Source organism: Peromyscus californicus, unplaced genomic scaffold (genome assembly GCF_007827085.1).
Source record: "Peromyscus californicus insignis strain IS unplaced genomic scaffold, ASM782708v3 Scaffold_5__1_contigs__length_169319896, whole genome shotgun sequence".
NCBI lineage: Eukaryota > Metazoa > Chordata > Mammalia > Rodentia > Cricetidae > Peromyscus > Peromyscus californicus.
In genome coordinates this window covers 119,728,987-119,801,075 of record NW_026294573.1, presented here as the reverse complement: position 1 = coordinate 119,801,075, position 72,089 = coordinate 119,728,987, and positions in this window count along the sequence as shown.

Genomic DNA, 72,089 nt, shown 5'->3' with positions numbered 1-72,089 from the left:
TATTTTCATTGCTTTGATTACTAGAGTTGTCTGGAATTCAGTCAACAAAATTTAGAGGTGTAATAAATGGTACTATCAACTTCAAGTTGTTATTCATGGGAATTTGTCACATGGTACTTGGTTATAACACTTTATAACTTCATAACTATGAAAACATGATCCTAATGCTAATGCCTGTATGTGCATGTGCCTAACATGTAATTATAATTATACATTCATTATTAAAACTATGTAAAATCATAAAACACCTTCTATTGTGGTTAAATATAGAATAGATTGTCCTGGAAGTAAAATTTGGCTGAGCTACAAAAGAAGCTCTTTTGAATGAAAATATTTTGAACTATGTATAAAATTCCTGTAAGATCACAATTCATTTCAAAATATTGGTGTATACTAGGAAGATTAAACATTCATTAAAACATACTACATAGAAAAATTAAAAAAAAAACAACAACTCAGAACCACCAACATAGAGTTGGCCCCACCCACAATGGGTTGGACTTTTCCCAATTGCTCAGTTCATAGACTTCGAATAGAAGTGTGCATAGTTAAGCAAGACTGATAAGTGTTGTTGTAAGAATTGTAAGTCCACACTAGTTTGATTGTAATGTGTTACCAAAAAAATCCCCTAATACACAGCTGATGAGTATATCCTAGGAAATTCTCACATTTTCTTGTTTTCTGTGCTAGTTTCCTATTAACTTTTTGAAAGTTCTTTGGTTGGATGTGTTTTTCCATTAACAACATTTTGATATTTGTTTATATTATACTTCTGTGGGACTGGAGATGGGGTTATAATAATCATTGCTCTCTTTTGACTTTGTATTCCTTTAAATGAATGTTTAGTTTTCTGAGCCAGATAGTTCTTTTACCCATGTCCTATTAAATCCAGTGACTACACTGGAACTGTGAATAAATTACCCAAAATGAGAGAGAAAGAGAGAGAGAGAGAGAGAGAGAGAGAGAGAGAGAGAGAGAGAGAGAGAGAGAGAGAGAGAGAGAGCCAAATGCTTGCCTATAGCCTGGTCTTATGGAGACAAAGTCTTAGTTGAGGTTCCTTCCTCTCTAGCTTTTGTTGACATAAAACTAACCAGTACAACTGACCCCTTGTCAACTTGACACAAAAACACATTTCTCAATTAGAACCTTTCCATTCTCATTTATCCCCCAAGATTGTATGTTAATATTGATATCATAGTATAAAACATAAGTAATTTTAAAACTCTCACATCTTTACAAATTCGAACATATTAAAACTTCAATCTCTTAAACAATATCCAATCTCTTTAAACAACCAAAATGTCTTTTAAAACTCTTTCAGCTGTGGACTCTTGTAAAAATCAAAATTAACTTAAATATTTTCTTTAGGAGGGAAGAACCAGGGTGCAGTCACAATATGAACAAAGCAAAATCCAACTCCTACAGTGTAAATAACTCAGTGTTCAATTGTCTAAGGTTCACCCATGATCTTCTGGGCTCTTCCAAAGGGCTTGGGTTACTTATCTGGCTCTGCTTTCTTCAACATACACAGCTTGTCTTCTAGGCTTTGGCTGGCTCCACCTCCTCCCCTGCTTCTGTTCTTAGTGGTCATTCCATGGTTTGGCAATTTCCCAAACCACTGCAACTGGGCTGTACTCTGACCAATAGTCTCTCCTGGCCTGTTTTCAGGGACCTCAGTCTTACAACACAGTGCCTAGCCTCAGTCTCTTCTGCTCTTCATAAACCCTTCATGACTTCAAAACCAGTACTACCTGGGTGACTTTTACAGTCCTAAGTTTGGCTGACAGCATAAGGTACAGCCTTGGCCACTTCTGGAACACAGTTTCTGTGTCCTGACCTTGAGGAAACACTCTACAGAAGATTTAACCTCAATGATACCAGTCCCTTCTTAATCATAACTTACTCTTCAAACATAGCTCACCACCATCCATTGTCCCAGTGAACTAAATATTTTAATTTAGTGGTTCTGGTCTTGTTAAGCACAATGAAATTTTCTGCTCCAGCTAACCAGATACCACAGCTTTTTTACACAAAAGACCCGATGAGTCCTTGTTTTGATGTGAAAGTTGACAAACCCGACTCAATCAACTGCACTGTTCTCAACATTCTTATTTTCCCAGCTCCTACAGAACAGCTTAATGAGCTCTTAATACTCAGTGACTTTTCTAGCCCAAAGTTCCAAAGTCTTTCCACAATCCTCCCCCAAAAGCAACATGATCATTTCTGTCACAGGAATACCTCACTCTCCTGGTACCAACCTGTCTTAGGGTTACTATTGCTGTGATGAAACATTGTGACCAAGAAGTAGCTTGGGGAAGAAAGGATTCATTTCACTTGCAGTTCTCCATCAAAAGCAGTGAGGGCAGGAACTCACACAGGGCAGGAACCTGGAGGCAGGAGTTGATGCAGAAGACATGGAGGAGTACTGCTTTCTGGATTTCTTCTAATGGCTTGTTCAGTTTGTTTTCTTATAGAACTCAGGACTACCTCTCCAGGGGTGGTTTCACTCATAGTAGGCTGGGGCTCTCCCCCATGAATTACTAAATAAGAAATGTCCTACAGGCTTGCCTACAGCCTGTTTTTATGGAGAAATTATCTTCCTCAAGGCTGCCTTTTCTTTGACGACTCTAGTTTATGTCAAGTTGATGTTAAACCAGCCAAAAACGATGTGAAGAGATTTGATCAGAAGCATCATGGGAATATAAAATAATACAACTACTATAGATAACTGTGGGCAGCTCCTTAACAACTGAATAAGGCATTGCCATACCATCTCAAAACATTATGTCAGAACATAATTTTGAAAGAAGTAAACAAGGATCCAAATGCTCTTAATGACTGTAGATGGCTATTGGTGAAATTATTAAGGCCACTCCACGTAGTTAAAAGGGAGGTTTATTTAGTGGCATAACTTGCAAATGAAGGGATAGGTAGGTTGCAGGGTCTGGGAAAGACCAAGCACAGTCCGGCGGTGTTCTCTGGAGAACTCTGCTCGGGCTACCTCCAGTGTCCAGGGTCCAGGAACCAAGAGAGGTGGCCCATCCAGATCTTGGGTCTTCAGGGTCCTCTCTTGGCCCTACCTTATAGGCGTGACAGTTACTGAAGCCTCAATGGGGGTTGGAACTTCCAGATCAAAACTGGAATGGCTACCCACTACAGATGGCAACACTCCTCAAACTGAAAACCTATTTGTCCATTGTCCAATGAGTATATGCAGAAATATGCTGTATGTATATGAGAGAATAATAGCCTTAAGAACTAAGTTAATCCTGATGTATGCTATAACACTTGAAGTTATTCTTCAAAGAGAGGTAAGACACAAAGGGCAACTATTATGCTATCTCACCTAAATGATGTATACAAGTCAAATTCATAGAGACGGGAATTAAGATGACAGTAACCAATACACAGAGGTAGTAGGGCATTAAGAGTTACCTTTTGATGTTTACACTCTTGCTGTTGGAAGATGAAAAAGTTGGATATAGATTATGGTGGTGATTGCATATCATCATGAATGCACTTATACTAGATTGTACAAATAACAATAGCAAATTTTTATGGTGTATACATTTTAGCACATACACACAGAAGAAACTTCCAGAGAACACTAAATGTACTTCAAAATGGACAATAAAGGACATCAAACGCTACTAAGATTAAGTATCAACAGGATTTTGTTTGATTAGAATTAGTGTATAAAGTGGTGTAACCATTTTGGAGATGAAATTGTGTATATACAGATAAAATTGAAGACAGAAATTCCTTCCTTTATTTCTGAGGAGCTGTGGCAATTTGTGTGTGAGGATGTTAATTGTAAGACCATTAATAACCACAAAATAGAGAAATATATGATTAAATTGGAGTTTATTCACAGAATGTATCTTATACAGAGTTAACTTTTCTGAATTTCTAAATATGACAGTGACTAAATTGCAAAATACATGGAGAATTACATATACTGAATAATGAACTATTGCACAAACAACATGCCTAGAAACCTACATGTATAATACAATGCAAGTCTACTGAAACTATATATGTTAACTCAACAATTGTGATTATTGCTAGAGAAGACTCATGGAGGATAGATAGAGTTGGAGCTTTTGCTGATTATATATTTTAAAAAATAGATGAATTATTGCTATTGTTTTTGCTTTTGTCCCCAGGGTCTTTTGAATGCTAGGCAGGTATTCTTCATCTGGCCCAGGGAATTCTTTGTCAATTCCCATGGATCTATGATATTAAGGTCCTTAACATGGCTGTGCCCATGTCAATAAAACACGTTCCCTCAGAACTTCATTCACTCCCAACATGCTTACTTCTAGAACTGACCAATCGGCACTGGATAATCAGTCAGGGCTTATCTGTCCGGAGAACATCTCCCTGTCTTTCAGCAGACCTTATTTACTTGTAGCTCTTCCATATAGGGTGGGGTCCTGTGAGACGTTTCCTTTCATGTTAGTATGTCTACTCATGTTGTCATTGTTCAGGTATTCTTTAGGTAGCCATATTTTTGAGATTTTGTGAATATTGCATCCCTGTCATGACTAGAAGACACAGTCTTACAGCAGAGTTTATGATACCCTGGCTTTTATAATATTCCCACGTCCTCTTGTACAATTACTATGTTCCTTAAGTCTTAGGTATGGAGGTTGTGTTTTAGACATATCAGTTGGGTTTTTTTTTTTTATCAGTTGTGGCTTTCTCTAATGTTCCCCATCTGCTGCAAAGACAAGCTTCTTTGATGAAGAATAGGGGCTATGATTGTCTGTGAGTACAATGATGAACATTTAGAATGCAGTTGGGGAATTAAACTGGTTTAGGAAAATGGTAGTAGTAGATTCTTTTCTAAAATCCATGACCTCACTAGCCACATGTAATTGGCTAGTTTTATAGTACCAGTCATGATTCCTTTCTATTAAGTGGTCCTGGAGTCCAACTTGATAGCTATTGCTTACTTCCAAGATACAAGTGCCACTATTACATCTTTACAGATATTTTGCATTAATGGTCATTTCTGTGGTTCACAGGCTTCACAGCTGGGTGGGATTATCAATTGCTTTCGTCCCTTGGTAGCTTGCATATAACGTTATGGTACTATGAAACTTAGTCATCAGAGAGGAGAGTTTTGGGTCAGTTCCAACTCAAATTTTCTAAAGCATATATCAAAAGTAGATGGTATCTTCAGCAATATAGACTTCCATGCAACTCTGTGTTAGCCTATATTGGTTTGGGAGTCTCTTGGACATTACTGATCAACAGCTTGAAAGAAGTTTACTCAGACCTGTTACTGGGACTATCTGTTAGATAGTCTATAGCTCTTGGGGGAAGTATTATCACTTCCAGGAGTGTATATATGTATATGCATGAACTTCTTTGTATTATAGATAGCAAGTACTTTTAAAGACGTTTGCACTTCCTTTTGGCACCATCAGCAATAGTATTTAGGTGCTTTTTGTTTCCAGTATCTTCCTGTGCAGTCTGTCTCATTCTATTTAAAGAAAGCATACTGCCATAGTTTTCTCCTAGTGTTTATGCTGATCCAACATTGTTTTCTAGCTTTCTTTTTAACAGAAATTAGAGAACATGACAATTGTGATCATGTAACATAAGGTAACTAATTAGTTTGGATTGTCAATTCATTGATCTTTGTCCTTGGGGTAATTTAAACCAATATGGAGAACAGATTGTGATTTTGTAAATGTTCTTTTTCTGTAATCTAGACTCCAGAAAGTTCTGGTTTAAATTGGGGGATTGTTGTAAGGTATGGAATAGTAACCGTTGCTCACACGTTTGCTTGTGTGTGGACTATCTCAGTCCGTGTTACAGAAAAATACTTCATCATTTTGGAAGGGTACATTTCCTTTGAAAGAAATCCTCAATTACATTCTTATATAAGTGGCAGGTAGTTCATTCCATTTTACAGTTAAGAAGCAAGTCTAATAAAGGTTAAGCAACTTTCTCAAGTATGCATACACTGACTTTTTAGTGGCACATAAATTGTAAGAGAATTAAGCCTAGATTACTCTGACTCTAAATTCTGGACTGCGTCCACTGTATTTTACTGAACACTAAACACACCGATGTTAGATCATAGAACACTTACAATGATGCCAGAATACCATTATGCGGAAGAGCCGATGGGTGGCAAAGCATATTTTAATTTATGCTATTGGTTTTCACAGCTTTCTGTTATATTTCTGGCTTGCTGCTTTTGATCCATCAAACACAGCTAGTGGGATGGCTCTGGCAACAATCCCTACAATGAACTTCTTGGGCTTATATGCTCTTCCACACAGCTGCTGGGAGGATGCCACAAGCTGATGGCTCTATAGTCTACAGAACTGGAATGATCCTTTCCATTATTGCCTTCTTTCTAATTTTTTAAAATTTATTTTCTCCTATATTCAGGACTGCAGTTGCCCTCCCTCCTCTCTTCTTAGTCCCTTCCCTCTCCCCGCTCCCCATCGACTCCTCCTCAGTTTCCCTTCTGAAAAGGTCAGGCCTCTCAGGGACATCAACCAAACATGGCATATCAAGTTGTAATAAGACTAGACACCTCCCCTCCTATTAAGGTTGGATGAGGCAATCCAGTAGGAGGAAAAGGGTCCCAAAACACTTGTCTCCATTCACTCCATTCATGAAATATCAGTTTCTAGCCTCTAGATTTAGCTTTAATATTGCTCTTTCTTGAATACATTATACAAAAGAGGTTCTCTGTCTCTCTCTGTCTCTCTTTCTCTGTCTCTCTCTGTCTCTCTCTGTCCCTCTGTCTCTGTCTCTCTTTCTCTGTCTCTCTCTGTCTCTGTCTGTCTGTCTGTCTCTTTCTCTCTCTCTCTCTCTCTCTCTCTCTCTCTCTCTCTCTCTCTCTCTCTCTCTCTCTCTCTCTCCCTCTTCCCCTCTCCCTCATAAGAAACAGAGTGTGTGCTGAAGAGAGCATGAGCTAGATAAGTGACCCAAGCCCTTTGGAAGAGCCCAGAAGATCATGAGTGAATCTTAGACAATTGAACACTGAGTTATTTACACTGTAGGAGTTGGATTTTGCTTTGTTCATATTGTGACTGCACCCTGGTTCTTCACTCCTAAAGAAAATATTTAAGTTAATTTTGATTTTTACAGGAGTCTATAGCTGAAAGAATTTTAGTAGAGATTTTGGATTTTTAAAGAGATTGGATGTTGTTTAAGAGATTGAAGATTTAATGTGTTTGAATTTGTAAAGATGTGAGAGTTTTAAAATTATGTTTTATACTATGATATCAATATTAACATACAATCTTGGGGGATAAATGAGAATGGAAAGGTTCTAATTGAGAAATTATGTGTTTTTGTGTCAGGTTGACAAGGGGTCAGTTGTACTGGTTAGTTTTATGTCAACAAAAGCTAGAGAGGAAGGAACCTCAACTAAGAAATTGTCTCCATAAGACCAGGTTGTAGGCAAACCTATGGAGGTCCCCCACCTCTCTGTGTCTCTCTGTCTCTGTGTATCTCTCTCTGTCTGTCTTTCTCTGTCTCTCTCTCTCCCCCTCTCTCTCTGTCTCTCTCCCCCTCTCTCTGTCTCTATCTCTCCCCCTCTCTCTCTGTCTCTCTCTCTCTCCCTCCATTTCTCCCTCCCTTCTTCATAGGAACCCGAGTCTTTAAGCAATAATTTTTAAGTCAAATTTTACAAGCTGTGTAAAATCTAGAGGTTTCAATATTTTGCTATGGTTATGAGAAAAGATCTCACTATGCAGCTTTGGCTGGCCTTGAACTCACAACAACCCTCTAGCATCTGTCTCTCATTTGCTGGAATTACAGGTACATATTCTATTGTTCAAGATGTTGTTATTCACACTTCAAATTTACTGGCTTAACTTGATTTCTTGGTTAAAGCTTCATTATCATCCTAGCTTTGATTGAAGTAATTCTTATTTTATAATAGAGACTTGTCTTATCTAAATTAATCTATAGTATTTCATGTATTCATGAACTTTTAAATGCGAAGGTTCCATACAAATTTTACATTTCTATGTCAATGTTAGAATGTCAGATCATTTATTTATTTATTCTTATACCAAGAATAAATATAAATGTAAATAAATATAAATATAAATGCTCCACTAACTTCTTTCTAGTTTTAAAAGAACTTTTTGTACTGTTAAAATAAACTTTGAGAATATGGTAAAATGTCTCATATTTCCCTTTGTTACAGTTCCTTCTATTTTCTTTCTTTCTTTTTTTCCCCCTTATATTTTCTTTAAAGGGAGTAGAGTTAAAAAATGTTTCAGATTAATTTATTTTTATTTTTATCCTTCCTTTGTTCCTTCCTTCCTTCTTTCATTCCTTCCTTCCTTCTTTCCTTTTTTTCTGAATTTTTTTTATCCTAAAAAAGTAACTAGAAAATGAGATGGAATGTAGAAAGTTCATATATTTTGATTGTTCCCAGGGTGAATTGGACTACTTCAGGACAACACTATGAATGGATCCAAATAAGCAAGCAGGCATCTTTCATTAAGTAGTGGTCTTACTTAACCCCATTCTTAATCTTTCCTAGAAACCTTGGAGTTGTGCTGCTATTTCCATTTTCCAGGGGTATATCAACAGTAACTGATACTTTCCTATGAGCAAGTACCTGCCAAAATGAAGTCAGATATAGAGTCAGTTGTCTTTAACTACAGAGCCTGCACTTGCAATTATGGTATGCAAAATGATTATATTAAACTATATTATGTATGATTGTATCTTATGTTTGGCATAATACATGATCTTGATTGTTGTAGTTTATGAAGTTATAGCTGTCAGTTTTTCAAGTCTTTTAAAAGTTTGTATCAGAAGTTTACAACAATCAAGAACTCTGGTCTTCCATTTGTAGTGTAGTCAAGAGCCATCAGGCTAATGAGATGGAAACATGAAGACCTTGATGTCTGCAGGAGAATCATGTTAAAAAGTAATTAGGGAGATAATAATCATATGTTGTTCGGGCTTAAATATAAATGTAATTAAATATTTTAAATTGAGCATCTCACATAATGTTGATGTAATTGTTATTCAGTTGGCATCCTGTGGTTTATAATGAAAACAACTACTAAAGAAAATTGTCTAATTACATGCATTCTTCCAGAAAGCATGCATTTGTAATATATAATTTTATGTGCTATATAATTCTTTATCTATCTGTATTGTAAAAATATTGTTCTAAATTGATGCTTTTACAAAAATAGTCTCCTAACTTTTCAAAATTATTTTAAATTGGAATTTAAATATAAACAATTTTCCATTTTCTTGTCATGACAGTTGTGCATTTGCCTTGATGTCATATCCAGACATATAATAGAAATGACTCAAACTGTGTGAATGAAAATCATCCAGGCACATGTTAAAGGACTATGTGTTCTTATTATACAGCACTCCTTTTTCATTAAGAAAGTAACTATAAAAAGGGAAGAAATTTATACTCCATAACAAAAGAAAATAGAGGTTATAGACCTGTCTAATTGAAAAGAATCCCTGGAACATGAAGGCAACAGTTTTATCTGTGTGTTTTGAGTAATTCCTTAAAGTTGTGAGGTTGGGAAGCATGGTTGTAGTTAGTGAGATAACCAAACAGGCTGGAATCAGTGTGAGGTCTAGAATGAGTACAACTGAATTTGCATTAGCTAGACTAAGGCATAAGATGAAGACCTGGTCACAAGTGAATAGAAGGATTGGCTTCCTTAAACATTTGTTCCATAGGACAGGGGCTTGATACATTTTTTAAAGGCTATGGTACTTATGTAGTTATGTTTGTAAGCTAGAAATAACAATTTCTTAGTAACAGAATAAAAAGAAGTAAACCAGGCAATGGAAACATTAAAGTGACTTTTAGCCTTTTATAATTGGAAATGTTTTATAATTATTCAAATTTACTAGGTATATTTATTCATATATCTACCCATCAACTTAATAAAAATTTATATCATAGTAAATGTTAAGTATTCTGCATGCATAACACAGATGCAGCGTCTGTCTTCCTTAATCTAACAGGCCACAGGGAAATAAATCAAGCATATAATACTAAATCGTTATGACTGGGATGTGTGATATGAGTGCCAAAGACAAGATGCTGTATAAAGAATTAATAGTGAAATTTAATCTTACTGAGATTTGGGTGTCATCATGTCCTTGAGCAAGTGCCACTTAAATTGAAAGAAAAGGGGGTGGTCAGGTGATGAAATCAGAGCACAGAGTACTAAAAAATTATGTTTTTAAGGAAAGAGAGATATTTGTGAAGGAACAGAGTCACAGATGAGTAGAGGTGATTTTAAAATTGCAAGCAGGGGATTGGAGGCCATTCAAGTTACCATTTTTGTCAGTCAAAAGCATCCATGATGCAAAGATATGAATTAATTTGTGTTAATAAAAGTGATATGATTGATGTTTCAGGAAAAAAGTTATTTGACAGCACACAACCTTTGGTAGTATTTTCAGCAAAGGAATAAGTATGAAGAGTGAAGAAAATCAACAAACTTCCAGGAAAATGAATGGGTAGACATAAGCATCCAGGCCTGAGGTTTCCACACAGTGATGCTAAAGGTTGACATGAGGGAAAGAGTATGTCCATTGCATCACTTTAGAGGAGGTATCAACAGGGGCTGTCAAGAGAACCTTAAAGCAACTCAAGGATAAAAACAGAACTGGGCGAGAAAACAAACTCAAGTAAATGCCACAGTGCAAGACATTTATTTGCATGTTTCCAATCTGTTTCTATCTTTAGTCATAATACAAACATAGTTGTCCAAAGCACAAGAATAAATTTGAAAGATGAGTCCTCGGTGATAAAATTAGATGCAGGATTTGATCTTGAAGGCTGATGTTCACACATTAGGATGCATATTCTTGGTGTAGTGACCTTCACTAGCCCACTACATTTATCGAAAGTATTGACTTAAATGTAAATACATTTAACTTTGCTGTGGGAAGGCAGAGTATAGTGGGCAATAGCAGAACTTCTTGATCCAATGGGTTTGCATTCGAACTCCTTGATCCTTACCAGCAGCAAGACACATCTCCTTGTTTTGTCATTTATTTAATTTTGAAAGGCAAATTAATAATACCCAAGTCAGGGTGAGACTTGGTAAATAACTGGACATGCAGTTGTTGCCTTGGTATCAGTAGGAGTTACATTGTGTTCTTAGTCCCTAAACCCTGTATTTAATTCATTTCAATATTTTATATCTTAGTTATTCATATATAAGTTTTTGTTCTTAAATTTAAATAGAGAAATTATAATATTTTACATTTAAATGAGGAAATGAATATATATTGATGAAAGAAGAGAATTTTAACAGAGCCCATACATATTATTTCAAAGCTTTATCTTGTTTTATAATTTGATCATTTTTCCTATGAACTTGAGATCAAATATTATTAAATTTAATACATGAATATTAAGGGATGAATTTCTTTTCTTTACTTTTCTTTCTTTTCTTTCCCTTTCTTTCTTTCTTTCTTTCTTTCTTCTTTCTTTCTTTCTTCTTTCTTTCTTTCTTTCTTTCTTTCTTTCTTTCTTTCTTTCTTTCTTTCTTTCTTTCTTTTTTTGACAGTGTTGGTGATTGAATGTGGGCCTTGCAAATGCTATGAAAATTCTGAATTACTGAGTGGCATCTCTAGACAAAGAACATTTTATATAAAAACTGTGTTCCCTAACCTCAGAGGTACTTACCCCTTTAAAAGTCGCCCATTCTTCATGAAGTTTTCCTCCTATCTCTTCTATGGAGAATTTCTCACCATAGGCAAGTTTGTCATATGGGAAGATAGACCATTGTGTGGTTAATACATTTTCACAATCACCTTTACGTTTTGTTTGTACATATTTATTTTCATGATCATAGACACTTTTTCATTGAAGCTATCAACACTTTTCTTTATAGTAGGCACTCAATATATACCTTGCCTTGGAGGAGGTGGGAATGGGGGGTGAATTGGGAGGGAGGGCTGGAGGGTAGGAGGAGGGAGGATGGGAGAATCTGTGGCTGATATGTGAAATTAAGTTAATTATAAAATAAAGAAAAAGAAATGAATAAATAGATGTAATAATGTATGCATAGAGAGTCTTAAATAGAACACACTTTCTGTGTTGATATATATAAGAAATATGAAATAAAATTTGTTCCTTGGGCCTGGAAGCATGGCTCAGAGCTTAGGAGTACTTGTTGTTTTTCAGAGGACACAATTTGGGTTTCCAGGACCCATTCCAAAAGCTTATAGCTAACTGTAACTCCATCTATAAAAGGATCTGATACTCTCTTCTGGGATACCCATATATAGGTGGCATACACTCATACACATATATACATATACATAAATAAAAAATACTTACAATTTTTTATTCCTTAAATGATTTCCACATGGAATTTCTAATTGATGTGATTTTTCTTTGGTGTAATTTAAAAAAATATTTTGAATGCATATATCAATAATTTGAATAAATGTTTTACATGAGTTTTGTTTAACCATTCCTAAGAACAGGTTTAAATTTGTATATGAAAGTATACTTTATTTAGTGAATTTAATTATATTAGAACTAAGCAGCTAATAGGTACTGTAGAAGCAATAACAAAGATGGTTTGTTAGATAGGCTTATAGAAGTTGTAAATGGGATGGTTAGTACTTTGGGTACCTATTCCTGGGAGCTCCATTAGTGATGCCACATCATTGTTTAAACAGCAGCACTAATTAAACTCTGATGTGTGATATATATGTAGATATTATGTGTATATGTTTTCTATCACTGTTTTCTTATATGATTCATAAGATTACTAATAGTTAATAATAATAGTTAATGGTGCCTACTTTTGTGAGCAGAGTAGCTAGATACTAGGAGATTAAACATTTGCCCTGGGGCTGTATGAGTTTTTACTAGAAAAATTCAGACTGAAGCCTCTACTTTGTACTTTGGACAACCATTGTGTGAACTGCCATTTTGGGTCGATGACTTTGGTTTGCCATTTCAAACCAAGTTTCTCAACATTCTTTATCGTGCTATTGCCAGAGGCTGAAAAAGCCAGACCCAAGAGTCACTGTCTCCAAGCACTGGGAAGGTTTGGCTGAAGACAAAAATTGAAAAGTGATGATAAAACAAGATTGAGGTATAAACAACACCATAGGGTTTTATTTTATGTATTCACATGAATTAACAATATTTTTATGCTGAAGTTTTTTGTCAGTGAACTTTTTTGTATAGACCTGTATAACCTTGAACATTTTTTCTCTCTTGCCTCAGTCTCCCAAGTTCTGGAGTATCAAGCATACATGCCATAACTGGCTTGTATTGAAATTTATCTTTCCCTTCCTAATCCTGAAATTTTTGACACAAAGTTTCATTGAAACTGTTATAGTTTAGAATACATAATTTCCAGGAAAGATCAATTATAATATTAAATTGGCTCCCTCCCTGCCACACTGAGATTTGACTATTGCTCCTAAAAAGAACAAAGTTCTTTCAGGTGAAATTTCTATACTACTATCCATTTTACATTCAAAAATCATCTCTTCTCTTGTTCCTCCTGGTTAGAGGTACAAAATGCTATCACTGTTCCTTGCCTTGTCATTCTGTATTATTTTTTTTCTTTTTGGTTTATTTGCTTTTGATGTTTAATTGAAGCCCCTAAATTCTTTCTAATTAGACTCTTCATTAAATGTTTACCAGAATTTGCATTTTGTGTGTTCTTGTTCTTTCTTATCAGAATCTTACCTGATAACTCCTGCAATAAAACACTGGATTATTACTTTCAAAACCTCTGACATCATGACATTTGATTATATTTGATTTTCTAAGTGTATGGTGAGCACAGTGCTGCTGAGCACAGAAATTTACTTGATTAATTAAGTGCTTATTGACTGCAGAATGTTGAGACTTTTAATTTAATTAATACCTCAGAATGATGTGTGGTTATATTTAGTTTTAAAATTGTAGTACTGAAAGAAAAATGATAGATCTTTCAAAGAGAAAGTTCTTCAAAAGATGCATGAGTTATCATTATGACATTTCATAATGTATGATTTCTAGAAAGCTTGAAAGTCATTCTATAGACATTGTATGAAGGAAATGTGTAGTTTTTCTAAATATTGTAAAAAACATTATTTTGGCCAGTAAATAATTTTACTGACACTTTATCTTTACCCTACACTCTGAGATACTCAAATGAAAATCTGTGGTGGAGGACACGTCAAAATGAAAAGATTTTGGAACACACACAAACTAAACTCTACTTTATCTGGGAAGCTGTCCTGAGCCTGGGGTAGTGACATATTTTGAGTCTTTCAGTTCATCTGCCTTTGCTGTCTGTTGAGTTAAGCTGTTCTTTGTCCACCATGTGCTAGTGTTCTTCCTGGATTCACATGCAGCAGAAACTGCAACCTCAGACTGAGCAGACTAAACAGCAATCCATGCATTAGAAGTTCAATCCATTCCTTTAATAAGTAACACTTGTTGGATATCCTTTTGCTGCCTTGTGTCATGGAGATCCTGCAGCTTTGCATCTGCAGGTCAGGCCCCTTCACGTGCTCCAGCAGTTCATAGATGAGGTGGATGTGGGGGTGGGCTAACTCAGAGCCCAGGTTCCAGGCCTGGGTGGTAGCTAGGCTGGTCAGCTCACCTGCTTTCCCTCATCCTCAGCACCTTAATGAGCTCTCAAGCACCAACTCAGCTAGCTCAAATATTGAGGGAGGACACAAGGAGAGGAGGCAGTTCTCCTGCTCTGGCACACTTGGGTCTGACTCATCCATACTCACACCACCAGGGCCAGCTCTACTGTTTTGTCCAAGTGAGAGCCTGCTCTCCAGATCACCTGCACTTGGTGAGAGGCAGGGCCAGCTCTTCTCTTCTCATGCCTCCCCTCCCTCAGCCGACTTCCTGCCTACAGCAGGTGGCAAGGGGTAGTGGAGAGGGAGTACTTCCCTCACCCTTGCTACGATATGGCATATAAGGGAAGGTGGTGGGGGCAGCTCTCCTGTTCTTACACCCACAGGAGCCGCTCACCTGTGTCCCCACCAACAGGGTCAGCTCTAGTGTGCTGCCCAGGTGAGGTGCAGGACTGCTTGCTCTCCCAAGTGCTGCTGCTGCTGCTGCTGAGGGGCAGTGCCAATTCTCCCATTCTCATGACCTCAGAGCCAGCTCTCCCACTGGCCTCTGGCAGCAAGGGATGCGGGAGGGGGGTGGGGAGAGGGGAGGTCATCTCTCCCTTGCCCATTCCACCATATGCCAGATGAGGGGTGGGGGCCAAATCTCTCATGCAAGTCCACAGGCCAGATCCCTTGTGCCCAGTTAACAGGGTTAGCTCTACTGTGCTGCCCAGGGGAGGGGAGGTGCAGGCCCCACTCCCCTGAGTGCTACAACTGGTGAGGGGCAGGGCCATTTCTTCCTAGTGCTACAGCCTGTGTGGGGTGGGGACTAGTCTGTGTACTGCTATCCTCACTGTTTTGGGGGTGGACATTAACACAGACTGTAGCTGTGGCAGGGCCACTGAGGCAGACATGCCCCTTGGCAGCAGCCCAGGCCTAGAGGACACCATGGCCCTCGGGTGGCAAGCAGTCCATTCCTCATCACCCTCGCCTCTTGAGATCTGCCTCTCTCCCCAGCACATTAATCTTTCTGCCTCTGTCTCTGTCTCTGTCTCTGTCTCTGTCTCTGTCTTTCTCTCTGTGTCTCTGTCTCTGTCTGTCTCTCTGTCTCTGTCTCTGTCTCTGTCTCTCTCTCACATTCCCCCACCCTGTTCTCACTCACCATCATGGTGCTCCCAAGCAGGCTTGTGGTTGATTTCTGCCCGCCTAGGCAAGCAGCCCGGGGCAGAGCTATGACCTCTTTGTTTCTTTAATTTATTCTTCTCTCATCCAGTATGTCCTGACCACAGCATCCCCTCCCTTCCCTCCTCCAAGTCCCTGTCCACCCCCTTCTCCCCCTCTCCGGGCTCCATGGCTTCTCCATTTCCCTTCAGAAAACAGCAGGCCTTCCAGAAAGATTTTTTTTTTAATTTTTTAATTTATTTTGCATCCTGGCTGCAGTTTCCCCTCCCTCCTCCCTTCCAGATCCCTTCCCTAACCCTCTCTCTGCCCCCACCCCAATCCATTCCTCCCATTTCTGTTTAGAAAAGGGCAGGCCTCCCATGGATATAAAAAAACATGGCATATCAGTAAAACTAAGCACCTACTTGTATTAAGGCTTAGCAAAGGCAACAAAATATGGGGAATAGGGTTCCAAAAGCCAGCAGAAGATTTAGAGACAGCCCCTGCTCTCACAGTTAGAAGTCCCACAAGAACACCAGGCTACAGGACTGTCTTACATATGCAGAGGGCCTAGGTCAGTCTCATGCAGGCTCCCTCATTGTCCTTCAGATTCTGGGAGCTCCTATGAGAGTCCAGGTTTCTGTGGATTATCTTGTGATGTCCTTGACCCCTCTAACTCCTACAATCCTTCCTCCCTCGCTTTGGCAGGATTCCCTAGCCCTGCCTAATATTTGGCTGTGGGTCTCTGCATCTGTTTTCATCAGTGGCTGCCTGAAGCCTCTCTGATGACAGTTGGGCTAGGCACCAATCTATGAGTATAGCAGAACGTTGTTAGGCATCATTACACTGACATTTCTCTTTTCCTCAAGTCACGTGTGGTTCTGTCCTAGGTCTCTGAGCCATCCAGTCTCTGGGTCCTGGTGCTCCAGGCAGTGTCAGAGGTGTGCTTACTTTTGTGACATGGGTCACAGGCTGGACTAGTCATTGGTGGGCCCTCCCTCAATCTCTTACCCCAGCATATCCCAGAGGCAGGACAGACTGTTGGTGGAAGGTTATGTAGCATGCTACAACCCACAGACCCAGAGTGGCTAAGTAACAAGGAGGGCTCAAGGAGCCCTCAATGTCCTTGGGAAGGGGAAATAGAAAGGATTTTGTGGGTTGACTGGGGCTAGTGCAGGTGGGGATGGGAACATGAGGGATTAGGTTTGGGGGATAGAGGGGAACGAGTACTGAAAGAGAAAATTGTAAAGATAGGGCATTTCCTGGCCAGGTAGGAACCTGGTGCAAGGGAAATTCCAAGGAATCTACAAGGATGATCCCAGCTAAATTCCTAGCAATAGAGGATGTGTAGCCTGAACTGGCCATCTTCCATGAAGGCAAGACTTCCAGCAGAGATCTTGTGCCTATTTTATGGAGACGCATGCAACAGCCACGCCATTATTTCCTTTGTTTGTTTGTTGAGACAGGGTTTCACTGCATAGTCCTGGAACTCCTTTTTAGACCAGGCTAGCCTCGAACTCACAGTAATCTGACTGCCTCTGCCTCGAGAGTGTTGGGTTTAATGGCGTGTGCCACTGCAGTTGGCTTCATTACATTCTTTAATAATATAAATATCTTTAGTAAAACTCCCAGTTTATTCCGAATGTCTTTAGTAAAACTCCCAATTTATTCCAGCATATATTTTTCTGTCATTTTCATCTCACAAATTTATAATAACGCTTAAGTAAACCATAGTTTAGCAATATTAATTAATAAATGTTGGGCATTCAAAAACACATGTGCCATGTTTTATGTTTAATTATACTTATATTTAATATGGGAGCCCCGCTAGGAGATTGGCTCCCACATTTTATGACAGGGTACCCTTGAGGAGAGAGGGATAAGAGATATTAGATAGAAGGATAGAGGGTAGAGAAACAGAAACACAGGATAGCCTCAGGAGGGCTTGGATCCTTATCCATCAGTCCCTCCTGTCTCTTCTAAAGGGCTTTTCATAGGAATGCTAAGGGGTGGAACAAAAGACCTCCCCCTTGCTTAGCCAAGTGTAGACCCTTCCAATCACCTAGTAACTATGTAAATGGTCAAGCAATCCTCGAAATGCAGCCCTGCTGGGTAAAGCAAGCTCAGATCTCACTAGGAAACCTTTATGGGCCTCCACAATTTGAATTCAAGATAAACAAAACATTTTAATTTAATTTTAAATGTTAGTATATTTGCTTATCTCTAACAAATAGTAAAATTTTATAATAATTAGAGTCCTACAGTCACTCCTATTATAAAATGTACATTAGTGCTAATTTATGACTTAAAGTATCTAGATACAAGTTTGAGAAATATTAGCTGGCCATGGTGGCACAGGACATTAATCCTAGCATTTGGGAGGCTGAGGCAGGTGGATCTCTAGATTTCAAGGTCAGCCTGGTTTACATAGTGAGTCCTAGGACAGCCAGGGCTGTATGAAGAGACCCTGTCCCAAAAAATGAAAATGAAAAAAAAAATGATATATTTAATGATATTGTAGGTTGAAATATTTAAAATCTTTGTTTTTTTAATAGTTTTTCAGTAGATTTATTAGGACTTTGTCACTAACAGATATAAAACTTAATAATAAATACTAATAGTATTACAGGCAGTTGTGAGCCTCCCACTTGTGGGTGCTGGTATCCAAATTTGGGTCATCTGAAAGTATCCTTAACAACTGAGGCATGTTTCAAGCCTCCTATATACCTTAAGGGATAGATAGCAATGCCAAGCTTCATGCTGACATGCATTGTAAACATTGAAACAGTCAGAGGAAACAAAGGTCAAAGTGTGTTCCTGTGTTAGTATGCATGTGCTTAGGTCAGAGGTCAATTTGTGGTAACTGGTTCTCTGTGCCCACAACATGGATAATAGATGGGAACTGAATTCAGGCTTGGTGTCACATGCCCTTTCCAGCTGAATTACCTTGCTGACCATCTGGGATTTCAAGGAGTCCAATTTAGTAGACGTTGTGGTAGTTTAACCATTATACTATAAATCAGTTATTTCTAGTTTGTTTGTTTGTTTTTTAATCCATATCAACACCCCATGCACATTGTAATTACTTGCTATTCAGAACTTGAATTTTAATTTCTTGGAGGGTGCTGCCTCATTTTGGAGATATTAAGAACTAGTGCTGCTTGATAAGCTTTTTTATTGTATTATTTTTAATTTGCTGTGTCTGCATGTGTGTGGGTTTTTTTGGGGGGAGGGGGGTTATATACACGTGAATACCCGAAGCATTAGACAACTCCTTAGCTGAAGTTACAGGTAGGTGTAACCTGCTCAATGTGAGTGCTGGGAATCGAACACTGGTCCTCTGCAAGGACAGTAAGCATTCTTGACTGTAACACCAACTTGTGAGCCCAGAGAGTAATTAATTTTTGCAAGAGTGTCCTTAGCAAACTTTATACAAATGTTTTTCTCACATGTAGTATGAGTAAATATCTATTCATGATTTTAAGAGATGTGTTTGGTTTTGGTTTTGTTTTACTTTGTGGCAGCTCTCATGTAGCTCACTTTGGCTTTGAATTCACCATGAAGCTGAAGAGGACCTTGAACTCTTGATCTTCTAGCCATGCTCTCCCAGGTGGAGATGTTTTTGGAGAAGTACTGAAATATACACCTTGACCATGTTTTTGGTTACAATACTTTGGGTAGTTCATTTCACAGAGCATTTCTAAGGTATCAAAAAGTAACTTCACAGTGATGAGCTCTTCTCAAATAGTGTAACAATTTAATTTCTATCATTGTAAATTCAGGATGGTGATGAATATTAATCACAAATTCATATCATTTTTGCATATACATTACCTTGATTGATATTAAGGCAGCTGGTACTGAACCTAAACAGTAAAGATGACTTAGATTGCATTAGAGCTGATTTAATCACAAATTATTTTACACAAATATTAATATGAGGTAATAAAAATTATGATCATTCAGTGAATACGAAGGCTACTATTTAAATCATTGTTCAAAATTTAAATATTTCTATATATTCATTTATACAGTCACCATGAATCTCCTGAGATTACAGAAATACTTTGTAGTAGATTGCTATGTCACTTTGCTTTTAATAATTACAGCTATGTAGATAGAATTGTGGCTTTTAAGCATGCTCTTCACAATTAATTCTTCATTCATCTTGTTCCTACAACTCTTAAATATAGCTGTGAATTTAATTATCTTTCTCATTCATTTATTTTCTTGTTCCAAGATAGTAGGTTTGTCATATAGTGTTACATAGTAAACAACCAACTATCCAGAAAGGTAGGAAATTAGGACTTCCTATCAAAAATGACACTAATGAAATTCACATGCTACACAGTATCATTTTGATGTGTATTGGGTACACCATTCCTCATGTGAGGATGTTCAAGTAAAATTAATTTAGATTATTTGAAAAGTTATTTTAAAAAGAGATCTGGTCTCTTACAATTTCACTTGTTTAATTTTCTAAATCAACTGAATCCATATTCATTTTCTTCATTTATCATCAAACCAAAGAACATTTGTCACTACTTTTTTTAGACATGGTCCTGTTACAAGAAATTAGAAATGTGAGCAGGAAAACCTTCCATCATGAAATGAAGCTCTTCTAGACACAGGATGACTTACAGGTGTTGAAACAAGTTGTTCTACAAGGAGATTAAAAGAAAAAAAAAGCCCATTCTGTAGGGAAGCTCATTAAGCTCAGGAACTGCTAAACTCAAAATCAACTTCAGGACGTCTCTGAATTAGATTCACTGGTCTTCTTTCTCCCCAAGAGTAATAAGCAGTAAGGACTGCTGGGAATCACTCTCAGACAAGAGAAGCTGCCTAAGAAAGTCTGGGACAAGTTGAACTTCTTGGTAGAAACCAGCCCAGTCACCCGTAAGAACCAAAGGCCAGGAGATCTTCCTGAAAGAAGTGGAGCCCAGCAAACCTTCCTAGAAGAGGCTCCAAGCAGCTCAACTACTTGGAAAGGACACTCCTCCACCCAGTTGAGCTGCCCACCGGCTATTAAATGTGCTTCAGAATTCCAGCTTTTATGAACTGTCACCCACACTGGGGTGGGATTTGGTGATATAGTTGTCTTTGAGTAATTTCTTTTCCCTTAAGTAGCCCCTTACCCATTCCAATAAAATTCACTGATTCACCAAGTTCGATTTGTTGGTATCTGAACATTAGTCTTGTTGTTTCCCTAATCAGTGTGAGTAGATGTTTGTTCACGTCTCTCCAAATTAGTGAACACACATTCTCCTTTCTAAAGTTCTTGCAATATATAAGCATAATCTTGCCCTGTACCCTGCTTTCCAGCAAGAGTTTATTTTAGTAATGTTTTGTCTAACACATACCTGCCTTTGTCTTCATCTAATAGAATGGCCTTGTTTTTTCATTGTATGTTTGCTTTGTTCTTAACCTCTTTGCCTTGGATATAATTGTAATACAATTCCAAATTAGTCCTAATTAAGACATAACATCTTGATGTCTACTGGTCATTAGCATTTTGCATTGTTTATTCATTCAAAACCAGCCTATAAGTCAGATATATGTGCCTAGGAGGAATACACTAGAAAATGTACTCTTCCTCTATGAAGCGGTACTTCTTTGTTTAGTGTGAACAGTTATGCTTTCCTTATCATTTTAGTTTTATTGTAATAACTAAATTATTAAAGGAAATAATTAATGAAAATTTTCAGTGTCTGCAATGGATCAACAACTAAACAAATGTGGTAATGGTTATACTTCTAGCTCTTACTATCATTTCAACTTATGCCATTTGATTGATGAGAAAGCATGAGTTTTATGGCATTTAAAATATTTTCTAGTGTATTCCTCCTAGGCACACATATCTGACTTTTACCACCTCCCTTTTCTGACTCAAATGTATGTTTCAATTTGGTATATTAACATATTTCAACCATAGTTCCACAAAAGAAGAATCCAGTACAAGGAAAAATATTTTAATGTATTTGGGAGAACTTTGCTCATCTTAAAGGATCAAGCTATCTTTAAGATGTTAGAGAAGATGAAACTGTGATAAATAAACTATTTATACAAACATCTCTTACTGTTGTATTACATTGAAGATTTATTGGGAAAGGCTGATATATGAGTTATATATTGGCCACGATTAAACACATATCTCTTGCTGAATCTTTAGCTTAGTAAGCATTTACATTTTTATTATAATAGATATTATAGTCTTTTATAGCATAGGCATGCATTTCTCATAAATTTGTGCATTTTTCAGTTTGAAATATTCTCTTACTGTCAAGAACACCATGGCTTTCAATGACGGAATTTATGGAATAATTAAATATCCCCTGCAATTTTCAGCAAAACGCATTTTTATATGTCTATGTAAAATAGAATGGCATAAAAATTGGCAGAGATTACCTATGCACATGAGCTTGAATATTTTGTAAGCAAGAATGGGAAATTCAATTTGGGCTAGTTTTATCAACTGTGGAAATAATTGTGTATCATGGGAATTAAAGACTTGAGCACTGAGATCTGACAACACTGTAGTGTTTATTACTTAAGCAATGTTCTGCGTCATTTAGAAACACCTGCCATCTTAATCCCTACAATCACCTTCTGAAAGAGACATTATATCCTTGATGAAGACCATATTAATAAGATTTAAACACAAGCTTTCATGTCACTGTTCTTAAGGATGAAGAATAAAAGTGATGATTTGCTAACAATTGGTGCCTTTGGAGAAATGAAAATGGTGACCTGGATGTCTGTTTATTATACATGAAGATGCCACCCCTAGAGATTGGGCTGTGAGTGACCAGCACATCATGAACAACATGGAGATCTAGAAAGGAAGGGAATGGTAGACAGAGACGATTTTAAATTTTCCAGTGATCTTGATATGTATTTAGCTAACTAATAAATACAGTATTTCAAGCAAAGCTTGAGCAAACAGTCTCTTCCAAAATCCTTTATCTTAGTTCCCTCACCCACACTTCCCAGCCCTTGTGGTCTTGTTTAGCCTGGAGGACATTTCTCCTTGGTGTTATCTTGTGCCTTCCATTTCTTCCAGTCAAGTACCCACATCTCTGTCAGGGTTGGTGCCTGAAAAGGAAGTGCAGACACTTGGCCTCTGACATAGCTGTTTCTTGAGTGCAGTGGTTGTAGCAGAGATCAGCTAGAAGGAGAGAAGGCATTTGGAAAGGGTTCAGAAAATGTGGTAGATCCAAGTGAAGACAAGTGTGGGTAATGTGAGTTATATTCTTTTTTTTTTTTTTTTTTTTGAGACAGGGTTTCTCTGTGTAGCTTTGCGCCTTTCCTGGAACTCACTTGGTAGTCCAGGCTAACCTCGAACTCACAGAGATCCGCCTGCCTCTGCCTCCCGAGTGCTGGGATTAAAGGCGCGCGCCACTATCGCCCGGCTGTGAGTTATATTCTTATCTGTGGTGTTTCATTGTAGCTGTGAGTGTTAAAACATTAAAAAGAGAATGATCAGTTTCCTGTGAAATACAGCAAGAAAGGTCATGGCAAGAATAATGGCCAGTGTGAGAGGCAAACCCAACTGAATTAAGTGTGGATATAGAATAAGCAAAGATGAAATACATTTAAAATATCATAGAATTGATAGTTATGCAAATATAGGTATTTAAAAATTTTGAATATATTTAGATAAGATTTTTTCCTAATTGAAGTAAAAATGTTTTTAGAAACTGTGTCAAATAATCTTGGAAAGCAATTTGTATATCAAGTCTTCAAAATCAAGTAAGTATATATGTCTTATATATTGCAAAATTAAATGAGATACCACTAAACACCAGGGGGAATCTGAAGGCCCAGGAATTCCTTCTGTTAATAAAACTTATTAGGTGATCAAGCTTTGCCTTTCTGAGTTCCATAGTGGCTGTACCAGTTCGGACTCCCATCAGCAATAGATAAGAATTCCCCTTTCCCCACATCCTCATCTTCAACATCATATGCTATTGTTTGTTTTAATAATCTTTACCATTCAGACTGGAATATGATGAAATCTCAGAGTAGTTTTGATTTGCATTTTCCTGATGGCTAAGGATATTAAATATTTTAAAAATGTTTCTCAGCTTTTCTCTTTTTTTGAGAATTTTAGTTCTATACCCCATTTTAAATTGAGTTTTTTCCTTTTCTTTTTTTAATCTTAATTTTTTAAATTTTATTTTATTTTATATTATAATATAATTTAATTCTACATATCAGCCATGGATTCCCTTGTTCTCCCCCCTCCCCTTTCCCCACCCCACCCCCCATTTCCATCTCCTCCAGGGCAAAGACTCCCCCGAGGATTGAGAGCAACCTGGTAGACTCAGTCCAGCCAGGTCCAGTCCCCTCCTCCCAGGCTGAACCAAGCGATCCTGCATAGGCCCCAGGTTTCAAACAGCCAACTCATGCAATGAGCACAGGACCCGGTCCCACTGCCTGGATGCCTCCCAAACAGATCAAGCTAATTAACTGTCTCACTTATCCACAGGGCCTGATCCAGTTGGGGGCTCTTCAGCCATTGGTTCATAGTTCATGTGTTTCCATTCGTTTGGCTATTTGTCCCTTAGTCTCAACAATTCTCGCTCATATAAACCCTCCTCTTTCTCGCAACACCAGGGAGGCTACCTGGAAAACAGGACCCCAAGAAAGACATGGGGATCGCCCAATGACAGAGAAATGCATGAGATCTACATGAACAGCCTGGATGTGAGTGGGGGTAATGAAGGGCGAGGGTCAAGGGAAAGAGAGCTTGGGGGAGCAGGATATCCCAGCTGGATCAAGAACAGAGAGGGAGAACAAGGAATAGGAGACCATGGTAAATGAAGACCACATGAGAATAGGAAGAAGCAAAGTGCTAGAGAGGCCCACAGAAATCCACAAAGATACCCACACAACAGACTGCCGGCAATGGTCGAGAGACAGCCCGAACTAACCTACTCTGGTGATAGGATGGCCAAACACCCTAATTGTCATGCTAGAAACCCCATCCAATGACTGAGGGAACTGGATGCAGAGATCCACAGGCAGGCCCTGGGGTGGAGCCTGGGAGTCCAATTGGTGAGAAAGAGGAGTTTTTTTTTTCCTTGATGTTCAGTCTTTTAGGTTCTTTGTATATTCTAGATATAAAATTGGTTATGATTTCCCCCGTTCTGCAGTCTTCCATTTCATGAGATTTTATTTTTAAATTCTTTAAATTAATATAATTTCCCTTTCTTCCCTCAAAATCCTCTTTTATGTCCTTATTAATTTCTTTATAACTGATGGCCTGTTTTTTATCACTAATTGTTGCTACACATATACATGCATACAGGAAAAAATGGGGAATAGTCTTTTGTCTTTTCCTGGGAGGTTACCCACAGTAATTTTAGTAATTGTTGGTCTTCATGCCTGTGCTATGAGTGTCTTGTTGAAAATGTCCTTTCCTATGCCAATGTGTTATGCCATGTTATATCAGCCAGATCCCAGAACAGGCCCACAACAAGCAGAAGCTGGCCAACAGAAAAAGACTGAAGATTTTTTTGGTGTGTTTTATGTTTTTTTGTTTGTTTGTTTTGTGTGTGTAGGTTTTTTTTGTCTTATTGTTTACTGTGTGTTTTGTTTTATGCATTTTTGAAACACACACACATGAGATAGATAGATAGATGGATAGATAGATAGATAGATAGATAGATCATGGAGTTGTGTAACTAGGGAGTTAAGGATAATCTTGGAGGAACTGGAGAGGGAAAAGAATATGAGCAAAATATATTGTATGCAAAAAATAATAAAAACAAAATTAAAAAATTGAGAATGACTGGGAAAGAGACAGCTGGAAAGGGAATGTGCTAGCATTTGAGAAGCTGCTTCTTCCTTGGGCGTCAATGACCTTTGAATCCCAACAAGTTATGTATTGCAGTGTAACTGAACAGCTCTTCCTTTTCCACATGGAAGAAGTCTCCTAAGAATAAGCACAGTCACTGGGAAGATTCTAAGATACCTTCATAAGCACCATCAAGAAAAGGTATCTTTCAGTTTTGATTTTTAAAAGATTTATTTACTTTATATGTATTAAGTGTTTGCAAACTACAATATTGCATTTCTGGTGTCTGTAGAGGCCAGAAGAGGCCGATTGAGTTCCTAGACTTGGATTTACAAATGTTTTTGAGCTACCATGTAGGTACAGGGAAGAGAACCCAGCCCCAGAAAACTGTATGATAGTTTAATAGTAACATTTTCAGAAGTATTTCAATTCAGGGGAAAATTAGAAATAAAATAAATAGGGAAAAAAGGAGTGTTATGAAGGGTGAAGTACTGAATTTAGCTAAAGCAGCACAAATTCTCATAAGGAAAAGGTATATCCACAGGGAGATATAAAGAATTTAAAATTCAGAATGGTAAGTGGTATTAGTATCTTGCCAATTATATAATAAGGTACTAATGAAATATTTTAAAAGAAAGATGACAGGGTTCTGTTGTGACAGAGCACACAATATCATTAAATGCTAAAAATACTAGCTACAGTGAAGCATTGGGAACTCACAGCATGGCTTAGAAATCAACTGAATAAATGTAATTTAAACTCTTCTTAATTGGTTGAGGAAACTATGAACTGGTTCAGAAATACAGTTTTAGTGCTAAAAGGATCATATATACACAAAATAATATATTGCATGCTAACCATGCTGACTGTCATTTAGAAAATCTTTATCTTTGTCACATCATCAGCTGTCTTCTACTGGGAACACTTTTCAAGACTGTGCTTTGGAGTTGGTGCTCTGTAACTCAACTTATCAGGATCCTATTTCTTCTTCAATAAACATAAAAGCTACCTATAGCAAGGTACACTTATATAATAGCATAATCATAGTTTCCAGACAAATAAACAGGGTCATCACACTATTAAATCAATAAATTTAAATTTAATATGACTCATTGCACAGTATTTGTTTTAATATATAAATTGGGAAAAGAGCAATATTTTTGGAAATAAATTTTATGTACCAAAGCAAGAAATACAGCATAGAAGACAGGAATGTGAGATTCCAGCCTTAGGATCTGAAGAACAGTTTACTTAAAACTGTGAGGTCGAAAACCCAAGAGAACTGTAGGAAAAAAAGTGTATTTCAAACTGCTGCAAGGGAATTTGAAATGCATTTCCTTCTCATATCACTGTTTTAGGCAATGTCCAGGCATTTAGCAGACAATTTAGTTGCCTTGGTAGATTTTATGACTTCCTCTAACATTATCAAGCCATGTTCTGCCTGTAGCACCAGGTGAGAGAATTGCCTGTGGTGGTGATTGCTCTGTATATCTGTGATGCCTCAATCCCTCATTGCAAGGCTGCTCCCAGACTCAGGGTTCTCTGCTCTGCTATTACTTTTCTGTTGAAGTATCCCATAAGCTTACTATTATAAAAAGATGAACTTTTGTCCTTGTGGCCTTATATCCTACACAGTCCGTGATCCATGCCACTAACAAACAGAGTTGATTTTAGAAGGCAGAGCTCTGTTTTGTTTTGCCTTCTCCTCTTCTCCCTTTGGTGCTTACCAGGGAAACACACACCATTTTAGTAACCATAAAGGTATAAGTACTTTAAGCCTTAATTGGCTACATGAGAGGTAGACTTGTAAATTTAAAATCTGAGATATTTTCCTAAAAATGAAACACATTTTAAGTTGCTGTGTATGTGTGAAACCAACTTAAAAAAGAGAGGAATGAGTCAGCTTGTGGTCATTCAGTACTAAATGGTCACTTAAAGATTAAGAAAAACAATATCGAATTTACTATACTAAAATCATCTTAGGCTATCTCATATAAAACTACTGTATTCTCAAAATAACTGGCACATTCATGAGTGTTTGTACATATTTTACTTTTAATTGTGACCATTATTCCCCCTTTGAATAAACTTTAAAAAAAAACCTATTAAATGAGTTTAACTAGAAGACAATCAAAAGTGAAAGGCCAGGAAAAAGAGCTAAAGACTACCCAGAGCCAACTCCAAAATTGCAAGGATGGAAGACAAATTTGGTCTGGTCTATGAGAAAACCAAGACAAAGTCGCCAGGTTGACCCAGCACCCAACTGAACATGGGATGCTAATGTTGTGCACAGAGCAAAGTTTAGGTGAAAGAGCTTGCATTTCCCACGCCTGATTCATCATATATATTATAATGACTAAAGCAGGAGAAGCCTAAGACAGGAAATTTGAAGCTTGAATCTAATTAATCTTATCAATAAAAACCAGGAGTCATATATTGGGGCAATAACCTGAAAGATCAGAGAAGCAGAGCAGCAGCCACCAGTGACTTCCTGCCTCTCTGGATGCTCTGACCAAAAGGGCTGAGATCCTGTCTTCCACCATGCCTTATCACTTCTTGTAACCACATCCTAAGTGCTGGGATTAAAGGCCTGAGACACCACTGCTCAGCTTCTATGCTTGACTAGTGGCTAGCTCCCCCCTCTGATCGCCAGGCGAGCTTCATTTGTCCAAACACGAGCAAAATATCACACAACAGAAATTGTTCCACCTCTTTGATCACAGAACCTCCTAACTCTCTTAGAAGTTAATTCACAAGGACTAATTCAAAATGTATAATTTGTTAAATTGTCACACTTAACGCCTCAACTCTTCCCCTCCCCCACTCACAAACAACAATATGGTTATATGTCTGAAAAATAACACTTACCAAACTTAGAATCTTGTTTTAACTGATTTCTTTGACTGAATTAGTAAAATTTTATATGTTTGAATCGTCAATGAAGGAAAACCAAGGATATCTTTATATCTTTTGAAATCAAAACAATTAGAGTCTTGTGTATAAAGAAAAACCTTTACTAATTGGTCCTCATTACAGAAATGGAAGAGTTTTTTTTAATAGAAGATATATTTTCATTTTGTATTCGTGGTTGTGGAAAATATGGTTAATTTTTTTATTTATTTTGGTAATGATCATTTCTATAACTATTATTAAACTATAACTAAATGTATTAGGTTCTAAATTTCAGGAGTATTATATTTCTAAGCAGTTGTGGCTGTTAATTATGCTTTTGGTTGTAACAAAATCCAACTAACAATAGATGAACAAAACAGGAACTTGTTTTATTCAGTCACGTCTGTACATGCTATCCCTGAGCACTGGCTTCAAGTTTCCATGCATCTGGCATTTCTTTCTCTTTCTTCAAAGAATGGTACTGGCTGCACTTGTTACTACTGGCCTGTAATTTGAACTACTTGGGCAGATGATGAAAAATGACTCTATATTTTAGGACTTTCTAAAACAAGTACTCCCAAGTCCCCACTGAATTTTGTCTTGCTTATTAATTTTTATAATTATTATTAATCTGTTCTTCTTAATGTCTGAAAACAACTTTCTAATGGTGTATAAAGCAAGTTATTAAGCATTACTTCTTTTTATACTCAGTTATTCTCATTAGTTGATAAGTCTCTGAGAACTACAGACTTAGCTCGTTTCCCTCTGAGACTGACTGGAGAATGCACTTACAGGGTGAACTGCTTTACCTGCAGAGAGGAACCAGAGCTCCCACTTCCAGAGGAGAAGTGTTATGTCATCATTACTGTAGTAACTTTGTGCCTCAGGTAAGATGTGTATTACAAGTACCTCTCTTTTGGCTTTTAAATTATTCAACTTTATTATTTTAATTTTTTGATGTATAACTTTTAAATGAATGAGCATTAAATTATATTATAGATGAATTATGAATTATGTATGTATTATTACTAAAGAGAACACATATTGAGAACCTCACCGTTTTCTAGACTTCTGTTATGTAAATAGCATACTCTTTTTTTATTCTCTTATATATCACATACCAACCGTAATTTACCCCCCGTGAACGTCTCCCCTCTTCCCCAAATCCATTTCTCCTCAGAAAATAACAGACCTCACAGAGACATCAACCAAACAGAGCATAATATGCTACTATAATAAATCAAGGTGTAAATGGAAGCTTTTCTCTGTTCTGCCCTGTCTTGTAGCCATTATTTCCAAATAATCATTCAGGGGCTTATATTAATTTTAAATGTTTGGTTGATAACTCAGGCTTATTACTAACTAGCTCTTACATTTAATTTAACTCATTTTTTTTATTGATCTTTGCATTGCCACATGGTCCATGGCTTACCAGTGCTCTAGCATCTTGCTCCTTCAGCAGCTGCTGACATCTGTCCTAACTCTGCCCTTCTTCATCTCCAGTTTGATTGTATTCCTAAACTTATTCTGCCTGGCTATTGACCAAGACAGCTTTACTTATAAACCAATGGGGGCAACACACATTCATAGCATACAGAAACATATCTCACATCATTTCACCTTGTCTGTCTAATCAAAAAGGAAGATTTTAATTTTAACATAGTTGCCAAACACACATAGACTAAATATTGTAACTGAAATTCTTGCTTGATAACTGTTTTGAATTATTTAATATTATTATTGTACTTTGTAAGTTTATCTCCACATATTGGGCATTAATTCCTTGTAAGATGTGTAAGAGGCTGACATTATGTCCCATTGTTTGGACTATCCTTTCATAGAAATGTTTTATTTGGTTTTGCTGTGCAGAAACTTTCAGGTTTGCTACCATACAGACTGATCACACTTACTCCTAAAGTCAGACGTTCACTGTCATCAGGCTCAGCCCCGTAAGACGGTCTTCTAATGACTGCATGACAAGCACCGATGCTGTCTTTTGTATAGCATATTGTGAATGTTTAAAACCACTTGGGAAGTAAATGGGAAAGAATTGGAGTTCCATCTACTGTGCATTGATTTTTCAGTAATAAAACTGAGTATCAACTGCAATTTGATATTGCATTACTAACAAGTAGCTACTTAATTCAGAAAGTCACTGTTGGGGGTTTCAGTGCTTATATTTCTGGCATTGGGTTAAATAAAATGCAAGCTCTAGTTAGTGTCTTTGTATATGCGTTCATGTGTAGATAAGCCAAGCTTATGGAGTTCTTAATTTACTGGTTCTTGGGATACTGTATATGAGAAAGATAATTCACTATTGATCTTTTTCATATTGTATCATTCTAGTCTCATTATTATTGAGAACTATACAAAGTATATTTTTAATTTGTACCTAAAGCTCTAGTCTAAAATTTTTAATTATGTTAAGGTTTTAAATCATCTTCCTTATTTAAGTTTGTAAAATTTCAAAAATGTGACATTGTATTTGCAAAATTAAGGGGCAGTTTATTTTAAGCCAACAAGGACTAACTAACTCCTATACTACACAGAGACTTGGATATTTTCTGACTATGAAGAAAAGAATGGAGAATTTTAAAATAAGTAATAAACAACTAAATAGACCTGTTGATCATGTCATTTGTTTTTTTGGGGTATTTTTTTGGGTTTTTTTTTTTTTTCTCTGTGTAGCTTTGTGCCTTTTTTCCTGGAACTCACTTGGTAGCCCAGGCTGGCCTTGAACTCACAGAGATCCACCTGGCTCTGCCTCCCGAGTGCTGGGATTAAAGGCGTGCGCCACCAACGCCCGGCGATCATGTCATCTGGAACTGACAAGGAACTTGTCTTTCCCTCATATGAAACAGTGGAGCACCACTTATTGAGAGCTGTAAAATCATTGTAATTCTCTTGAGTGGCCTTTCCCCTTTCACAGTCTCACCAAAGAAAATGGAGACATGGTAATAAGCCATGAATGTTGCTGTCAACTTGGAAAAGGAGAAAAGAAGAAACAGCCAGACCTTTTCCCACTCTTCCAGTAGAATTATTTAAGGATAGAATGCATAGTGCATTTTTATATTATTGCCTTACACTTTAGACAAAATTTTCTTTTTCTAAATTGCTTTTGTGTGTGTTTGTGTGCACATGTATCTAAGGTGTGCTTCTCTGAAGGCATGTGTGGAGGCCAGAGGTATCTTTGTAAATCACTTCACCTTATTTTCTGAGACAGGTTAGCTTGCTGAACCGGATGCTCACCACTTTACCTAACCTGGCTGGCCAGAAGGATCCACTTGACTCCAGCCTCCTATCACATGGGTTTCAGAACTGCATTGCAAAGTCTGACTCTTACCTGAATTCTGGAACTCCAAAGTTCAACCCCCATGCTAATACTATGAGCACAGTGCCCACTAAAGCTATTTACACAGTCTAATTTTTATTAATTTCTATAATAACTAAGTTAACATTGAACATGGTCTTGTTTCTTGCTGAACTACCTTTTCTTATAGAAAGCTGACAATCAGTCTCCTAATTTCAATTTTGGGGGAAAGGCCTTTTGAAAATTTTAATAGTAAACATACTGCATTATTTGATGAAACAATGTGGAAGAGAATTAGGCACAACATGGAAACAGTGGCAGTTCAATGACAATATCAAGGTTAGTTTGAAACATGAAGTCAAGGTTGTTATAGAAGCTACGAAGGGGCATGTGGTGGCTGCTTTGTTGCTCAGTACTCGGTTTTCTGTTTGTAATACGTTCAGTTCAAAACATAAACATGACAAAGTGCCTCAATGTTTTCATTCATAATCACTATATGCATTTATATATTTGAATTTTTATCTAATTTGGAAAGCCATTTAGCATTCATTATTAGATGAAGGATGCTTTTATCCTGGGCTCTACAACCAGGTGATTTATTTCAAACCCTTGAGAAGTATGTGTACCCACATTTTAACATACAACTTTTCAAGCATTTACTAAATCCATATCAATCATGGATCTCAGGTTGTAGACTTGTGTGGGAGGCTACAGAATATACATTGTTTTAATTAAGTAATAGTTGTTATCCGTGTACACTCACAGTTTTTGAGAGGCCATTTGTGCAATGACCCTGCAATGTTCAGTAACATCTATTTTTCAGCAGTCACCTTTGGCTTGTATAGTTTTTCTTACTTGATTTCTGAGCCTTGTAAGGAAGGAATGTTGTACAGATATCCCACTTAGGGCTGAGAAGTCCCAGTCTCTTGCTCTGCATTTTGACGAGTCTAGTACTATGTCCATTTTGTGGAGCAGTCCTTACATCCAATCAGAAATCAGTTGGTTACCCCCAAAACATTCCTTCCCTTAGTGCAATGATGGGCATATCTGGATAGGCTAACTGTGTGGTAACTCAAATAGCTCTCAGCTGGGTAATACTGCTGATCATTTTCTCCTTCACAGGACCTTCAAGCACTGTGAAAATTAGCCATTAGGGATGAAGCTTCCAAAGAAGTAACTGCTTAGTGTCTTGGTGTCTCCCTGTCCTAAGATTCAGGCTTCTATTGTGCTTATCAGTAGGGCCTTGCCCTCTAGTTCTAAAGAGTGATCAAATTAAATGGAAATAGTGTATTATTTAAATTGGTGCTCTGTGGTACTTCACTGACCAACATCTTAAAGAGAAGTAATCTACCACTGGCATGAAGATTTTTTTTTTTTTTTGAAAATGGATGACTGTATATAGGAAGGGGAACATGATTTTACTTATATTTACAGTGTCGTTGAATACAGGTTTCTGTACCTGTATAGTCTATAATTCTTTCTTTTCTCTACCACTGTAATGCATACCTCTACACTATTCACAAGTACATACCTACTGTTATATACTGTGCTCCTCTCTTATCCAGGATCCTGGAAGATTAGATTTTTATCTTTCTGAAAATAATGTTTTCATATGTATAACCCTTTTTTTTTCAAATGGGAATTATCCCTAACTTAATTTTAAGAATAAGTGACTTTAATATCTTAGTTCCTTTATTTCCCAGAAGAATGCATTCCACCCATAGACTAGGTACAACCATATTCTATCAGGACCATAATTAGAAACGAAATTGCTTCCGAACAGTTTTGTCTGTGGCAGAAGCATCATACCTTTAGTTATGTGCTTGACTGGATGCAACCTAATTATCAGTTCTTAACTGAAAATGAGTACCCGAGCTCCAGCTGTGATGGGGCCTGCATTTCATTTGTTTTATTTTTCTCATCAATGAGGCAAGTGTAGCATAAACCTGTGAGACACAAAAGTGAGACCAGAGATTCAACACTTCCTGTGGCTATATTAAGCAGAATGTTATAAAAGCAAACACATCCCTTTCTCTAAAGTCAAGGAAATGGAGCTTATAAAAGTGTCATATTCTGGGCAATAGAACCAGCTTGTTATCAGAATATAAAATCATAAATTTCTGTGAATTAGAGTGTGCTGGAAAACACTAAATATTTAACAACTGTAATTTGACTTTTCTTTTATAAATGGAGTTCTCTCTTAGAGAACATTAATAACTATACTTACTGTAAGGATAAATACAGAAGCATTACCAAGAAGTTTTTTTTTAATCTTTTGAGTAAATATATAACTGGAAAAATAAATTGTGATATGGTGTATTTTATTTATGTTACATACCATGGGTCTGAACACCAAATATTTTAAGGCATGTCAGAATATAGACAACATGAAGGTTTCCTAATTCTACAACTACCCTCAGATGCTTAAAATGTGAGAGGACAGATGGTAATCACATTCACTGGGTGTGCTGGTTAGTTTTTTTTTTTTTTTTTTTTTTGTCGATTTGACATAAGCTAGGGGACTCAGGAGAGAGGGAACCTCAATTGAGGGAATCTTCTTAATGACTGATGTAGAAGGGCCCAGCCCAAGGTACATGGTAGCAATCCTGGGTAGGTAGTCCTGAGTATATAAGGAAGCAGACTGAGCAAGCCTTGGAGAGGAAGCCAGAAAGCAGCATTCCTCCATGGCCTCTGCTCTAGTTCCTGACTTGACTTTTTTTTAATTAAGAAAAATATTTTTATTCATTTTACATACCAAAGATCCCCCCTTCCCTCCTCCTGCCCCTCCAGCTACCTTCTCCCAACCCCCCCCCCCCAATTCCCTCTTACAAGAAGGTAAGACCTCCCACGGGGAGGTACATTTAGTAGAGGCAGGTCCAAGACCCTCCCCCTGCCTCAAGGCTGTGCAAGGTGTCCCATCATAGAAGTGGGCTCCAAAAGGCTTGCTCATGCACCAGGGATGGATTCTGATCCTACTGCGAGGGGGCTTCTTAAGCAGATCATGCTGCACAATTGTCTTGCTATGCAGAAGTCCTAGCCTAGTCCCCTGCAGGCTCCACAGCTGTTGGTCTAAATTTCATAAGTTCCCACTAGTTTGGTTTGGTTGTCTCTGTAGGTTTCCCCATCATGATCTTGATACTCCTTGCTCTCTTCTTGGAATCCCTCTTCTCTCCCTTCAACTGGACTCCTGGAGCTCTGCTGGTGTTTTGCTCTGGATATCTGCATCTGCTTCTATCAGTTACTGGAGAAAGGTTCTATGTATTCACTGATCTGATTACTGGGGTAAGCCAGTTCAGGCACCCTCTCCACTATTGCTAATCGTCTAAGTCTGGGGTCATCATTGTGGATTCCTGGGAACTTCCCAGCACCCAGTTTCTCCCTATCTCCATGATGTATCCCTCTATCATAGTATCTCTTTCATTGCTTTCCCACTTCATCTTTGTTCCAGCTTGACCATCACATTCCCTTATGTTCTCACCCCCATCCCCTACCCTCCATTGCCCTCCCTCACCCCCAGTTTACTCTTGGAGATCTCATCTATTTCCCCTTCCTAGGGTGATCCATTCATCCCTCTTTGGGTCCTCCTTGTTATCTAGCTTCTCTAGAGCTGTAGGTTATAGTCTGGTTATCCTTTGCTTTACATCTAATATCCACTTATGAGTGAGTACAAACCATGTTTGTCCTTCTGAGTCTGGGTTATCTCACTCAGGATGATACTTTCTAGTTCCATCCATTTGCCTGCAAATTTCAAGATGTCATTGTTTTTTTTTCTGCTGAGTAGTACTCCATTGTGTACCACATTTTCTTAATCCATTCTTTGGCTGAGGGACATCTAGGTTGTTTCCAGTTTCTGGATATTAGGAATAATGCTACTATGAACATAGTTGAGCATGAGTCCTTGTGGCATGATTGAGCATTCCTTAGGTGTATGCCCAAGAACGGTATAGCTGGGTCTTGAGGTAGATTGATTCCCAGACATTTGTGAGCTCCTGGTCTTACTTCATAATGGACTATGGTCAGGGCAACTCATTCAATTAAACCCTTTCCTTCCCAAGTTTATTTTCAACAGATTGTTTTATCACAGAAATATAAATTAAACTAGGACCCAGGTTTTTGCATTGAATTTCCATTTTATTCATTGATAAGGACCTAATTCTAAAAATGTTGATCTATGAATTCAAATGAGAATTGTCGTCTGATAATCAGAGAATAAACTACACCTGGTCAAACCTTTATATTTAGTCCTCAAATTTTCCGATTGAGTCACTTTATGGTGCTTTGAGTAGAGCAAAGCAGAAACTGTTTAATGCCTGTTTTGTGGGATGAATCTTCCTATTTACAATATACATAATTTTTATATATCAGATAATCCTCTAAGCAATATGATGGTCATGCTCTGGGTTGGCTTCATTTGGAAAACAAAAGCAAGCATTCAGGAACTGGTATAGAATTTCACTAATACCCATTTAATGCTTTCATGGAGCAGAAATCAAACATTAATTTTAGCTGCCTTGTTTAATATTTGCCTGTTTTATTTCTCCATAAAATTACTGCAGATCCACTCTAATAAATTTTCTTTCAGCAAGTTATTGATTAGATTTCTAACCTTTGGGAACTGGGCTCAGGTTTTAGCATAATACATTTCAGCTGAGTTATACATTAATGCCATCACTGATCATCTGTAAAATCCTTTATGGATAATTTATATTTTTGCTTGATGTGATCATAGAGTAATTTATTGAAAAGAAAATCCATAGAATAATTATAAAACAATATGGGTGACCTCTTTTTCTCATTTTAAGTTTTTCCTCTATTGATTCCAGTTAAATGTATCGTTTTCTTGTTGGTTAAGCTTCAAGATATCTGTGCTTCAGCTGAAAGTATAATAAAGAACAATACCATTACAAAGGTTTTTAAAAAGAACTGAATGTGTTTTATCACAAAATTGATTTGAGGTTTGGAGGAGTTGGTGATTGATAAACCTACTTGTTATTTATTCATAGCTAAGCTCCAAATAAAACTGTCCTAAAGGATTCATTCAATTGTACAAATGAAACCAATTCCTAATAATAGCAATGATGACTTATTAATTTCATATTCAAAAAGTGACACCTGTGGAACCATTCCCCTAACTCAAGTGAACAATGTTATTAGGAATGCAGCCCAAAGAGAAACGTTCTTCAACTACTCACCCAATCATTATCCAGTGATTTTAGATAAGGTGAGGCTAAGACTGGACAACAGCCAATTATACACGAAGCAATTTTCTAAAGCCCATTTCTAAATAAACTAAAAACTCAGATTGAAAGTGGTTGTTGAGTAGTAATCATATGGGACAGCAAAACACTAAAACATGAGGGGTTGTCTTGATTAAGCCTCTAGCCTACTGATGAAAACTGTTTAAACAGAGCTTTATACCACTTTGTTTTTAACGTCTAGAAATTATAGCTAAAATAAGAGCATGCTGCTGTAGTAAATGAAGTGACAGAAAGAAAGCATCTGGAGAGCCACTGAACTAGGTTGTACTTTCTCTCAAGATGTATTAATCATTTCACCTTGCAAACTGACTCTCAATTGAAATAATTTCAATAGGAATTGGACTCTAGATGTTAGGTAGATGAGGAATGAGGGTCCTTTAATTAGGAAAATGCTACCTAGACAGGTGTAGTGGCACATGCCTTTAATCCCAGAATTTGGTAGGCAGAGTTGGATCAAACTGAACAGAGTTTGAGGTCAGTCTGGTCCACGTAGTGAGTTCTAGGACAGACAGGGCTCCATAATAATAAGACCCTGTCTACAAAACAAACAAACAAAAAAGAAGGAAAATCCATGTGTTCTAACTTCAACTAGAATTTCGTCTTGAAACTCATCTTGCATGGACTTTACAAAACACAAGAATGAATTTCATGGTTGCTGTCTTTATCTCTTTAATTCTATTTTTGTTTCATAATTTATTTATTTTTTTCTTTATTAATTAATTATTTATTCGTTTTACATACCAACCACAGATCCCCCTCTCATCTCTCCTTCTGCTTGCCCCAGGGCTTCCTCCGCAACCTACTCCTATCTCCTTCTCCAAAAGGGTTAGGCCTCCCATGGGACGTCAGCAAAGCCTGACACATTCAGTTGAGGCAAGTCCAAGTCGTCCCCCCCCCCCCCCCCCCCCCCCCGCATCAAGGCTATGCAAAGTGTCCCACCATAGGCAATGGGCTCCAAAAAGCCAGTTCATGCACTAGGAATAGATCATGATCCCACTGCCAGGGGCCCCTTACACAGAACAAGCTACAGAACTGTCTCACTTAGGCAGAGGACCTAGTCCAGTCCTATGCAAGCTCCATAGTCATTAGTCTAAAGTATGTGAATTCCCACTAGCTTGGTTCAGTTGTCTCTGTAGATTTCCCCATCATGATCTTGAAGCCCCTTGCTGGTAGATTCCCTCTGAAGCTTGGCCTGGTGCTTGGCTGTGGATCTCAGCCATCTGCTTCCATCAGTTACCAGATGAAGGCTCTATGATGACAGTTAGGGCAATCACCAATGTGATTACTCGGGTAGGCCAGCTCAGGCATCCTCTCCACTATTGATAGTAGTCTAAGCTGGGATCATACCAGACTACAACCCATAGCTCCAGGGAAGCTACCTAACAAGGGTAGCTTAGGGTTCCCTAAGAAGGACAGGCGTGGCTCACCCTGGGAAGGGGAAATACATGAGATCTCCTGAGTAAACTGGGGGCAAAAGCAGGTAATAGAAGGTAGGGGATGGGGGATGAGAACATGAGGAAACAGCATGGTCGAGCTGGAACAGGGACAGAGTGGAAGAGCAATGAAAGAGATACCTTGATAGAGGGAGACATAATGGGGATAGGGAGAAACCTGGTGCCAGGGAAGTTCCCAGGAATCCACAGGGATTATCCCTGTAAATCTTTTAGAAACATTTTTTTTTTCATTTGCAGTGTGAACCAAATCGTCAATAATCAAAACTAATGTTATTCTTGAACAGATTAGGATAAAGAAGTATAAAGGCAAAATGCTTCGGTATTTAGATAAAAAATAGTTTAAAATATTGTATATATTTTATGGTCTTAAAATCATAGGAAAATTAAAACCAAATTCATTTCCTTAAGTAATGTCACAATTTCCAATATTAATAAATTTTATAAAGCATTTATAATTTAATCTTCTTTTCTTTCAAATAATGAGTTTTTAAACAATTCTTGAATGAAGACTAAACATGATATCTAAGTGAATCAAATTTAATGAACATTACCAAATATGGTAACAATTTTATTTCTTTTGTTTTTTTTAATTGAAAATGGATTCTTTTCCCTCACACAATATACCCTGAGCACTGTTTTCCCCACCTCTACTCCTCTAAGCTTCTCCCTACTCCACTCCCATCTGAATCCACCTTCTACCTGTCTCTCATTAGAAAACCAACAGGACTTTAGGGGATTATAGTCTAAACACAATATGATGTGATATGAAATGAAACACAAAATCTAATACATCAGAATAAACAAAACAAACGAACAGAAGGAAGAGTATGAAGGAAGCACAAAGAGACAGAGACAGACTCCTTTGCACACTCAGGAATCCCAGAGAAACACAAAGAACAGGAATGAAAGAGAAAAGGGAAAAACATGAATGAAATAAAATATATCAAGGCAATTTTGTTTTAAAAGGAAAGGCTCTGGCACTATGTTATAAGACAAAGAAACTGCAAAGATGCCTTGAGTGTGTTTTCTGTTGGCCATCTACTGCTGGGCATGCTGCCTACCCATAAGAGTAGTTTGTTTCTTCAGTGAGACTCCCTTGGAGGAAACTAATTTTTCATTTTCAAGACGTTATTAATTGAAGAAAATTTCTAAGTTATGCCCTTTCAGCTCTAGGACTCGATCTGGTATAGGACTGTAGAGGCCTTGTGTATGCTGTCTTGGTCTCCATGAGTTCATGTTTGCATAGATCATGTTGATTTAGAAGCATTTGTTTTCTTGGTGTCCTGCATACACTCTGGCTCTTAGATTCTTTCTGCCTCCTTTTCTGCAGTGGTCTTTGAATCCTGATGGTGTGGAAAACTCAATAAGTCTTATGAAAAGTCTATAAAGACAGTTCATTGCAATGCTTATACACTCTGATATTCAAATTCTGAGTCTTTGAAAAATATTGTGAATTAACAATCTTCACTTAACAAAGCATGCCTAGAAACACATTGTGCCCAAAGAAAAGGAAGTCACAGTCTTCCAATGATTCTCTCTTTTAAAATATTGTATCATTTCTAAGACTGAATTGATTCTGACACACTTATAGAAAATTTCTGTCACTCACAAGTTGGTACCAAACAACAGCTGTCCAATTGGATTTAAGGCTCACTCAATAGGACTGTTATCTTTCTGATCCTGGGAATCTAGCCAGGTCACTGTGAGGTCACTGACCTTAGAAAATAGTCTACTACAACCATTTTGCTGAGCTAACATAATTCTTTACTCCATTCTAAATCTTATCCTTGTACCCACAGGTAAGTGTAGCTATCACTCCTCATCAAAAAAGCCTGTCTTTCTCTCTCCCTCTCTCCCTCTCTCTCTCCCTCCCTCCCTCTCTCCCTTTCTCTCTCTCTCTCTCTCTCTCTCTCTCTCTCTCTCTCTCTCTCTCTCTCTCTCTCTCTCTCTCTCACACACACACACACACACACACACACACACATACACACACACACACACACACACACACATCACATGGGGACTAACAGAAAACCAAAACTGGATACGATAGTGAAATCAACAGATTTTTTTGGGACCCCCAGCCCAGGTAGACAAATCTGCATCACAGCCCCTATACCTTTAACTCAGGGAACATCATGGAAGATTGGTTGGAAGACTGTAAGAATATGAAGAATATTAGGAAGGCTACTATGAAACTATCTCAACTAGAAATGGACACATAAACAAGAACATGAACAATGGCAAACCAATGAATTTATTGACATGGAAGAGGAAAAATATTGCATGTCTAAACACTATGCAAAGAACAACAGACACCTAATGACCTCTGAGAGAAAGAATTAGCCTCACCCAGATGTATGCCCCTTTATTTTTTGTCCAATGTCAGTTTGTATACTGTCTATCCGGAAACCATATTTACACCATCAATGAAAATGGATCCAGCATATATATATATATATATATATATATATATATATACAGGAATCTTAACAGTTCTTATTAATAAGATCAAACCCGAGGCCAGTTATTGGGGTAAATGCTGGAAGGTCAGAGTACCAGAACAAGCCACAGCTATCTCACCTCGCCGGATCCTCAGCTGGTCTTGTTTCCTCAGACTGGAAGCTTCTGTGTCCTCATCCCAATTGCTCTCAGCTGAACTACTGCTCGAAAGCCTGAAGCTTAACCAGCCAAAATGCTTAACCAGGCAAATGCTGCTAGTTTCTGGTCCTCAATGCCTTATAAACCTTTCTGCTTTCTACCACCACTCCCTGGGATTAAAGGATGCTTTCTGGGATTAAAAGCGTGAGTCACCATGCCTGGCTGTTTCCAATGCGGCCTTAAACTCACAGAGATCCAGAGGGATTTCTGTCTCTGGAATGCTAGTATTAAAGGCGTGTGCTACCACTGCCTAACCTCTATGTTTAATATTGTGGCTTTTCTGTTCTCTGACCCCAGATAAATTTATTAGGACACACAATATTTTGGCGAACACAATACCACCACATACATATATGTATATAAATGTATATATACATATGTGTGTATGCATATATATGCACAAATATATATTTATACATGTAAATAAATATATATTAAATATACACAGGTGTATATACATACATACATAAATAATACACACACACACACACACATATATATGTATATGCTCAGATGTAGGCTCCCTTATTATTTGTCTAATTCAGTTTGTCAACTGTCAGTCTAGAAACCTAATGCATACCACCAATAAAAATGGATCCAGTGTGTGTATGTGTGTGTGTGTGTGTGTGTGTGTGTGTGTGTGTATATATATATATATATATAAATGTGTGTGTATATATTTATAAATGTGTGTATATATATACATGTATACATACATACATATACATGAGAAAGATTTGAGGGTAAGTAGCTGGGAAAGGAAAGGGAGGCAGAAGGTAATGTAAATCTATCTAAATTAAAAACATTAACAATAATTACATATCTTAAAAAAGATAATTACTATTAATATAAATAAAATATTGAAAATTGTCTTCATTATTTTATATATAAAATGATGTGAAAATCAGGATGCATTAAAATATTGAATACAGTAGTTGAAAATAAACAGTTCCTTTCTAAATGTTTTAAATCATCTAGTTTCTATTGAATAGCATACTGTTCATCAGCCATCTGACCTTCTTCCTTTATATATTAGGAATGGCTGAAGCTATTTCATAAGAAGTGCCCAAAGACATACTTGCTAAGCTGAACGCACCATTTTCTTCTTTAGTAGCAGCATTGATGGAAATATATTTCAGAACTGAGATGGGTGGTTTAGCTTACCCTGTTTCTATTTGCCTATGTATGCCAGCCACAGCTCAGATTTCTCTAAGGAGAGAAGGCAGCAGGAAATCTAATTTAAAAGTGTAAGCTGTGATCAGTGAAGGCTTAATTCAGGAGTTTATGGACTCACTGCTGGTGATCAGCTCTAAGGAGCACATCTCATCTAGTGCATTATGGCAGCATCATTCACTATGAGGGTAGTTAAGGGCTTGTCAGCATTTCTATTTTAAACTGCTATTTTCTGGTATTTATGATTTGATCATTAAGAATTGCTGGGCCTTGGAAAACAGTTTTGAAGATTTAGATCAGCAGCAAATTGAATCATTTCCATTTTTGATCAGTTGAAACAGCAAAAATTTAGTGATAGAAAGAAATCAGAGCCCTGAAGTAGACCCTAGTATTCAAAATGAAAGGACAGATTTCAGTTTAAGTCTTTTATATGGCATATGCACTATTAACACTTGGCACAATTCTAAGAGGGAGAACAACACAAGAAATCTAGTTTTACATGAACAGGAAATATCTACTAAGTATTTTCCTTGAAGCTTTTAAAATACATTATGTAAAATGTTACCTACTAATATCTGACATAATAAAGAACAAGGAACTTTGTGTTTTTCTGATCATTACCAATAAACATTTATTCTATTCAACAGCCTTCTATACCACTCAGGTAGTGTATACTACAAACTTATATTTGCACACAGACAAAATACTCTTTATAAGACTTATTTCTTTGACTATAGTGGCAAGAATGGGAAATTGTTTAATGAGAGTGGATAAGGAAACAAATATTCAGATACTGAAGCATAGTGTGCATCAAGGCGGCTTGGAGGTAGTTCAGTTAATAAAGCACTTACCATGTAAGCATGAAGAATAGAGTTTAACACGCAAAACTTACATAATAAAAGACAGTTATGGTGGCACATATTTATATTCCTAGTGTTGAGGAGGAATAAACATGTGGGTCCTTGTCTAGTCTAGCCAGTGAACTACCAATTCAATTATAAACCCTGTCTCAAAAAACAAAGTAGATAGTTCCTGTGGAACCACACCCAAGGTTGAACAATGAGCACACACAGAAAAACCACATTCATATGCACACAAATAAGAGAGAGAGAGAGAGAAAGAGAGAGAGAGAGAGAGAGAGAGAGAGAGAGAGAGAGAGAGAGAGAGAGAGAGAGAGAGATGAGAGGAGAGAGGGAAGAAAGAGAAAGAGAAAGAGAAAGAGATTCAGAAAATAACCCCTTAAAATGATAGTTTTTGTTGCAATGCTAGTAGAGTTCATGATTCTTACACTAAAAAAGATCTTCTCTAAAGGTAGTGATCACAAATTGTGTTGAATTCCCAAGAATTTAGAGTAAGGAATACAGAGAGACAGATAACATTATTCTACCTACAGGAAGGAGTAAAGAGTGGACATGTGGAGAGATGTCAGGATAGTAAGGCATAATCATATTACTTCTTAATTCTTTCTAGAGTCCAGTTACATATTTGTTATTAGATTGTCTTGATGTCAAACTGTCTGCTAAACAATTTTTGTTCCTAAGTTGAAGCTTCTTAGCTTTCTGAGACCAGGGTTCTAATTAAATGTACTAGTTCACAGTGACAAGTAATTCAGTTCCATAAAGTTATAAAATTTGATTCATTTCTCTGATTTCCCAAGTACCCATTTTTCCAACACTGTGAAATCAAATTTTCATGATTTCATATTCAAATATAGGCGAGATTCACTTAAGCCTACCCTAGTCATGATTTTTTTTCTCATTTCCTTTCATGTCTCTTTTAATCCTTACTATTAGTTTCTTTAAGACACAAAACTTGAAGATTCCTTTTGATTCAAATATTTGTGTTTGTATTCTTTGATTATAAATGATTAACATAAGATAGAAATTAAAACATCAAATACAATGATTTACTAAGATATAATTTTCAAGTCTAAAAACAATAAGCGTGTTATTTCTAAGGAAATTGTATCGAATTATCTCTATAGGGCCAGCCTTTGTTGACCTCCAGCAGCTGTGATTGTGGCTTTGAATGAGGTAATAGAATTACTGCAGTTATTACAGTTTCTACGTGTAGTGTAGGATTATTATGCCACCCAGAGGAATACAGAGAACATTTCCAGTAGTTCATAAAATAAAAGATATGATTCTTTCTCAGTACATGGCTTTTCACTTGGCCAGATAACCATCTGGACCCAAGGGAACAAATTATTCAAAATTGATTTAAATTAGTAACAACCCATTTTTAAAAGACCTCAGGCCAAATATACTTTTGACAACAGTAAATGAGTGTTTCTGAAAAGATTAATCATAACATTCTTGGTAGTTTAATGAAGGAGGAGATAGAGTGATGGTGATTATCAGATTTCTATAAAAGCATATGTACTTGCCACTTTCAAAAAGTGAAGGTACTGCAGAAGACATACATTGGTAGTTTGAAGTATGCCTCAACTGTGTGGAATGAGATGTGACTGGGGTCCGGAGGGATAAAGATGAAGGCTATATGAGACCTTGTGCCAACATGAGCAGCACTTACGCGGGAAGAGAGCAGCAAAAGTATCTGCCATTGGAATCAAACAGAAAGGATACAGAAGAAAATGATCAGAAACGATAAGGGCAACAGATCTGAGAATGAGAAAATGGTGCTGTGGTTCTCTAACCTTGCTGATTGGAGGATATCTGTAGAATGAGAAGACTCTGGGAAGCATTAAAATTTGCCGATTAATGGGAGGATTGGATACAGACTTCAGAATGCAAGTAGAATTCTTGCAAATGACAGATACCTTTGACCATCCTTACAGTTGCTCATATCATTGATTCTGATCCTTTCTCATTCTTTGGAACAGATATCGTGCTGGGTCCAGAAGATAAAATTAATGAACAAGCCGGGTGGTGGTGGAGCACTCCTTCAATCCCAGCACTCAGGAGGTAGAGCCAATTGGATCTCTGTGAGTTCAAGGCCAGCCTGGTCTGCAGCGCAAGATCCAGGATAGGCACCAAAGCTACACAGAGAAACCCTGTCTCAAAAAAAAAAAAAAAGTAATAAACAGGAGGATTATGGCCTCATGATGTTTGTAGTTCTAAGAGCATGTAATTCCATCTGAGAATGGGAAGTATTCTATAATGATCCATGTTATGAAATACATATCTATAGTATCTTATCTGATTTGATATGAATGTTGTGACTGTAACCTCGAATGTGATGGTAGTGGGAGGTAACTATGAAGGGATATCGGAACTCTCTTAAAAACAGATACCAGAAAATGTGAACCCTGCATATACATTTTGCCATGTCAGGACAACAAGGCAACGTTTCTCTGCAAACCAGGGAGGGCGAATCCTCACTAGACTCTTAATTAAGAGTTACTTCATCCATTGGTGAAAATCTTCTTGAATTCCAGCCTTAAGAAATGTGAGAAATAACTGCATGTTGTTAAGTCATGCAGATTATGGCAACTTGTTATAGCATCCAAAGGTCACTGAAAAACGTCACTGAGATACCACAAACATGTTTCTATGAGACAGTCATCTAAACTAAAGTTTGAATACTCTTACTGAATGTACAATGAGATTCATGAGAATAAAATCTCCATAAGGAAAATGTAAAGCATCTATAATACCAGATACTCTCAAAACAATGAGAAGAGAATCTACAGATTGGCCAAAACATACAAAATAAATATACCTTAAAATAGGAGGCTACCTAAAGTATATAAAGAATTTTAAAATTCAATATTAAACAATCATAAAGATGTGAAACAACAACCTGGAGATTGTGGCATACACATGCTACCCCAGCACGTGGCATGTGAAAGCAGGAGGATGAAAAAATTAATTCTAGCCTTAGCTATACCGTAAGTTCAAGTCCACCCTGGGCTACATGAGGAGGGCTTGTTAGAAAGAAGAAATGTTCTATTGGGACCAGAGGATATTATTCAAGTCTAAAAATAAATGACATATTAAGCACTGATTAAAATATGGAAGAAAAATCATTGCATATTACCAGTTAAGGAGCTTGTCTGAAAAGCCCAAGAATCTTGGATAAGGTGTTTATAGTGTATTGAAGTTGTCAAGTACCAGACATCACACTTGCTGCTTCAGGATCCCAAAACATGCTTCAAGCTTCAAGTGGTGTGCTTATCGAAAATCCCTCTTGGTTGTAACTACTGTGACTGGTGTTCTTAACTGCAGCTCTTATATATGGCCTCATTTTTATACCTTTAAAAATTCAATCCTGCTCTTAGGATACATTTGTCTTCAGGCTGCCACTATGTTCCCATTCAAGTCTGCTGTGTGGTCTCTTTAGAATTAGATGCTCTGCTCTTTAGTTTGGTGAGATAGACAAACTTATAAACATCTGTTCTCAGTTGACTTTAACTACTGCTGCTTCCCACTTTGGGTCTGACACAACATCAGTGTGTTCCTTGGAGGAGTGAATTGTTCCAGTGTAAACACCCTAGGAATCCTCTACAGCCTGGATGCTTTGCTTTCTCTTCCCGAATTCAAAGCAACAGAAGAACACGCATCTTGAAACATGAGCTTCCTTGCTTCATACGTTATTTCCAATATCTTCCAAGCATATACAATGGAACCATAGTCCATAGCTGCTGGAGCAGAAAGATGGGAAAGCAGAAGTGATTCTGATGTCTTTGTGGTCAGACAATCTCTCACCATGCCAATTGCCCTCTCCATCCACTTTCTCTTTTCTCTTGTGTGTCTTATGATATTTATACAGTTGCAGACATGCTTTCTTGCTTTCCTGTGGATGAGTACTGTTAAATTTTTCTTAAAGTGCATATTGAAGGAAAAATCTTTGCACACTCATGTCTTGGTCAGAGTCTAGTCAGCATATATACCTCTAAAGGATATTTTGCTTGATATTATATACAATGATTCAAATATTTTAACAATTTAAAAATTAAGTGATTAACATTTTATTATTGTCTATCACACACACACACACACACACACACACACACACACACTTTAAAATTGTCTTTTTTGAGCTGATACATCTTTCACTGGTGTCCTATTGTTCTAATATTAATTCAAGAACCACAGAAGCATATTGTGTTGTGGAGAGGTGGCTACTACTCTCTCCTGAGTATCACTTAGCTTTTTAGATTGAACTATATAATTTTCAAGTTGCAGAAGGAATCTCAGACTATTTTCTTTAACTTCTAAAAATGTACAGTTGAATCTCTCGGTCTGAAGCAAATTTTATTCCAACAAAAGACAAGTTTCTATTTCTACCATAGGGATCTAAAGGAAGCAATTTCATTCCGTTGCCTTATCAAAATTGAATTTACAAGAGAGTACATTGACATTGCTTTAATTTTTAGACCTCTGTAGCTTAGAATATAAATATGCATCAATATCCCAGTGGAAATTATTATAGATTTCTCATGGAAGCTAAGTTTTAACTTCAATAAATATGTTTTTCCTTTCACCAGTAACCCTGCAAGTGTCTATGAGCTTGGCTCCAGCCCAAGTGTGGAAGCAGCAAGGAAGAGGCATATCCTGCTACAAATAGAAACATATGATGCTCAGCCAAATCAAGTACACATTGGCTTTCATTTAGTTTGTTCAGTAAATGCTGACTACTGGTAGTTTATAGTAGGATATCTTTAGATGTGAAGATTTTGTGAGTGAGTTCATAGATTTATTTGGCCATTAGTTAGATTATTAAGAATTTTTTTCAAAATATATTGCATATGTTTTATTTGAAATGATTTAATAGAAGTAGAAGAAAACCTGTTGTTTTTTACCTGTGCTCACAGGTAATAGAATTGGAATGGTCTAGGTATAGCTCAGTGTTTTGATTCCTAGCAAACAGAATTTTTCCAGAGTTATTAATTAAAGATAAACATATGCTTAGGACACCAAGACACAGTAAAGACAATTTCTCACATCAAACACATGTTTGGTCATTATGCTTCCATTAGTGATTCTTTTAATTCAGTAACTCAGCTACTGATTCACAGACCTCTTTGCACATTGATAAACAGTTTTCTTTCGAAACTGCCAATATTTTAGCTCATGGTACATCTGAACAGGAGATAAAAAAGAGATTTGCATTGGTTGACAAGATATCTTAAAAGCTCTTGGAAGATTGACAAAATTCATTACCTTTTCTTCTTTATAGTTTAACACTTTGGTGAGAGAAGGAAAAGCTTTCTTTGACTGTCTGTAGTGAGAAGATAAATATAAAATAGCCAGTAGTTGTTTAGAAAACACAGTCTTGCATAGAGGAGCAGGAAAAGAAGTCTAGAATACAAGCAAATCTCACCCCTTTCACATAGCGAGACTCTGCTTATCCATCCATTTTGTACTTTGGAAAAGACAGGAGAAACCTACTGAGTTAAGCGGATATTCCAATGCACTTATAGTTATTTGTCTAATTGTAATTTCTGTTTGGTTAGTACTTTCTGAGCGTGATATCAGCAATGATCAATATATTATTAACCTTGCCTTCTGTGAATCAGTGCTTCATCTCTTTCTTAAATACTGATCTCAGTCTAATGCCCTCTCTTCCCTTCCCTTTACTAGCATTTTAAAGCTCAGGCAAACTAAGCCATGAGGAAAAGTACTACATCAACCTTTGTGATCTCCACAGTCCCTAAATCTTCACTGCACTTAACACTTTTAACATCGTCCTCCAATTCTTACTAGTTTTCAGGAAAATGCTACATTTATGTATTTATATCTATGTGTATGTTTCTAGAATTTATGCAACAGAAAATATTTATAGGTATGTAGGCAATATTGGCACAACTTAAAAATTGAACAAGGTATCAAGAGTACTTCAAAGTTAGAAAATGTTTCTTCTCACACATGAAGATAGGGAGGGAGGAAATTGTGATATATGTAAAACTATGGAATGTACAGTTTGGGGGAAGGATCAAGGTGAGTGGGCACAGCTCTTTCACAGATAATATCACAGAATGGGGAAGGACACTATGTGCCTTCCTGTCTGCCCTTCTCTTCACATGTCTCCATGTGGGTCTGCCTTTCATGAGTGTCAGCTCCTTCAGGCCACAGGGAAGGCAGAGAATGGTCAAGAATGATTTGAAGTTCTGAAAAGCAAGGAATAACAAATATGCACTGACTTCATACATACAAGTATAATGGAATAAATATATGTAACATATTTACATAGATGTTAAATAAATCAAAAGAATTCCTGGTAATATATTTTAAATTTTTGGTAGCACCTGGCTTTTTCAAATATTTAATTTTCAACTTACACAGAACTGTGTATAGGATTTTTCATTTTATCTTCATTAGTATATCCTTGTAGTCTTGACCCTATTGATCACATCATCATGTACTTCTGTCTTCCTTCATAGCGTTTTGAGTCCATGGGGTAAATTTTTATATTATGCTGTTCATTTTCTGATGGTATATTTATTTATATTGGTATATTTTGTTTTATGTTAGTTTATCTGTGTATCTGCAATGCTATTTCTTCTAAGTTTTTTGTTTGTTTTGTGGTCAATTTGAATTCAATAAGTTCAATTTTTTAAACGTGGTAGATAATTTTTTTTATCTTTTATTTTGTTTTATTCTTTGAGTGTTTCATACATGTGTACAATGATGTTAGTCCTTCCCCTTCCACTATTACAGTGTCTCATCTCCGCTCCTATTAACACCTGTTTTCCTCCCAACTAGCTCCCTCCTCCTTTATGACTTTTCTGTGCATATGCCCCTTGGAGTTTAAATAGGGTTGAGTGCATGGGCATGGATAGGAATCTTTTTTTTTTCTTTTTTTGGTGTTTTTGAGACAGTGTTTCTCTGTGTAGTTTTGGTGCCTGTCCTGGATCTCGCTCTGTAGACCAGGCTGGCCTTGAACTCACAGAAATCTGCCTGGCTCTGCCTCCCAAGTGCTGGGATTAAAGGTGTGTGTCACCACTGCCCGGCAGAAATCTTTTCTAAGTTAAATAAAAACAAGCTGTAATGAAATAAGACTGGTAATAATGAACTACATATTTACACTGCCGGTTATGGTGTCGGAAAGGTACACATTGCATGACTCTTGGGTAGTGAATCTACCTGTGTTTGTCAGAACACTTTGCTATGCTCAGTAAGGGTCTTGTGCACTACAAGGAAAAAGGACCAGGATTACCTTTTAGCATGCTCATCGTCCCCAAATCACAACCTTGTTTCTTCAGAGCCAAGTTTTTTTCCCTCCACTGCTCCTTCCTATAGTTCTAAAAATGCCTTGTTAATTCTGAGAAAACTCTATAATGTGTATCATATCATTCTAAGATTTCTTTCAGACCCATTACCCATCTTCTATCCCAAAAGATAGAATTCATGAGAATTTGGAGCAAGTTAGGTGGTCTTTGGGGTCTCTCTTTTCTGGTCTCCCATGGGGAAAGCATTTTGGGGTTTGCTTCAATAAATTTATGTATTTTAAAGTCTCCTCTGTAATCTTGAATTTGTTCCTAGAGGAGACCAAGAACCCCTGAGATACATAGTTGGAGAGATTAGGACCTTGCTGTTTGCTTTAGAGTGAGATTTTGGGAGATGAACTTGGGTTTCATGGCATTGGGAACCATATTGACACTTTTGAAAAATCTGGATTTTTCCCCTAAAGTGATACACAATCCGAAACTGTTTTACTTTCATTCCTCAGTAGATTTATATTCGACATTCATAACAGTACTTCTGCATATATTACAGCAAGGACTTTTCACTCACACCATATTAGAAGCTGCATACTGTCTGTGTGCTTCATTAGTGATGTGTGACTACCAGACCTATCAATTGCAAACACCTTTTTTTGCTAATTAGTGTCTGTTGAGTGGTACTGTGAGAAGCTCTGAATACTAACTATGGATTTTACACAGTGCAACAAAAATAACACTGTCTGATTCAGTTCATGCTTTACTCATTATAAAGCAGTGATTCACACTCCATCATTCACAATACATTTTTGTCTTTGTTTTTTTCAATTACTTTACTTTTTTGAAAACAGACTTTTTTCTTACATACGTGGCCTGATTATAGTTTTCATTTCCTCTACTCTCTCAACTCCTGCCCACCTTCCCTCCCATCCAGACCTACCACATTCTGTCTCATTATAAAACCAATGGGCCTCTACAGTGTATTAGTAAAACAAAAGAAAAGAAAATGTAATAAGAGAAAACAAAACATAACACGTAACACAAAACAAAGAAACAGGAAGAAAACATCCCAAGAGAAGAACAAGAAATGGAGACTCACTTATCTATACTCAGGAAAACACTGAAGTGGAGACCATAATATACACACAAAAGACTTGTAGGGTAAGAAAAGAGAGAATATGTATATATATATATATATATATATATATATATGAAAAATAAAAATAAAAAATAAAAAGAGTTTTTAGAGAAATCAAGATTTCCTGACATGACATTGTGAGAGAAGGAACCTCCAAGGATGCCTCTAGTTCATTTCCTGTTGCCCAGCGACTGATGGGAATGCAGCCTACCCAAAGAAGTAGTTTGTGTTTGAGTCTAGCGATTCTGACAGGTGTAAGATGGCATCTCAGGGTCGTTTTGATTTGCATTTTCCTGATGGCTAAGGATGATGAACATTTCTTTAAGTATAGGCGTTGTCTTCAGCAATAGGACATTGCTGTCAGTTTGTGAAGATTAACTTACAGTCTTGGCAACATCCTGGATTGTTTGCAGATTCCCATAGGACTTCTTTGGCCAACAACTCAATTGCATGTAAACCAATCCTGGTACCGGAAGCTTCATTTGGTGACAAGAGATGGACAACTGAGGCTCTGCTCCGCTCCATTATTAGGCTATGTCATTTAAATTGCCTAAACATATGTTTACATTTTAAGAAGCTTCTACTGTATTAGGGTTCTATACTGCACCTCAAGTGACACTTTATTTTAGCTGTATACACTCTCTTCTGCCTGCCCCGCCGCCCTCCCCAATCTATTCTTCTGTTTCAGCAACCACATCCTGTAGCACAAATCTTAAATGGTTTTATTAACAAAAAACTCGGGGCCAGGTATTGGGGTGAATTCTGAAAGATCAGAGAAGCTGAACAAGCCACAGCTAACCTTGCCTCACCAATTTCTCAGCTGATACTGTTTCCTCAGACTGAAATCCTTTGAGTCCTCACCCAAATTAATCTCAGCTGAATTGCTGCTAAAAGCCTAAAAGCTTAAAATGCCTAAAAAGCCTCTAGTTCCTGGTCCTCGTGCCTTATATACCTTTCTGCTTCCTGCCATCACTTTCTGGGATTAAAGACGTGTGTTTTTCCCAAGCAAAGACTTGAGATCTCATGTGCTGGGATTAAAGGTGTGTGCCACCACACCTGGCTCTGTTTCTAGTGTGGCCTTGAACTCACAGAGATCCAAATGGATCTCTGCCTCCAGAATGCTAGGATTAAAGGCATGTGCTACCACTGCCTAACCTCTATGTTTAATATAGTAGTTGTTCTGTTCCCTGACCCCCAGATAAGTTTATTGGAGGCATAATAAATCAACCATACCATCCACTCATTACTAGCTATTCTATTTCTTTTCCTTTTGGAGATCTATCTGACCCCTTACTCCTTTAATCTATACTTAAAATCCGTGGTTCTACAGATTGTAGCTTTGCTATCATTGACTTAATAGCTAATATCCACATATAAGCACATTTATACTATATTTGTCTTTCTTGATACAGGTTACATTGCTCAGCATAATTATTTCTAGTTCCATCCATTTCACTGTGAATTTCATTTCATTCTCTTAGTGGCTGAGTAATAGTCCAATGTAAAATTATACCAGATTTTTTTTCTTCTTCTGTTGAGGAACTTCTAGATTGCTTCTAATTTCTGGCTAGTATGAATACAGCAGCAATGAGCATAGCTGAGCAAGTGTCTTTGTGGTAGGATGAAGCATTCTTTGGGTATATGCCCAAGAGTGGGATAGCTGGATCTTGAGGTAGATCGATTCCCATCTTCCCGAGTTAACCTCCACACTGGTTTCCATTGTGGCTGTAGGAGTGATTTGCACTCCTACCAGTAATGGATGGGTATTCCTCTTCCTCCACATCCTTGCCAGCATAAGCTGTCACTTGTTTTATTGATCTTAGCCATTCTGAAGGGTTAATATGAAATCTCAAAGTTGTTTTGATTTGTGTTTCCCTGGCGGTAAAGGATATTAAACATTTCTCTAAGTGTTTTCCACCATTTGAGTTTCCTCTTTTGAGTATTCCCTGTTTCGATCTATACCCCATTTTTACAGAATGAATTGTCTTCTTAATAAATAGGGTTCTTTTAGTTCCTTATATTTTGTGTATTAGCCATCTGTAAAATCCATGTCTTTTGTGCAGTTTGTAAAAATACTTTCCCATGCTGTAGGCTGCTGTCTTGTCCAAGTGACATGTCCTTTTTAATGCAGAATCTTCACGGTTTCTTTGAGTCCCATTTATTAATTGTTGATCCTAGTGCCTGTGTAAACAGTGTTCTGTTCTAAATGTCTTTTCCTGTGCCAGTGAGGCAAAGGCTCTTCCCCTCTTTCTTTTGCATAAGGTTTAGTTTATCTGGTTACATGTTGAGGTCTTTGATTCATTTTGATTTGAATTGAATGCAGTGTGATGAGTGTGGTTCTATTTGTATTCTTCTCCATGCTGCCATCAATGGGTTGATCGGCACCATTGTTGAAGATCCTGGCTTTTTTTTCCAGTATCTATTTCTGGCTTCTTTATCAAAACTCAGGTGTCCATAAGTGTATGGATTTATTTCTGGTTCTTCAATTTGATTTCATTAATCAATGTGCCTATTTTGTGCAAAAATAATGTTTCATCATTATTATTATTATAGCTCTATAGTACAACTTAAATCAGGGATTATAATACCTCCAGTAGCTCTTTTATTATTCAGGATTGTTTTAGTTATCCTGCTTTTTCATTGAATTCCATATGAAGCTGAAAATTGTCCTCTCAAGATCTGTGAAGAATTATGTTGGAATTTTGATGGAGATTGCATTGAAGCTGTAGATTGCTTTTGGTATGATGTCTATTTTACTGTATTAATTGTATCGATTTCTGAGAACTAGAGGTTTTTTCCATTTTTGATATCTTCTTCAAATTTTTCTACAATTCCTTAATAATTTTATTAGACAGGTCTTTTATTTGCTTGATTATAGTTACCACATGATATTTTTTATTATTTGAGCCTATTTTGAAAGGTGTTGTTTACCTGAATTTTTATTAGTCCATTGGAATTTATAAATATATGAGGGTTACTGATTTTTGTGAGTTAATTTTGTATCCAGCTACTTGGCTGAAAATGTTTATGAGCTGTAGGAGTTTCCAGGTGAGATGTTTAGGGTCTCTTCTGTATATTAACCTATCATCTGAAAATGGAAACGGACTTTCACATCTTCCTGAACAAGTTGTATCCCCATGATCTACCTCAGTTGGCTTATTGTTCTAGCTAAGACTTCAAGTACTATACTGCTTACATATGGAGAAAGTAGACAACCTTGTCTTGTTCTTGATTTTAGTGGAATTGCTTTGACTTTCTCTCCATTTCTCTCCATTGACTATGGGTTTGCTGTACACTCCCTTTATGATGTTGAAGTATGTTCCTTATATCCCTAATCTCTACAGGATGTTTATCATGAAGGGGGTTCGGATTTTGTCATAGTCCTTTTCTACATTTAATGAGATGGTCATGTGATTTTTGTCTTTCAGTTTGTTTATATGGTGGATTACATTTATTGACTTATGTGTGTTGAAGCACTTCTGCACCTCAGGGATGAAATCTACTTGATCTTTTTGTTGTGTTCATGGATTTGGTTTGCAAGTGTTTTTGCATCTATGTTTATAAGGTAAATTGTTCTACATTTATTTTATTGGTTGGGTTTTTATAGGGTGTGGATACCAGGATAAAAGTGGCCTTTAAATTTAAAAATGAATTAGGTAATGTTTCTATTTGGTGGGATAATTTGAGCAGTGTTGGCATTAACTCTCCTTTGAAAATCTGGTAAAATTTTGTGCTAAGACCAGCTGGCCCTGGGTTTTTTGTTTGGAAGTCTTTTAATTATTACTTCCATTTAACTAGGGGGTTTTAGGTCTGTTTATATTGCTTCTCTGATCTTGATTTTACTTTGATAAGTCCTATGTTTTGATTTTCCAATCTTTGGCAGTAAAACTTTTTAAAGTATGGCCTTATGATTGTCTGAATTTTCTCTGTGTCAATTGTTATATTCTATTTTTCATTTCCAATTTTATTTATTTGGGTATTCTCTATCCACCTTTTATTTAATTTGGCAAAGGGTTTGTTAATTTTATCTATTTTCTGAAAGAACTAACTCATTGTTTTCATGGTTGTTGTTATTTTGTTTGTTTCTATTTTATTGATTTCAGACCTGAGTTTGATTATTCTTGCCATCTACTCCTTTTAGGTGTGATTTCTCCTTTTGGTTCTAGAGTTTCCAGGTTTGATGTTAAGTCACTAATATATTTTCAATTTTTTAAATATAGACACTTAGTAAAATGAACTTTGCCATTTAGAACCACCTTAGCTGTGTTCCCTAAATTTTGGCATGCATGCTTATTTTTTGGTCAATTATAGGACATCTTTAATTTCCTTCACAACATCTGTCTTGGCTCATTTTTTTTTTTTCATTGAGGAGTGAGCTTTTCAGTTTCCAAGAGTTTGTGACCTTTCTGCTGTTTCTGCTGTTGATGATATCCAGCTTTAATCTGAGGTTGTCAGATAGGATTTCAATTTTCTTGTTTCTGTCAATATTTGCTTTGTGTCCTTAGTATGTGAGTCAATTTTGGAGAGAGTTCTATGTGGTGCTGAGAAAAAAGTATGCTTTTTGGTGTTTGGGGTAAATGTTCTCTAAACATTTGTTAGGTCCATTTGGTGTATGATATCCCTCAGCTCCAGCATTTCTCTGGAGTTTTTGTCTGGATAACGTGTCTACTGGTGAAAACAGTGTATTGAATTCTCTCACTATCAGTGTGTGAGGGTCAACATGTCCTTAAAAATGTAGATTTTTTTGTGCCCTTTTGCTTGGTGCATAGATATTAAGAATTACGATGTTTCTTGGTGTATTTTTCCTTTGATGAGTATGCAGTGTCCTTCCCAACTCTTCTGATTTGATTTGCATTCTATTTTGTCAGATGTTAAACTGTCTATGCCAGTTTGCATCTTAGGTTCATTTGCTTGGAATATCTTTTCTATCCTTTTACCTTGATGTGATATCTATCCCTGATGTTAAAGTGTATTTCTTAGATGAAGCAGAAGGATGATTCTTGTTTTTTTTTTTTTTTTTTGGTTTTTCGAGACAGGGTTTCTCTGTGCAGCTTTGCGCCTTTCCTGGGATTCACTTGGTAGCCCAGGCTGGCCTCGAACTCACAGAGATCCGCCTAGCTCTGCCTCCCGAGTGCTGGGATTAAAGGCGTGCGCCACCACCGCCCGGCTGATTCTTGTTTTTAAATTCATTCCGTTAAACTGTTTCTTTTTATTGGGGAATTGAGGGCACTGATTTTGAGAGATATCACAGAGAAGTTTTTTGATTCTTGTTATTATTTTTGTAGTTGTTATGGTGGTGGTGGTGGTGGTAGCGGTCATGGTGGTGTGTGTGTATATGTTTACCCTCTTTATATTTGTTGGTCTGAGACTATGAATTGTGTATTTTCTTGGTTGTAGTTAACTTCTGTAGTTGGGGTTTCCATCTAGTGCCTTCTGTGGGGCTGGGTTTGTAGATAGATGCTGCTTATATTTGGTTTTATCATGGAATGTCTTATTTTCCCTATCTATCATGAATTAAAATTTTTCTGAGGATAGTATTCTGGTCTGGTATATGTGGTGCTTTAGTGTTTCTAGAACTTCTGACCAGGCACTTCTAATGTTTGAGTCTCCATTGAAAAGTCAGGTATTAGTCTAATAGGTCTGTCTCTATATTTTACTTGGTCTCTTCACTTTATAGCATTTAAAATTCTTTATTTGATCTGTGTATTTAGTATTTCTATTATTAAGTGCCAAGGGGAGCTTATTTTCTGATTCAGTATATGGTGCTTTGTATGCTTCTTGTACCTTAATATACATCTTCTTTAGGTTAGGAAAATTGTCTTCTCATAATTTTAGTTAAAATATTTTCTGTGCCTTTTACCTTGGTTTATTCTTCTTCCTCTATTCCTATTATTAGATTTAGTCTTTTCATAATGTCCCTGATTTCCTGGTTGTTTTGTGTCAGGATTGGTTTATATTTAATATTTTCTTTGAAAGAGGTATCCATTTTCTCTAACATGTCTTCAATTCCCAAGATTCTTTCTTTGATCTCTTATATTGTGTTTGTGAGACTTGCCTCTGAGGCTCCTGTTCCAGTTCTTAATTTTTTTCATTTCCATATTTTCCTCAGTTTTGATTTTCCTTATTGATTTTATTTCCATGTTCAAGTCTTGAACTCTTTTTTTTCTTATCCTTACACTGCTTGTTTGTATTTTCATAGATTTAATGAAGTTATTCATTCAATCCATCTTGGAGGACCTGTTGATCATAGTCATAAAGGTACTTTAAGGTCTTTTTCTTGTGTTTCAGATATGTTGCAATACTCAGAGCCTGCTATGGTTGAGCTGTGCTCTATTGGAGATATATTGCCCTGGTTGTTATGCCTTTTGTTTTCATGCTGGAGTGTAGGCATTTGGGTAATTTTAGGTGCTAATATCTTGTTTTGTCTTTGCTGGGTGAGTGTTTTTTCCTTGGCTTCTGTTGCTTATCTCTTTCTTAGGCCAGTGGAATGGGTATGTCTTGCCTTGTAGGAAATTCTTCAGCTACCAAGCTAATATAGGGCATGGAATTTGGAATTTGAAGAGGAGAGGGAGTGGTGAAGAGCTGTACTTAAACTATATGATTCCCTGGCAAGAGTTATTTTTCAGCTTGAAATAATATCTTTTTCTCCTTCACTTTTATTCATGTGGAAATGAAATTATGGGTCATTAATTTTTAAATATTATATTCTCTCATCTCTGATGCTCACTTTGCCTAAATCATCCAGAGGGTTCTCTTTAATGTTTCTACTTCCTTTCGTTATGTACCCATAATATTTTTATTACTTTGATTTGTGTCACATATTTTTCAGCGGGGTTTTAATTCATGCAGAGCACAGATCATTCTATATCTATATGAGCAATGCTTAGTTGTTATTGGAGTTTCATTGTGGCAAGACATTAGATAATCAGAGGTAAATACTTTAATCAAATCACCAATTCATACAGAAATTCTAACTGCAAGCATGGTTTATTAATTCCTGCCTTATCTTCTATTAGTTTAAAATTTATATGTGCCGATGCATTTGAATGAAGAAATGTATGAAATTTTCCTTTGTATCAATCCTGAACAGAAGGTGCACTGGAAATAGCCTTCTGAAAAGTGTAGGTCTCAGTTTAGCAAAGATAATACACTGTCCATTAATAGATAAAGATTTCTATCTCTCCCTTTAAAACCAGTTTCTTCTTGATAAGCACATTACGTGGAATTATCTTGGACCACGATTGAGTTGACCATGGCTCTCCAAAGTAATAGAAAAAGCTGATGGAGGAGTGGAGAGTGAGAGAATAAAAAAAAACAAGTGAGAGACAGCATACACTAGAGAGAAAGAGATAACGAACCTGAGAGAGAATACATAGAGAGAAATAGTAAGGAACTGGATTAAATATTTTTATGATTATGGACATTAAAAGATATCAGGAAGCCACTGGTATAATTTGAATTTGAATTTGAATTCCAAAAACTCAGAGGAAGTGATACATGTCCAATTCCAAGGTCAGAGACCAGTGTCCCAGGTAAAGCAGACAGACAAGACACAAAAAGCTGAGTTTTCCCCTTTTCTGGATTTAGATCTTCAGTGGGTTAAAAAAACTCAACTTTGTGCAGGGTAGTTGTCCTAGCTTCATTTCTATTACTGGTTTAAAAATACCTGGACATAAAGAAAGTTGATGGAAAAGTTTTTTTTTTCATCTACAATGCCAAATTATGATCTATCATTGTGGGGAAGTCAAGGTAGGAAATTGTTTTAGTACATGTACTATTGCTGTGGAGAGACACCATGACCATGGCAACTCTTACAAAGAAAAACATTTAATTAGGGATGGTTTACAGTTTCAGAGGTTTAGTCCATTATCATCATGGTGGGAAACATGGCTGGCATGCATGTAAACATGGAGAGGTAGCTGATAGTTATACATCTTGATTGACACGCAGAAGAAAGAAGGGACAATGGGCCTGATTTGGGCATTTACATTATATAAATAGTGTAAACCCCAAAGCCCACCCCTAGCGACACACTCATCCAACAAGGCTGTACCTCCTAATACCTGTCAAGTGACATCACTCCCTAATGACGATGCATTCAAATATATGAGGCCATTCCTATCGAAACATCTCAGAAATTCAATTAGCTAGTCAAATGACATCCATAGTCAAGAGCAAAGATGCTCCTTGTTAGGGATACTCAGACACACACTTAGTAATTCACAAAATACAAGCACATTGAGAACACACAGAATCAGACAGACAAGACAGCCTTCAAACAGGTATAGATGCAGACACATGAAACAGGCTGACAGAATGGGCAGAAGGCTCAGGGAGAGTGAGGTAGAAAATGAAAATCTATGCTTTCTCTTGTTTAAATGGCAAAAGAAATGGGACTATTCAATAATAATTTTAGGAAACAATAATGGATAGAACAGCATCACACTGATGTACCTCTTGGTCAGACTTTGACCTGAAACATCTACCTCTTTGCCTCTTTATTTTCTTTTGGCAATTTCATTTTTGAACACTCCGTTTGCATCATTTCATTCCCCCTTTCTTCTCTCCCACTTCTCCTATATCCACCAATTCCTTCTTGAACTTGTGGTCTCTTATTCTTTTTTATACCCCTTACTTCATTTAATACTGCTCCTATATGTCTATGTTTAAATCTGACTCTTGGATTTAAAAACCTATCAGGAGTTTTGTTCCTGGAGAAGGCTGGTGTTTCTTCTCTCAAATGTTATTTCTTGTAGCTCTTTACCCAGAAGTACCACATTGTGATATTCTCCCCATTCATGCCAATTTGTGTTGTCCTTGTTCAGGTACAGTTTAGGCAACCATATTTTTGAGATTTTATGACTCCAGTTTACCTGTCATTTCAGAAATGGTATATTCCAGCAGACAGCCTTGTCCACTGGCTCTTACAATATTTTTGCCCCCTTGTCTTTGATGTTTCCTTAGCCTTAGCTGTAGGACTTATGTTGTAGATGTTTCTGTTGATGCTGAACATCACATGATCACCAATTCTTAATCTTGCACAAGAAAAGCAACTTAATTCTTGACCTGGACAAGTAAGAAATGGACATTTGTCAGCTTGATTTTGTGTCACTAGTAGAAGGACAAAATATGATATAATAGATACTCTGAGAGAATGCCATCTGGAAAGGAAGCAAGGTAAGGCTAGGCCTACAAAATACAGACAACAAAAACTGAAGAGCAATGATGCAATAAACTTTGTGTAGGCAGTGAAAGGTTGGAAGAGGAAGATTAAAGAAAATTTCTGCATGCATGCCCCATGAGGCTCTAATTTGATCTATTTCTCTAGATATCAGCTCTGCATTATATAGAGATTTGCTCAAAAGGTAATTCTCTATTATTATCACAATAGTAATAGTACTTTGTCAAGAATTGATGAAGTCCTAAATCTCTTCTCCCAAACCATAAATGTAAATAATTCTCTGTTAAAATTCTGCTGCTATCCCCAAAATGTATCTTCCCTATAAAGTAGTTTTATTTGTTTGCAGTCTGACTTGGCATTTTTTTTATTTGCTTTTCTAAATAAGTGTGGAAGCTTATGACAAATATTTTCTTGATGACTAAGGATTAAGGCTGTGTGTAAGGCACTGGAAATAGATCACAGCTGTGGAAGACTGACTCTTTTTTTGACTTGATGGATCTTGTATGAAAATAAATAGCATTTTCCAAACAACAGCACTATTGTGGACTGACTTGTGTACCCTTAAAATTTAGATATTGCATCACTAATATGCAATATTATTGCATGTGGATATAGTGATCCAATGAGGCAACTAAGGAAATAAGGATGGGGTCCTATTGTAGTAGGAATTGTTAACCTGTAAGTAGAGGACTGGGCAATAAAGGGTCTCTTTCTCTACACAAAATCATAAAATGAAGAGGCAAGGTGAAAATCTACAAACAACACAGTTCACAATAAAGAGGTTGAAGCATGGCTGCAGGGCTGCCTCAATGTTACTTTACACATTTAGCACACTGGAGAATCAACTTTTGTTGTTAATGTCATCAAAATTGTGATATTTTGCTATTGCATTCCAAGTAGAATAATAAAATTTCAAGGGACATAATCATAGTAAAAAATGTTTTTTCTTTTGCTTATGCAACATTTATAGAAAAGTGACTATTTGAATGAAAAGTCCAGATTTTGAGCTGTTTATCACCATATTGCTTAGCAAAATTCTAGCTTTCTGTATTCAGATGTGTTTAAAATTGTCATCTATTCTGGGTTGACTTTTTTGAGTGACTGATCAGGGATGAGAAATTAATTTCTTTCTTTTGCATGTGTCTGTTTTGTCAGCACTATTTACAGAAAAGATTGTCTTCTATCTGTTAATATTATCTAAGTATTTTGTATTTAGATAAATGGGTTAATTTAAGGATCTTGTTTTGGTACTATGGCATATCCATCTATATGCCACATTTTTACTACTATTACATTTTAAATACTATAGATTTTAGTATATTTGAAGCTAGATAGTAAAAGTCATACTTTGTTCTTTTTACTCAAGATGACTTTGACTAGTCAGAAGTTTTGTGTTTTTATACAAACTCTAGGATTATGTATTTCTTCCTATTTAAATAACAGAATCACAATTTGATAGAGATTGTGTTGAGTCTGTGCATCACTTTCTGTGGAATACATATTTTAACCTATGAAAAAAGATATTTTCAATTTTAACATGTATTCTCTTTATAAGTACCTTCATCAACTTTTAAATAGCTTTCATTTTCCCTCTTCTGACTTATCTGTCAATGATTTCTATTAGTACATTAAATTAAAATAGCATAAATATAGTTACTTGATACGGAATGCTAGAGAAAAAATATTTTTGAGTTTTCCATGTTGAATGTAATACTAGCTGATAGCCTATTAAAACAGTTTCTATTACACAGAAATTTATTATTAGTATTCGTACTAGGCATATCCCTATCCAGATATTAAATTTGGTTGATATGTTCAATTATTTCTATTGATTTCCACATGTCAAAACATCTTTACATCCTTGAGATAAATGCCAATTGATATTGGTTGGTAACATTTATAATGGGCCGTTGGATTCATTTCACAACATTTTTTTGAATATTTTTACATGTACATTTCTCAAAATTAGTAGCCAATTATTTTTATTGCTGTCCCGTTCTCTGGTTTTAGTAGCAGGGTGATGTGGATCTCACAGAATAGACCTGAATAAATTTTTCTTCTTGAATGTTTCAGAGGTATTTCTAAAATTATTTTTTAGATCCTAGTAAAATTTATTTTTAACTATGTAGATCTTGGATAGATGATATACTAGTCAGAGATATTGTAAAAACAGATACATATATGTGTGTGATGTATATATATGTTGTACATGTATATAGATACATGTTATATATATATATATTATTTTATTATAAAATTGATTATTCTTGTTATAAATTCTTGAAAGGCCAATACTGTATCAGCTCTAAGTTCTTCAACTAAGTTGAAGAACTAAAAATTTGGTGGTCCAAACCACTGAGAACCAGTTCATATTTTTGAAGGACAGAAAAAAGTAGATGTCCCAACCCACCCTTCCCTCACCTTGTTTTAAGTGATGTCCTTCTAATAATTCATAATGCTTTTCCCCTTCTCATTCACTTCTTGAAAGCTAATGAAATTACATTGTATTCTATAATGTGCATCTATGAAATGCAATCATTACAATTGCAGGTTCACATGAATTCAATGAATAATAAAGATTCTGACAAACTGCAAAGCATAAAATTTCTGAAAAAAAATGTATAAAAATCTAGATACACCATTATCTCTAACATTGTTAGTTAAGTTGTTAAAGTAAGATCTGTATTATAGTTTTTCAAGCAACCTTGATATTGTTTACATAAACATTCAAAGAAAGATGCACACAATATTCTGTTTCTGTTACTGCATTGCAGTTATGTTATTTTTTTTTTTATGGAAGCAAGGCAACCTCTGGACCCACATTCCACTGAAGTACAGGATTATACATAAGTCTCTGTGTCATAATTTAGATATAATATTGTCTACTCTCTGTAAAATGCTTTAGCTTTATTATATGTCATTTTCAGCTATTCATTTTTATTATTAGGATTTAAAAAGTTTGTTTATTCTTATAAGTATTACATCCCGATTACAGTCATCATTGCCCCCACCCCTCCTTTTAATGCTGTTCACCTCCTCTCTCCTATAGATCCACTCCTCTTCTGCTTCCTTTCAGAAAAGAGCAAGCCTCCCAGAGATATCAACCAAAGATGACATAACAAGGCAATCCAGTAGGAGGAAAAGGGGCCAAGAGCAGGCCAAAGAGTGAGGAACTCCCCTCACTCCCACTGTCCCTCCAGAATACCAAGCAACACAAGCATAACATACATGCTGAGGACATAGCACAAACCAGTGTATGTTCTGATTCAGTCTCTGTGAGGCCCTATGAGGCCTGCTTAGTGTTCTTGTGGTGTCCTTGACCTCTCTGGCTCTGGTATTCCTTCCTACCCCTCTTCTGTAGTGTTTCCCAAACTCTGCTTAATGTTTGGCTTGGGTCTCTGTGTCTGCTCCCATTAGTTGCTGGATGAGGCTTCTCTGATTCCAATTAGACCAGACATTGATCTGTGAGAATAGCAGAATATCATTAAGAATTATTTCATTGACCTTTTTTTCCAGTCATGTTGGTTCTAGGTCTCTGGGCTAGCCAGTTTTAAGATTTTTAAAGTTATCAACTTTCATATTCTACATATGCTTTTAAGTTTATTTTAAAATATAGTACATGGAGATGATGGTTTTGTGAGGAGAGTGATGCAAATGTAGGTAGACATTCTTGGAAAGCATTTTGCAAAGGTGTGTGCTGAGTGCTGAAAATGTTGCTTGTTTTGTTTGCCTCTTCTCCCTGCTTTTCTTCCTTTTTTACTGTTCTGTAAACCAGTAGTGTATGGATTTGCATGTATACCTTGCATTGTAATAGACAGGGCATTTTTAACCACAGAAAAATGAAACTTGTTCCTTCAAAACCTATAGGAGTTTGTTTGCAGTCATTGGAACCCCAAAAGCTCAGTATTCATATTAAAATAAGTACACATTTCACTCTAGCACTTGAGGATCTGGTTTAGGATAGTGTACTCATTTCCGTCTGCTGCTGCAACAAATTACTTCTAAGTTTAGGGGTTCAGTAAAATCAAAAGTGATCACTTTACAATTTTGAAGTTTAGCAGTTGAAAAAGGCTCTCACAAGCCTGCAACAAAAATGCTAGCAGGCGCCATTTCTTTCCTAGAATCTTTAGGGAAGACCTGTTTACATCTTTGGCTGGGCACTGTTTGCTCAGAGCTATTTCCTTTCCATTCACAAAACTGTCAGCCGAATATCGTTTTCTTTTTCTCTCTCAAGTTTTTACTGTGCCTAGAATTTTTATGATGACCAAAGAGCACTCTGCTACAGAGAGTGGCAATGCCCTTGCTCCTAAAATTTCAGTCTGAATTTCTATTTTTATCCTGAAATAGGATTTATATAAGAAGTTAAATCAATGAGTAACTTACATTTAAATAACCACAACAATATAGTATCCAACATATTTTTATGATAATGTATAATTTGAAATGATTTATATGAGTCTAACACTGATTCTAATTTTGTGACTTCACTAGAGGAAATTAAGCAATAGATTTTAAATGGTGTGTGTAATTTCTATAAATGCATTTTATAGATTATCTAATTTTATTTTTGAGTTCAAAATGCCTTAAATTTCAAAAAGAAGAGTAAGTTATTCTGAGGTTGAGTATGTACTATCAAGACCTTCTAAACCATTGTGCATATTTTAAGCCTATGCTATTACAGTGAACTTGGAAGTGAATTCTTGTTTCATTACAAGGTAATGGCTGCCCTCTAGTGGTTGCTGGATCTTCGCAAATACAAGGAAAACAATTTCATTTTCAAAATTTATTTAAAAATTGTAAATTAAAAAAATTTAGGGATAGTATGATAAAATATAAATATTAGAAAAAATACATGTATTGCTTTGATATATATTTAATACTATCTCCACTATAAATAGCACTAATATTTCTCTTAATAAGCCTGTTATATTTACTAATAATTAAATTACAATTGAAAATTCTAGACTTCACTTCTTGTATCACTTGTCAGCACACTCTACTAATACTGGGGTTAATGACTTGGAGGGAGTTGATCATCTACACTGGCTTAGGCTAGGTCAAACTCACTTAACACATGTTAACTCCATACAACCTATATATCTATTTTATGCTTTTTTTTTGGTCCTAAACAACCAGGTTTGATATTTTAAATTGCCCATCAAAAAGTGACAAAATGTAATGTGTAGATAATTCTATGAGTGAATATTATTAATTTGTAAATGTCAGTTTAGATTGGGTGTGGTAGCTTGCTCCTATACTCCCAGCAGGATAATTAAAAGTTTGAATTAACTGTGTTCTGTTAGAAACAAAATAATATAAATTTATTTATTTAAAATAAACTATTACATAGTTTTAATTTTAGTTTATTTTTTTGAACTTATGTTAACAAAGGTGACATTTACTATGGAGGAGAGGTGAATTTGAACTTGAATTTATAGTTTAATTCTTAAGTGAATTGCAAAAATGTTTGAGGAAAAGGGATCTCATCCACCAAATCATTACATACTGAACTGTAAAAAGAAAATGAGTGTGATAATTTACCATGGACTGATTTCCTTTGCATAGTTTAGGCTCAGTATAGCTGAAAAACTACATGAATAAGAGTTTTACAAACTCTTAAGTACTTTTCCTTAATGACATACACATAAAATATTTTGCAAAGAATAATAATTTTAGAAAAACGGTATTTGTAATTAAATTTGGATTTTTCATCAGATCCACCTTTTCAACATGAATGACAACCCTCAAATATTACAACCCTAGAGTTCTCTATTCTGGTTGCACACAGCTCCTTAGAAACATTTCTGAAGTTCAGCTGGTTCCAGTCTCCACTACCAGGAACTATTTACTTCCTTTGATACTGTTGTTAGGACTCCCAAGAAGGCTCCCAAGAATCTTCCTTGTTTTGTTCTTCTGGACAGATGAACTATTGTTCTTGGTGGAAATGTCACAATTCAGAAGAGTAAACTGTCTCCATACTGCTGAGTCTTTCCTTTGTTGTACAGAAGTTGCTAACTTTCATGTAATTCCATTCACCATTCCTTGGGATCAATTCTGGTATTGAAAGACCCAAAACAAAATAAATCAAAGCAAATTAAACATGCCTATGCCTATTTTTAAGGTATTTTAATCTATGTTTTTTTTTTTTTAAATTTATTTTAATTTATTTTGCAATACAATTCAGTTCTACATATCGGTCACGGATTCCCTTGTTCTCCCCCCTCCCGTCCCCCTCACCTTCCCCCCAATGCCCCCCCCCCCCATTCCCATCTCCTCCAGGGCAAAGCCTTCCCCACAGACTGAGGTCAACCTGGTAGACTCAGTCCAGGTAGGTCTAGTCCCCTCCTCCCAGGCCAAGCCAAACAATCCTGCATAGGCCCCAGGTTTCAAACAGCCAACTCATGCAATGAGCACAAGATCTGGTTCCATTGCCTGGATGCCTCCCAAACAGATCAAGCCAATCAACTGTCTCACCCATTCGGAGGGCCTGATCCAGTGTGGACCCCTCAGCCATTGGTTCATAGTTCATGTGTTTCCATTCATTTGGCTATTTGTCCCTGTGCTTTATCCAACCTTGGTCTCAACAATTCTCGCTCATATAAACCCTCCTCATTCTCGTTGATTGGACTCCCAGAGATCCACCCAGGGCCTAGTCATGGATCTCTGCATCCAGATCCCTCAGTAGTTGGATGAGGTATCTAGCACAACAATTAGGGTGTTTGGCCATCCCATCACCAGAGTATGTTTTTAAAGTTTTATATCTTACATTAGAGTCTCTGAACTAATTTTTTTTGTGTAGAGTCAAAGATAGGGGATAATATACTTCTATACTTTAAAGACTCCATCAGGAAATGTCTACAGCTGATAAACACCATCTGCAAAAATAGCAGGATACAAAATTCACCCACAGAAACCAATAGCCTTCCTATGTACATGTGACAAACACAGCAGGAAGGGAATCCAGAACACAGTACTTTTCACAATAATCTAAAATATATCTTGTAATAACTCTGCAAATTTAAGACATTGAAAAAAATTGGAAAAGATATCGGAAGATGGAAAGATCTCTTATGTTCACAGAGAAATTAGGATTAATATTGTGAAAATGATTATTTTACCAAAAGCAATCTATGGATTCTATGCAATCCTCACAAAAATTCAAACACAATTATTCAGACATTGGACAAAACATCGTACACTTCATACAGAAACACACACACACACACACACACACACACACACACACACATACACACACACAGAGACACAGTGGAATAGCTAAAATAATTCTGAATAATAAAAGAAGTATCATAGAAAGAATCTTAAAGAGTCTTATTAATAAAATCAAACCTGAAGCCAGTTATTGGGGTGAATGCTGGAAGATCAGAGAAGCAGAACAAGCCACAGTTACCTCACCTTGCCAGTTCCTCAGCTGATCCTGTTTCCTCAGACTGGAAGCTTCTCAGTCCTCATCCAGAATGCATCTCGGCTGAACTGCTGCTCGAAAGCCTGAAAGCTTAACCAGCCAAAAGCTTCTAGTTTCTGTTCCTCACACTTTATATATCTTTCTGCTTTCTGCCTCACTCCCTGGGAGTAAAGGCTCACTTTCTGGGATTAAAGGCATGTGTCACCATGCCTGGCTGCTTCCAATGTGGCCTTGAACTCACAGAGATCCAGAGGAATTTCTGCCTCTGGAATGCTAGGATTAAAGGCATGTACTACCACTGCCTATCCTCTATGTTTAATATTGTGGCTGTTCTCTTCTCTGACCCCAGATAAGTTTATTAGTGTGCACAATATTTTGGGGAACACAATACCACCACCAAGTATTGGAAAAATATTGTATGCTTTCTCTTATATGCAGATACTTGCTTTTAAGATTTATATACATGTGTTTCAAATAGACTAATCACAGAGGCTGGATAGCTAGCAAGGGACCAGGAGATGGAGGGTCTTCCAAGGTAGAGGAAATGAAGTATCGTGCACTAAAGATATAAAGCAGAAACTAGATGGGACGATTAAATCGGGAGGAGGATGAGAGGACAGGTAAAGGAGAAAACATGTGAAGGAAAAACTAACACAAAAGTCCTTTTGAAGAGACAAATGGAAACCTACTTCTGTAGAAGTATGCATATACATGTATATAATTTATATGGTTAGGTCATATATGCATAAGATCTATATGTTTATCATTTACATTAAATTCCATATATATTAATTATCATCTGGAATATATATATATATATATGTGTGTGTGTGTGTGTGTGTGTGATAATACACACACACATATGTGTATGCATCTATGGAATTTAAGTGGAGTCACGATAGAAGGGTTAGACAGTGCCCAGATTAGACATGATATCAAGTAAAACCAATTGTACTAGAAATTGATTATATCTTACTGAGTCATTGCCAAAAGGGTCCCATAGAGCCCCATCTTCAAACAGTCTATTTCCAGGGCTATCGGATGCCCTCCATAATCTGAAGCTAAGGCTACATTTCTTAGGCACCCACTTATTACGTCACCAAACAGAGAAATTGTATTAGTCTCCAAATACAAACTCCAGCTCTACTGACTAGCATTCATGCTGGAAGGTACTTAGCATGGTACCAAGAGAGAAACGTAGTCATCACAAGATACATGGGTTTAGTAATAGCACAATATTATGGGAGCAACCAATCACTTTCTGATTTCCATTAAGGCACACTCCATCAGATGAATCCATATTTGGCACTGCTAAAGTGGCCAAGAACCTGAAGTTAGATAGGTCATGGACCCTAGAGAAAAACTACTAATATGATGTTATTAAAGAAACATAAAAGACTCCTAATACTATATTGTTATATGTGGAGGTCTCTGCAGACACCAGAGCCAGTAGAGTAACAATCCATGTGAGGCAAGAAAGAAATATGATTCAACACTCAGTAGCCAGTGTTGGTTCAAATCTCTATACTCTGACACTGGGCAGTTCGTTTTAGGCATAATTCAGCACAACACTATTTTGGGGAAAAAAAGTTTCCTTATGATAACCTATTCAATCATGTGCATACAACAAAGCTTAAGACATGATTGTATTGAAATTCTTTAAAAAGTGTATATGGCTTCTTCCATAAAGATAGGTTGTACTGACTAGAAACAATACTCAAGATAAGGGTTTTTAGGAGAAAGACTGAGATAAACAGAAAAGTCTGGGAAAGTTAAATGTAGCCCAGCCCTACAGATAACACAGACTACCAGACTATTAACTACATCTCTTTCCAGTCTTCCAGGTAGAAAATAGGTTACATACATTTTTCTTTGAAGAAACACCCCTGCATATTTGATTTTCCTGGTTTCCCTAGTGCTTATCTTGGGACACCAGGTCCTTGTGCCCTCTACAGTTATACACATTAATCAGTGTATCACTTAGCCCTCATCAGAGAAGCTTCTTGTAGTCATTGGAGAGCAACACGAAAGCCCATAACTGGGCAATGTACCAAGAATGGGAGACTTGCAGAACTACATCCTAAGTGGGATGTCTTCATCACCTTTCCCCAAGAGTCAGGGACTTAAATAGAAGAGGGAGCATCAAGGTCCTAGGAACCCAATGTGATGACTGACTGACTGCAAGGAAACCATCTTTCAGACACAATAGATACACACATGAACCACAGAGACTATGATAGTAGGAATAAGACCTGCAGACATGAATACAAGAAAAAAATCTCAAAAGTGAGAGAGGTAAGTGGACCCAAAGTTCAAGCCCTACTGAAGAAGTTATTTGCAATTTATATCTGATGGGAAAGGGAAAAGAAAAAGTTTTCTCCAATGGAGTGACACTGGGTATATATGGTTTACATTCCAGGGCAGGCCCCAGGATTCCCAGAAGTAGTTGAATAATACAAACTATTCTACTGTTTTGTATGTACTTTTGTCTTTTTGGTTTTGTTTTTGTTTTGTTTGGCGACTAACTTTTCCTATTGGGTTTTTTGTTTGTTTTGATTTTTCATTGTTTTTTGTATTTCTGTGCATTGATGTGTATGTGTGTGAGAGAGAGACAGAGACACAGAGAGAGACAGAGATAGAGGAGAGAGAGAACATGAAGTTAAGTAGGTGGGGAGTGAGAAAGATCTGGGAAGAGTTGGGAGAGGGGAAAATATGATCAAAATACATCGAATGAAAAACATTTTAAAACTAAAAATGTAAAGATGGAAACAGATGTGAATTTAGTTTCATTCTTCTACATATAGAAATTCACTTTTTGCATTTTTCTCCAATGTTTTTGAAAGCTTTATAAAAATTAGGTGATTATTACTATGGGAGGTTAATTTAAGTTCATCCTTTATTTTATTTTTGGTTCACTGTTATGTCTTGTGAAGTATCACACTATTTTCTTTGATATGGAATTGTAATAGAATTGGAGACCTAGCATTGCTATAACACAAGCATTACTCTACCTGCTAAGGGTTGCTTTAGCTTTACAAGGTCTTTTTTGTTTTTTTTACATTTTTAGGATTTTTTTTTGTGATTGCATTTTTTTATTTTATTTTATTTTACAATACAATTCGGTTCTACATATCAGCCACGGATTCCCTTGTCCCCCCCCCCCCCTCCTGCCCCTCTCCCCTTCCCCCCAGCCCACCCCCCCATTCCCACCTCCTCCAGGGCAAAGCCTCCCCCGAGGACTGAGATCAACCTGGTAGACTCAGTCCAGGCAGGTCCAGTCCCCTCCTCCCAGGCCCAGCCAAGTGTCCCTGCATAAGCCCCAGGTTTCAAACAGCCAACTCATGCAATGAGCACAGGACCTGGTCCCACTGCCTAGGTGCCTCCCAAACAGATCAAGCCAATCAACTGCCTCATCCATTCGGAGGGCCTGATCCAGTTGGGGGCCCCTCAGCCATTGGCTCATAGTTCATGTGTTTCCATTCGTTTGACTATTTGTCCCTGTGCTTTATCCAACCTTGGTCTCAACAATTCTCGCTCATATAAACCCTCCTCTTTCTCGCTAATTGGACTCACAGAGCTCCACCTGGGACCTAGTCATGGATCTCTGCATCCAGATCCCTCAGTCGTTGGATGGGGTTTCTAGCACGACAATTAGGGTGTTTGGCTATCCCATCACCAGACTAGGTCAGTTTGTGCTGTCTCTAGACCATTGTCAGCAGTTTGTTGTGGGGGTATCTTTGTGTATTTCTGTGGGCCTCTCTAGCACTTTGCTTCTTCCTATTCTCATGTGGTCTTCATTTACCATGGTCTCCTATTTCTTGCTCTCCCTCTTATAGTTATATGAAGGATGTCTTTTGCATTTTGATCTGAATTGCATTTTAAGATTTGTAGATCACTTTTAGTAATATAACTGTTTTTACAGTATTTATTTTCA